The 65,069-nt window shown below is 36.9% G+C and overlaps 5 protein-coding genes and 3 long non-coding RNA genes across 12 annotated transcripts; 2 read left to right on the top strand and 6 right to left on the bottom strand.

The window, feature by feature from the left end:
- Positions 1-3,659: 3,659 nt before the first annotated feature.
- LOC112194899 (vesicle-associated protein 2-2) lies at positions 3,660-9,472 on the bottom strand. The gene is made up of 9 exons (XM_024335150.2): positions 9,232-9,472; positions 8,119-8,225; positions 7,554-7,624; positions 7,372-7,453; positions 6,837-6,952; positions 6,589-6,771; positions 5,970-6,395; positions 4,983-5,060; positions 3,660-4,231 (listed from the first exon to the last, which is right to left on the bottom strand). Exons 2-9 carry the CDS (start codon positions 8,165-8,167, stop codon positions 4,094-4,096), a joined length of 1,143 nt encoding a protein of 380 aa, XP_024190918.1. The 5' UTR covers positions 8,168-8,225; positions 9,232-9,472; the 3' UTR covers positions 3,660-4,093.
- Positions 9,473-13,224: 3,752 nt separating this feature from the next.
- LOC121052113 lies at positions 13,225-14,355 on the top strand. Of its 2 annotated transcripts, XR_005808022.1 has the most exons (4): positions 13,225-13,461; positions 13,538-13,712; positions 13,819-14,080; positions 14,312-14,355. It is a non-coding gene; the product is annotated as an uncharacterized LOC121052113 (long non-coding RNA). The 2 variants fall into 2 exon arrangements; XR_005808021.1 differs by lacking the exon at positions 14,312-14,355 and having other exon boundaries at positions 13,819-14,201.
- A 213-nt stretch (positions 14,356-14,568) lies between these two features.
- On the bottom strand, positions 14,569-22,037 carry LOC112191573. The gene is made up of 12 exons (XM_024330934.2): positions 21,916-22,037; positions 21,757-21,829; positions 21,567-21,670; positions 21,425-21,454; positions 21,165-21,283; positions 20,922-21,071; positions 20,756-20,816; positions 20,524-20,619; positions 15,664-15,856; positions 15,493-15,582; positions 15,341-15,402; positions 14,569-15,152 (listed from the first exon to the last, which is right to left on the bottom strand). The coding sequence occupies exons 1-12, from the start codon at positions 21,916-21,918 to the stop codon at positions 15,042-15,044; spliced, it is 1,092 nt and encodes a 363-aa protein (XP_024186702.1). The 5' UTR covers positions 21,919-22,037; the 3' UTR covers positions 14,569-15,041.
- A 5,372-nt stretch (positions 22,038-27,409) lies between these two features.
- Positions 27,410-28,415, bottom strand: LOC112191679. Its single transcript, XM_024331069.2, has 2 exons — positions 28,262-28,415; positions 27,410-28,029 (listed from the first exon to the last, which is right to left on the bottom strand). Exons 1-2 carry the CDS (start codon positions 28,374-28,376, stop codon positions 27,578-27,580), a joined length of 567 nt encoding a protein of 188 aa, XP_024186837.1. The 5' UTR covers positions 28,377-28,415; the 3' UTR covers positions 27,410-27,577.
- A 4,653-nt stretch (positions 28,416-33,068) lies between these two features.
- Positions 33,069-35,044, bottom strand: LOC121052361. Its single transcript, XM_040517183.1, has 2 exons — positions 34,712-35,044; positions 33,069-34,040 (listed from the first exon to the last, which is right to left on the bottom strand). The coding sequence occupies exons 1-2, from the start codon at positions 34,824-34,826 to the stop codon at positions 33,601-33,603; spliced, it is 555 nt and encodes a 184-aa protein (XP_040373117.1). The 5' UTR covers positions 34,827-35,044; the 3' UTR covers positions 33,069-33,600.
- An 8,443-nt stretch (positions 35,045-43,487) lies between these two features.
- Positions 43,488-49,291, bottom strand: LOC112193179 (vesicle-associated protein 2-2). 4 transcript variants are annotated; one of them, XM_040517182.1, is made up of 8 exons: positions 49,046-49,290; positions 47,932-48,038; positions 47,367-47,437; positions 47,185-47,266; positions 46,647-46,762; positions 46,399-46,581; positions 45,787-46,212; positions 43,488-43,958 (listed from the first exon to the last, which is right to left on the bottom strand). In XM_040517182.1, exons 2-8 carry the CDS (start codon positions 47,978-47,980, stop codon positions 43,953-43,955), a joined length of 933 nt encoding a protein of 310 aa, XP_040373116.1. In that variant the 5' UTR covers positions 47,981-48,038; positions 49,046-49,290; the 3' UTR covers positions 43,488-43,952. The 4 variants fall into 4 exon arrangements, with proteins under 4 accessions (XP_040373116.1, XP_040373114.1, XP_040373115.1 ...); XM_040517180.1 differs by lacking the exon at positions 43,488-43,958 and adding an exon at positions 44,062-44,958 and having other exon boundaries at positions 49,046-49,291; XM_040517181.1 differs by lacking the exon at positions 43,488-43,958 and adding an exon at positions 44,997-45,250.
- A 3,439-nt stretch (positions 49,292-52,730) lies between these two features.
- On the top strand, positions 52,731-55,096 carry LOC121052345. Its single transcript, XR_005808766.1, has 3 exons — positions 52,731-53,190; positions 53,347-53,430; positions 54,465-55,096. It is a non-coding gene; the product is annotated as an uncharacterized LOC121052345 (long non-coding RNA).
- Positions 55,097-55,209: 113 nt separating this feature from the next.
- LOC121052346 lies at positions 55,210-56,585 on the bottom strand. The gene is made up of 2 exons (XR_005808767.1): positions 56,550-56,585; positions 55,210-55,691 (listed from the first exon to the last, which is right to left on the bottom strand). It is a non-coding gene; the product is annotated as an uncharacterized LOC121052346 (long non-coding RNA).
- Positions 56,586-65,069: the final 8,484 nt, after the last annotated feature.

The raw sequence follows: 65,069 nt of genomic DNA on the forward strand, positions 1-65,069 counted from the left end.
GCATGGATGCAAGGCGAGCGATGGTTTGTGGAGGACTAGTGGTGCGGCTTGTGTTGTCGGTGTCGCTATGGGTGGTGCGCATCTGGGTCTTCTTCCTATCGGTGATGGTGGCCGTGAGCATGGCTTTAATTCCTTTGGTTTAAGTGTTGGTTTGGATGTGGCATCTGGTGGTGATGACAGTGGCGATGTGGCTATTGATGATGGAGTCGGAGATGGCAGCATTGCTGGTGGAGATGGACGTGAAGGTGGTGGCTGGTGCGGTGGCAACGTCCTTGCCTCCCCTGCTCTACCCAAACTGTGGATGGACTGGGCCACTTGGGCCTTGAACTAGTGTGTGGGCTTTTTCCTTGGGCTCATTAGACTAGGGAGTTAGAATCCCTCTTTGTTATGGGGTAGAATGGAATGGGTCTTTATGACTCATAGTACTGTTTAAATTTTGTTTAGGTCGCAAAAACCAAAGCCTTAGTTGAATCATTTTATATCCGCTTCGAGACTTCTAGGTTTTTGTTAGAATGATGGTGCGTGGACTTCCTTAAAGGTGGGTGTACTCGGGATTTTAGGGATTTTATCTTTTAGAATAGGGTTCTTGAGGTTCTAAGAAATGATTCTTTTTGTCGACCCCATAAGGGTGTTTCATTTTTGTACAGCTTGCTGAATTTTAATGAAAGGGCTGACCTATTTCCATAAAAAAATGATCAATTTATCATCTACTATAAAACATCACAAGTAAATTTTTTTGTAATTGTCAATTTGTTTGGCGCCTCTAATGACAACTTAGAAGTTCTATCACTATTGAGAAACTACATACTGATGAAAACTCAAATAATCCAAAACCTATTTCTAAGCATCTATTTGAAGGGAACAATAATAAATCTTTATGGATTTCCAACAACCAACATAAGTATTCAATATAGTCATTTGCAAAATGTCAATATAATAATATATGTTAATCATATTAAATATATATTAGCCTTAATATAGTCAACTAATAGGATATTTCATTGTTTTTAAAATTAAAGATATTTTAGGCATTTTGAGTTGTGTATTTAGTAAAACATTAGAATGAGAAATGGAAAGTGAAGCTCGTGTGTGTCTTCAAAGACCTTGAAGCTCGTGTCTGGATGGAGCTGAAGTCAGGTCCTTCAAAATGGAAAGTGATTGTTGGAACTTCTTTAAGCGCACTGATCCTGCTTGGACACTTGCTCCAAGTCATAGCAGAGGTGAAAGCTAGACTTGCTAAGCGTTAAATGGGCCCAAGAATCGAAATAGGAGATGATTGCGTCTTGAAGAGTTTAGTAGGCTTCTAGTACAGATAAGTTGTATTGACTCCCATAATCAATCACCACTCTTTTATGTCAATTGAACCAGAATACCTTCGGGTTAACGGGGAGAGTTAAACCTTTCACGCTTATGCCTATCATGTTCAGGTAGTATTAATAGGCATCGAGATTACCCAATATAGGTGTTGACCTAATCCCGAGACCTTTAAGCTCTGCCTCATCTCCGAAGACAAGAAAACCCTAATCTCTTGAATGAACAGGAAGACGATATGCAAACTGAGTTTTCATTTCGGTGACGGATGAGAGATGGTGGGCTAGGCTAGAGGGGTGATCCCTGCCTAGCCCTAGTATGTCAGACATCTCATTGGGGTGTTTAGGCTAGCCCTTGAAATCGATCATACGGTTATAAAAACCTTGGCCAAATGCCAGCTGGGTGTCATCCAAAAATAGGGGGTCGTAGCCAAACTCGCCATTTGTCATCCAGATTACCTAATACGTGTGTTGTCTCAACCTTGGGACTCTTAAGCTCGCGATGACTAATAACATTAAAATAAGAGAATTTTAGGTAATGTTGCTGGAGACACTCTTAGGTTGCGTAATATAGTCTTAAATATCTTCGTTATAAATTTGTTTAACAATTACTAAGAGCTTGATGGTAATATATAGTCTTACTTAAGAATCTTCACTATAAATTTGTTTAACAAAAACCTTGAAGATTTCATATTATATAGTCTTATTTAAATATTAATTGTTAATTGTTAAAGTATTCATGATCGTGATTTACTATTATGAAATGTTTATGTTGGACAGCTTCGGTTTGTCAATTGATTTAATCTAGTTTGGTATTTTCACGATCATCAATTTCTAAAAATTTGCACAAATATCTACTAATAAAAACATAAAAACCGAACGGTCGAGATGCTGGTATGTGATTGAAAAGTAGTTTTCATGAGTGATTCCTTAAAATGGCCGAAGAAAAGAATCTCCTACTAGAATGGCCATTTCCAACTAGTTTTATTTATTAATGTTTTAGAATGTGTTAAAGGTTTGGATGTCAAATTCTAAAGAAATATAGCTTTAGGATGACACCAATGTCTAAGATGATGTCAAGTAACATTGAGCATCAATATATCAAGTACATCGAAATTTTTTTGCTCTTTTCTATCATGTTGTTCAAATTACAAGACTTGAAGCCATTACCAATCGACTTGAAATGCCGCAAAAGCAAGCATTTTAGCACAATATTCTTATCATCAAGCTCATGTGAGATCTTCTCTTGGTTGGAAATGCTTACTTAAAGTACTTGTGATTTTACCAAATTTCACTTGTCTCTCCAGTTGAGTACTTGAATCGATGATCATGGATAAGAGTGGACGTTTTGAAACCGAAAACCGATCTATCACACCGAACAGAACCGAACTGATAAAAATTAACTGACACCGAATTGAACTAATGCTTGCGATGCGAGTTTTTATTAGTGTTTATAATAAACTGATAAAAACTTAACCGAACTCATACATTTATATTTGTATTATATGAGGTTAATTCCTATAAAAAATTACTCTCTGTTGTAACCTCTCAAGCACTAAATTATTATTACTCTAACTATACCTTATATGTGTTTAATTACCTATTCACCCCTAATCATGACATATAGGATCAACTATGTTTTCTTTAGTGTCTGAACAGTTCAGTACGTCCATGAACAGTTTCTCTGGAGTAGCTAAATAAGGCTTCGTCGATCTTATTACTAAAGAGTCAAGTTGAACGACTATAACAGTATAACTTGACCTGATTTTAGGGGTGATCCTTTTTTTGGCTATACATGGATTTTCACAAATGTTTCTGAGACTAATTATTGTGCATGTTTCCTCACATGTAGTCATAGGCGACTTATCCTTAATTGGGCATAAACTATAACTCATTTCTTTCATAAACAAATTGCTGGTAACAAATGTGGTTGTTTCCGCAGCATAATCTAAACTCTATTCTTTCAGCATTCGCCAAGAGTTGTGAGCATAGCACAGTTGCTCTGATCTTTTGCCAAGTACGAGTTGCATCAATTGGTAAGAGAAGGTATGATTGTGCGGCAAGATTAGTAAGAGGGTTAACATGCATCTTCTTCCATGTTCGTGTTGCATGAACCAAACCGAAAAATGACCAATAACAGAGACGGAAGTAGATTTAACGTTACAAATTCCATCTGCTAATCAAGACAAACAGCCATCGCAAATAAAATTGGGAGGTGATATTCACACTCCTTTTTGTGTGTTGTAATTTAAACACAAATGGGAGCGTGAGTATTAATTTTGAGTACAGAGGGGTGTGCGAATATCACCTCCCTTAATATTTGGACCCAAAAAAGGCAAAAACCACAAATTCAAAATACTAGCATCTTTAGAACGTCACGTCCTTGTAATTGAGAATCAAACCTTTCAAATTAGTCAGCATACAAAGGAAACAAGTATATATGTGTGTAGTCATCACTCCAGACCCAAAACATGTCTGCATACTAATCATTGTAAAACTACCAGATCCATCCTTCTTAACTCTCGTCCTCTTTTGCTCCAACCAACATCACAATAGCATGTATGCAACATCAAGATATTGGTTCATCAGCTCACCACCCGGATCTCATCAACAAATGACAATCCCGGAACAAGAAATGTAGTCCACAAAAGATGGCTTCTAAGTTCTTACCTTTCAGCCTATGCACTTATCTGTGAGTATATTGTCTAGACTCTAGACTGTCCCTCTATACCTTGTCTATACACTTATAAGAGGAAGAGGTTTTCATACCTATTTATCCAACTTCAGAGGGATGATACTACCTTCATGCACAAACTTTTAACAGCTATAGCTGTCACAAGGAGAACACTAAAAAGTGCCACCGTGCAACCAAATAGGAGAGAGAACTCGACTCGTTGCACACCACCTTTACTCAAATGCCCCTGCAATAAAGTACAGACCAATGTCATTTATTCTTGCTTAATCAGGTTGTGTGCTGTGTGCATGTGAGATATAGAAAATGTGTCGCTATGGTGAGAAATCATAAACAAAGAGTAGACCAATCCAATTAAATGCCTCTTAAAGTAGCATATCTTAATATAAATGCAATGCGGGGTTCCAAAATATTTTTAAAGGCACATTTTGGAGATTTTGTTTTCTGGAAAAAGCAAGCCCTATGTTAAAGATGAAAGATTTGCAAGTTTCTGAAAAACTGTTACTCACCTACTTTTAACTTGTAAGCATATCAGAGAGTAGGCTCATTCTGACCACAAATTCAGTGAACATATTAAGGACTTCACACATGACATAACTTTTTAGTTATTATGACTGCTGCCTATCATCTTCCACTTTCGTAAGTATAGCTTACAAGTTAGGAAAGCCTCGTGATGCAACTGAGAGAACCCATGGCCATTCTCAAATTACCCCAAGTATATTTACCATGTATGTTTCATTAAAAAAAATAAAACAGAAAACTGAAAAAGACCACACTTAAGAAAACACAGTAACAATGTAGAATGAAAATTGAAAGTCAATTTAACACGCTTCTCAGATCCATAAGACACTGGATTCTCCAAGCCTTGGACAATCAATGACCGGAACAAACACAATATACAGAATTTTGCAGAAACTCATCAATGGACAAACCATAGAGTTAAAAAAAAAAAAAAAAAAGTATTGGGTTTGAGAAATTACTAATTGCTTCTGCAAATCTTTTATCTCTTCGATGCTTGAACTCCTCTCCTCTGTTAGCTTTGAGATAGTAACTTCAGCCTGAAAAGAATTTAAAAAATTGAGAAAAAGAGGAACTTGGTTAATATTATATTTTGAAAAATAATCATGTTATATTTTGTAACATGTTAATATTATATTTTGGTTCAGTGAACCAAAGTTTTACTCTTTCTTTGTCCAATAAATAACTCAGAACTAAGTTACCGTCTCTTAATAATGAGGCAATTCATTCTTCAAACAGAAAGTAATTTGACGCAGCCACTTAGACCAGGAATATATCTAATATGTTAACTCTTGACTTTGATCAAAGTTACAGACATGAACAGACTAACTTGTGTCCAAGAAGACATTACGATGCAGCAAGTTTCCCCACGAATCATTTAAATCTGCCTAGTGTTTTACCCTCCCCCCTCTCCTACAGAAATATAAGTATACAACACCATGAATGTGACAGAACTTGTGAAACACTACATAGAATTTCAAAAGTCCTTGAATTAATAACGTTCTATTTCTTTTTCTTGAAAAAAGAAAAGAAAGAAGGAAGATAGTTTATCAAACAACTATTAACTGGTTTTCAAACACTGCATGAAGATAGGAGAACTACTATCTCATAACATCCAAGCATCCAAGATGAAAAGAGAATATGTCCCCTATTCTACCAAACAATTGAACCATCTTTACTTTCGCTGCTCTAAATGATTAAATGGGGGATCAAATAACTCAATCTCAATTGCCCAATCTAAAACCAAGCAGTACGATCACCTACTAGCAAGAGGTCTTGCACACAATCAATGCAAGAGGCACCATAGAAGGACAAAGTAGAGGTGTATCAAAAAAAAAAAAAAAAACAGATAGTCAAACTCCTCATATTATGCAGAGAAATACTGCTAGAGTTGGTTTGTACACGCAATTGAAAATTTGGAAAAAAAAAATATTCAGAAAAGAATAAACCTGGCTCAGCTTTAGTTCAAGTTCAAGTAGCTTTGATTTCATCTCCTCAATATCTTTAACTAACTTCAAATTTTCCACAACCTGTGCTTTATCAGCCTCCTGCTCTTTTGCTAGTTTCAAAAGCAAATCCCCTGATGGTTTCAACTCCATATCTTTTGCTGGTTCCAATTCCACCACATCAACTGGTTCTAACACCACATCTCTGGCTGGTTCCATGTCCGTAGCATATGTTGGCCTTGACTCCACATCATTTATTGCTTTTACCTCCTCATATTTTGGTAATTTCAATTCCACAGCCTTTGCTGGTTTCAACTCCTCTTCCCTTCTTAGTTTCAATTCCACATGCTTGGCTGGTTTCACCTCAGTATCCTTTGATGGCTTTGACTCCTCACTATTGACAACTCTGAACTTCACATCCTTTGTAACCTGGTACATATTACCAAAACGATTCCACAAAACCAGTTAGAATACTTTGTGATGGACTTGATCAAACAACAGATATCAGAAGACAGTCACTGTAAGGCTGAGTGATGATACTAAATTTAGAAAGTGGGAGCAGGGGAGAGGAGGGAGGAGAGAGGGAGAGAATCCAACATTTTCAAATAAGGGTTTCTCTAACCATTTTGTGTTGAGGGAGGGTTTCTACTCCACCAAATACTTGATCATTTAGTATTGAAGCTTCATTGCCCTGCCCTTGCTTCAAGTCTACCTTGATTGGTGACAGTATTGGCGAATCAGGTGGGCTCATAAGGATTACCCTTAGCTTTTTCTCTTCAACGTGTTTGCCCTCATCTTTAGCAAACTGTGAAAATAAACAATGAGAAACCTATACAGAATCTCAAGCTACCAAAAACTACCAGGACTTACCATGCTAGCTGTAATATCTGCGTCAGTTGTCCCAGAAGAAACAATTGTGCTTTGGATTAAGAACTTATCTCTGCAATCCATGTCAGGCAGAGCTGTCTTTTGAGCTTGCATTGTAACTACATTCACAAAGGAGGTCAAATGGTTATAACAAAAGCACCTATAGGAGAAAACGATCAGAAAGTACAATGCAGAGAACAACTCTAAACTCATTGCATTGTGAGCCCAGGGAATGCCAAAATCTTGATCTTTCTAAAGCAGATAAAAATTTTCAATGAAAAAACTGGAATAGAATAAGGTCCCAACATCTTCTGTTCAATCCACCCACAGGATAGAAACATCAAACATGTAGAAATAATGTCAAACTGCAAGACCTATATGGCATCCAATGATTTATTAAGTCAATTTTTTCTTCTTCTTTTAAGATTGGAGCATACGAGTCCAACCTCATGCTCCTGTAACTACTAATAAGCAATGTTTACATGCAGATTCAAACATTATCTCAGAGCGTACTCAGTGAGGTGAATGAAAGTTATACCTGAAAATTCACAAGCTGATTTTGGCAAGATAACACCTACATTTGGTCGCACACAGTATTTCTTGGGGGATGTAGTTTTAACCTGCAAATTCAATCTTTAACTTGTAATTTTGTGTAGCATTCCTTCTTATGTAATGAACTTCACTTCAAAAACTTGGAAACAAACAAAATGCAATACAAACCTTAAAAGCAACATGGTGGTCGGACATGTTGGTAAGTCGAATTGAGCATGAGCTTTGCTTCTTCAACTCAACTACGAAAACAATTACACAGTCAGTTTACAAGTCACAAAGAATAGTTACTGTGTAACATAACGTTGAGTTCAATAATTTTAACCCCTATTTCCTCTCAACTATTATCTTCCACCAGCTAAACGAAAGCAACACTAAAAAGGGAACATGACCTTTAAATCTAACTACGGAAGTGTAAAACTTCCCACTTGCTGAATAACAAGAACATGCATTAATATGTTAAATATTGGCAGTTTCAAAATCAATGCTGCATTTCATGCAATAAGCCTAGAGCAATGTACCAAAAAATAGAAGGAAAACATAATAGGTAAAATCATGTCTATTAATAAGTGAAAATCCTCTAATCCACACAGCATGTCTTGGTTCCAACTATGTGGGTCAAGCACATGAATGAAGCAAGAATCAAACACCATAACATTTAAATACGAAAAATGATCAGGATACTAAATCATAAAGAAAACAATTAGTATGGACCATCCTCTAATCATGAGCTTACCTATGAACTTCAATTCTTTGGGATGAATCTCCACGATTGAATTCATCATTATCAAACCTTCACAATGATCCAAACGCTACACTCTGATATCCAAATATCCTTTTTCACTGCACAGCAAGCAAACAGATTAACAACAGCAACAAAAAAATCCTTCATATAATATATATACAAGCCATTGATCTCTGCTGACCCACCCTTAAAGCCTTAGAAAATCAAAATTTAAATATGATTGAAATTATTGAACTCTTGGGACCCGGTAGCATAGGAGCTAAAGAAAAATAAGGGAAAAAGAAAACCAAAAGTTGCAAAAAGAAGTTTCATGCACTAGATCCCAAAACCATAGCAATAGAATCCTACTAAAGTTGTGTCGGCTACTGAGAAATCAAAATCAAAATCAAAAGCACTGGTTCATATAGCTTCAACTCGTTTTGACTCGGACGTCAAAAGGAGTCGGTTCGACGTCATTTCAATTCCGGTCCGGTCCCGGCGATCAAATCACAGAGCAAGTAAAATCGAAAACGAGCAACTGAGGTAAACGACGCCGTTGGAATCAGACGGAGCTTCAACTCGTTTCAACTCGGACATCAAAACGAGTCAGCTCACCGTCGTTTCAATTCCGGTCCAGTCCCGGCGATCAAATCACAGAGCAAGTAAAACAAAAACGAGCAACAACTGAGCTAACGACGCCGTTTCCAATACTCCATTCTGATCGACGACGGAGATTGTCCACGACGTCGTTCGAATCAGACGGAGCTTCAACTCTGAAGTCAACACAAGTCAGCTCAACGCCGTTTCAATTCCGGTCCAATACCGGCGATCAAAGCACAGAGCAAGTAAAAACGAAGACAAGCAGTTCAGGCAACGACGCCGTTCTGATCGGGAACGGAGATTGGACACGACGCCGTTCAAATCAGACGGAGCTTCAACTCAACGAGTCAGCTCAACGTCGTTTCAGTTCCGGTCCAATACCGGCGATCAAAGCACAGAGCAAGTAAAAACGAAACCGAGAAGTTCAGGCAACGACGCCGTTTCCAATACTCCGTTTTGATCGGCGCCGGAGATTGGAGACGGCGTGGTTCCGATCATAATGAAAATTGAGAAAATGAAAGTTACCTGGAGAATCTGAGAGGATTTGAGACGCGGTGGAAATGCTTGAGAAGCTTTGAAGGAATCGAAGAATTTCAAAGCCCTAGATTCTAGAGAGAGAGAGAGAGAGAAAGGAGAGGGTGGGATTTGGTGGACTGAAAACACTGCGTTGGTTGTACCGGACTCCACTTAAAAGAGTTGAGTCCTCTTTCGCTCTCAACTGTTTCCGGGTTTTACTTACTCCAGTCTTCACGCAATACGACCCCCGTCTCTCTGATCTTGTAATTTATTTTTATAGAATTCTTCTCGGGTCAACCGGGTCGGCCCGGTGAGTCTTCGGTTAGATATAGGTCCGGCCGTCCAATTCTATAAGAGAAAGTTCACCCGGTGACCAGGTCACCCACTATTCACTATTTTTTAGTGTTAATTTCGTGTCTTGGATCACAAGTACAGTGTATTTCGTGCCCTGAATCACCCTATACAGTGTTCTGGGTCACCATGGTAACCTGCGGGTCACGAAATACACTGTGTACAGTATTCTGGGTCACCATGGTGACCTGCACAGTGTATTTCGTGTCCTGTGTCACGGGCACAGTGTATTTCTTGACCCAGAGAATGAAAATATACACTAAAAAGTAGTGAATAATTGGTGACCCGGTGACCAAACGAGTGAACTTGCTCTAAAGTCATGTTTTGATTTTTGATTTGGCAAAAGAAAAGTAATTTAATTAGTGAATTACACGTACGTGTAACCCTCAAAGGTACTTTATTTATCTTTTTTATTCTTTCTTTTTCCTTAGATAAGGTGAGAAAGTATGATATAGTTGAAGGTGAGTATGTATGATATAGTTGAAGAGTGGAATGTATAGCTAGCAGCAAGTGATCGAGAGCTTTGACGGTTATGCTTTGATTGATTTGATTGGCCTTTTGGACACCGAAAATATTGACATTTTATCTTTCCTTACTTTTCTCTTCTTTTCTTCATTCTTTTTCGTTCCTTTGAAGCTATACTTGATGGCATCTAAAGTTGCTTTCGTTGATTACGCGGGAGATTTACACATAGCATTAGTAAACCGGTGCAATGGGGTTTTGGCTGGGACCAATTAATCTCAAAGATAACATCCATCTTAATTACTACATTTTGATTGCCAAAGTAATGTTGCGTGTTTTGAAGAGATCCACATTTGATGACACGATGAGTTAATTGCTAGATATCTCTCTAACTCCCCTTTTTGTTTAACTCCTATTATGAGTGTTGTTTTGCTTTTGAAGTTTTACTTTGGTTATATTCGAGATTATATCTCACCTCCGTTAACTTTTCTTAGTGGACTTGAATGGCAACTGCACCTATTCGTTTGATTCCTCTCAACGTCAACTTCTCCATTTTCATAAAATAAAAATAAATAAAAATTCTCCTCCATGATATTTTTGCCTGTTGTATAATGGGGGACCAGCTTTTAGTTGGGGCAAAATTTTGAAAACTATCTCAGGGCGTTATACAAATATTACAAAAAACGAGTTCTTCGTAAAGTTCTTACTTATGGAATCTCAACGTATGCATGTCACTGGAGGTGCACAACTTTCAGATTAGTGTTATATTAGTATCATGTAGGTTGGCTCATCATCATGTATAACCTATCATAATCAAGGGACTTAGGTATGAAGAGTTGACAAATCTAGGTAATTGGTTTTAGATTGGTGTTTTTTTATTTTTTTATTTGAGTTTCTTCCAATCGATTACAACCTCCTAGGTTTGGTTTAATTGGTAATTTTTTTCATGTCTTCAGATATTGTAATCGATTTCCCAGGTCCGAGACTTTGTGCAGCTGTAAGTTTTTGTTGTGCTTTTTTTTTGGTATCTGTGTAGTTAACAATCTGGTTCGACAGAACCACAGGTCTCATAATTTTTTCCCCCACTTCTATTAGTTCATCATGTTAATGCTTGCTCACTCTATTGCAACATGAAGTGGATTTAAGTGGGTTCGACCATTTAGATCCGGTTACTTTGGTTCCTCCATTAAGCTTCAGCCCAGTTATACAAGCACGAGTTATATATAACAGCTGTCTATGTAATATCACTGAGCTTAGGTTGCTTCACATGCTTACTTTTAGCTTAAGGAAACTAAAGCTTTCATAATTTTCATCAAGCATATTGGATTTTGCTTCAATTAATTGTGTTGATCATGAACTGATCGAGTGATCGGCTTTCATAATTTTCATCAAGCATATTGGATTTTGCTTCAATTAATTGTGTTGTTCATGAACTGATCGAGTGATCGGCAGCTTTCGAACAGTGAAGCTCATCCAGGGTATCATGATGAAGTGAACATCAAGTTTTTGGGGACTACATTTGGGAAGCCCTATACTTTACAGACCAATGTTTACATCAGAGGAAGTGAAGATGGAAAAATTATTATTGTAAGAGCAGCATATTAGCATGGACTTAATTCAGGGTATTCAAGAAGTTTTGCTCTCAGAGGCCTTCTCGGGATTAGTTTCTTCTTTGCACTTTTTTGAAAAACCAGAAGAGCAACTGAAGCTGTCTGCAACTGGTAAATTGAAATTATAATCAAGGATATATCACGTGCTGGAATTCTTTTTCCTCCAATTCACAAATATATGCTTCAAGAGCACAAGGCCTGTTGGTGGATATTTTGCTGATTCAGTCACTGATCTTAGAGAATTGAAGGCCTTTGCTCGCATCTTAATTTGGTGGCTATAGAGTTGACAGACTAGACAGAATACAATGAAAATATGCAGCATTTGATGGGACTTCCCATTATTCATATCAGTAAGAAGCAATCCTACAAATAATTCTGCAGATGACAAATATATATAGAACGACTATTATGATATAATTTGAATATTACAGAATTCATGAAGAGGATTACTCTTTGTGCAAGTAACTTTTAGCAAATCAGAAAAATGAGATACACAGTAAGAGAATATACAAATCATGTGCAGAAATATCAAAAGTGTGTTCTCAGGATCATATTAAAACAGATCATTATCAATCCTAATTTGAGCATAGTAGGCTTTGATACCAATTGTAAGATGCAATTTATTTCTGAACATTTAAATACTTGATCATATATAGCAACTCTGATATTTAAAGCAGCAAGAACATTTGAAAAACTGTTCATGCAACTTCTGCAGATATAACTAATAATGATTTATGATCAATTATGAATTTGCAAGTATATAGATTTACATATACAATATAATTAACATGGCTATGTCAAATTTAGAATTGATATTCAAAGTAACTTAAACATGAAAACAGAACTTCATATAGCACAATAATGACAAAGTTTGCATATTCAATTTCTGGAGAAATTGTTCTATAGGATCAAAATGTATTCTGAATTCATTAATATAAACAGATTCACATAAGTAAGATAATAACTATGTCAAATACAAGATTGTTATTAATCAGTAACATGAATCATAAACAAGAAACATAATCTGCAGCAAAGCAGGAATTTAAAGTTAAAACAGAATCTAAAAGAACATGTAATACTAACACGATGATGATGGACTAGTGATTGTGTCCATTGCTCTTCTCCAAGATCCACCCTTTAGTCTCAGTTTTGTGATGGGACAAAAGAATATGAGTTATGGTGTTCTTGCAGGGATCAATGTAGGCTGTATAATCCTCTTATATAGACAAGGCAAATGAGGCAGTTCCTTCCATCAAGGAACTGTCATGTAACTGCCATATTTTGTCTGATTAGATTAATCCAAATAACCATACAATTTGAATTTCAAATTCAAACAGACCATTATCACCAAACCAATTTTCGATTACAGGCTTTATGTGTTTATATGTGTCACTATTTGAACTCAAAGCATCTCATATATATCAGCTTAAGTAATAATGCTGATATCTAGTTCTAATGAGTTTTACAAGGACGTCCATGCCGAAGAAAATAGTGTGTTGAACTACTGCTATGATTGTAATCATGTGGGGCCACTTGTCTGAGATGTGCCATGAGAACTAACTATAATTAATTTGGATGTAAACTTTGATCCTCCAGAGTCATGGTGAGATGATACCTTTCAGGCAATTCATTTATCAGAACATACTGCATTTCCAACTAAATCCATGATCATCTCTAGCTTTCTTCAATTTCAGATCTGCAATTAGTTTGTGTTTTTCTTGTTTGTCTTGAATGCAGATGAACAGTCCTCAAGCCCTTTGCAGTTTCATGGCTTGAAGGAATGAATTTACTTAAGTGGCAAACAATTATACCATTGGTATCCTCAAAGAACTGTTATTATTTTAGCTACTCTTGATTTGATGGATGCTACAACTTTGTGTTATTTGTTGCAGGTTTTATTCGGAATCTTATTGATAGGAAGCAACTAATTGATGCTGTTAGATGCATTTTGCAAGTTAATCGACAAGATCCCTAGCCTACAATTTTAAAAAGATAATGTGCATGCATGATGCAAGAAACTGCCAGGGAAAATTGCAGGAAAAAGTTATATTATCATTTGGTGAAACGGTACAAGCTCTTCCTTGGACACTTTTCATAACTGCTTCTTGAATGGATAAATTTAGGACCATCCTCAATGTGTATATACATTATTAACGCCTACTTTTGCTTACAGGAGAAGGTCGTAGACAGCTCTCGTCTCCAGGAGTCCAGGGTTGATCAACAAGATCAGAAGAAAAGGAAGCGACCAAGAATCACCACTTCTGCCCCCATCATTCATCCACAACAACAGCATGAACAAAGTAATAACCAGACAGCTGTATCCACTGCTATACACCATACATTGCCGAATTCCACTTCCAATTTATCTGGAGTCAAGCGAACTGTGTGAAACTTTTAAACCATCTGGTGGTTTTTGGTACTCAGCTGTTGCTTAGGTAGTATTCTTATGCCCCTGAATCGTTGGCCTTATTGGGTGTTCACTATTAAAAAAGGGTGGTTTGGAAATTGAGTACATGATTTATTAGTTATTTTCAATTCATCTTTTATGTCGGCTATTTAAATATGAGTACTTGACAAATCTTATTTATATGGAATTGAATAAAGAGAGCTGTTTTAGTTGTGATTCTTAGATCTGTTAGTTGATGGTGTGTTGCTTAACTTTGCAGGAATATGGCCATAGGGTAGGATAGCAACTCATGCAAATTTCAGCGAATTTGTCCTCACTGCTGGGTTGGAGTACTTAATTTCGTTGAAGGAAGACTATGAGAGATTTAGTTTTTAACATGTTTGCCCATACTCAACTACCAATATAATCATTAATTGCTCTGACAATCTTGAACACCAAAGTAAACAAAAATCCTGATAAATATTGCAACTCACTTTTGCATAAATTTTAAATGAGAAATAATAGAAGTCAACAATATTGCTAAAAAGGAAGCTAGGAACATTTCATTCTCATAGAACAAGCAAATCATGAAAAAAAATTGTTATGATTCATCATTCCTGGCTAGGATTCTGGACAAAGTTGGAATGCACAGAATCAAGAAAACGTAATGGTTTAATCTGGATCTTGTACACACATCATTGTTGCCTTTGATTTCTGGAATCAGTCACTTTGAGAAGCTTTTAGGAGCAGTAAAACACAGTCAAATCATAAAATCTCTCAGTTTATTAAACCCATAGATAAGCTACCCCTATCAAAACAGATCAATTTCTGGCTTGATGCATTACTTTCCCTCAGATTGGTGAACATAGAACTGCGATAACTCCCAATAAAACTACGTTTTTTGTCACTGTATTGAACCTTGCCTCCAATTTCTTCAAAGCCTCCTTGTTTTTACGGTTTTCTTTTGGTATGCTCCTTTCCCCAGCTAGTCTTTCACTCTCATATCATCTTCAAGATGCATCACTTCTGAACCTTTTGTGACTTTTCCCCTTTTTGCCTCCATCCTTTTCAAAAAAGTTGGGATCAACAATAACATTTGTGACACGAATAGTCGGACGCACCTAAAAAAAATAAAAAATGAAGTTAGAGCCACATAAAAATATAACCAAATGTGCCAAATCAGTCTTGCATGAAAACACATACACACAGAACAATAGTCTTCCAGACATTTTGTTTCCATATTATTACAAGAGAAAGCTTTATTTGATCAGATAGCAACAAGTTAACTGCAAAAAAAGAAAATACGTACAAGGATCCGACATTGCAGTTTTTGCCTCTTTGTATCCCAAATGCTGAGACAGCTGTCATCTCCTAAAAAAGATTCATCGGTTAAAATTTAGATATATGATGCATGTAGTAGGGAAAGTAGTTTGAAATCGAAAAGTAGAAACATGTACTGACCACAAGACGCAATCACAGGAAGCTCGTGGTGCTTAGCCAAGGATTTTATAGAAAGTGTGTCTATTCCCCGAAAGCAACCCAAAACTCTCCCTAACAGGAAACAGAGGATTAACACAAATAAGAAAGAAATAAACATACAGTCCACAAATTAACACAACTTGCTTGTTGTACCTGTGCGTGTATCCAAAGAAACAAGATTACCACAATCATTGCCTGCATAAACTGTATAGCCATCTTCACCTTCTGCAATAGCTTGTATTGCAGTGTCACGGTTAGGTAGCCTTTTTATACAGCTGCTTTCTATGTCATATATCTTGCACGGACTTAACTCATCAACCTTCTTGCGAGCATCGTAGATATGAACCTATGTTGGAAAAAAGTGTCAACAATTAATTGCCAACTTTGATGGATCTGGATCAATTGGTTCTTGTGTTTAGATGTTTTGTCTTGATTTCAAGCCATCCGGATTTAACATCCCCTCTTAACTAAAATAATAAACAAGAACACTAGCTATAATTTGTCATCAATCTCTATAATTTCAAAAGATTGACCTATGCAAAAGTAAATGGATCGTAACCCAAGCCAATCCACAAAGGAAATAAGATGAGCAACCACTGCTCAATGACCACAATTATACAGTGGGTAATAAACAAGATAATAACTAGACTTCACATGAACTAAATAAGAGAGCCAGAGTAAAAATACACAAGGTCTAATAAGTTTTGATTGTTATACTGAATTTGGTAAGTACAGTGCCTAGATGATACAATACATCCACAAAGCTATAACATCATAACTTCTAAGAAGTAAATAGCAGATATACCATGCCATTAAAGAGTTCTACATAACCAGTTAATCAGAGGAACCATACCAGTGAAATAAATCAGTTTCTTTTATGAGGTAAACAAAACTAAAATCGACTGGCAGGAATTAAGAATCAAAGGTTCAAAGGTTCAAGACCATTGTAAGGTCAATTGGAATCAATATAGTCAATAACTACTTTGAAGCAAATATTTATAGTTTCTGACCAAGCAAGATGCATGAGAACTTCAATCTCACTAAAGCAGTAAATGTATTTATCAACACATTCCAGAAAATTCCTTCCTCTCCACAGGTAAGCCACAGGTAATCTAATTCCTGCTCTGATACGGGGTTGAATAACTATTGTATTTAAAATGCCAAAATAACAAGGGAAATTATGGGTTATTAGAAGTCAATATCTGTAGTATTTGTGATCAAAACACAATAGTACACCCTATCATACTGATATGCTGATCATCACACATTAATCCTCAACTCCAAGACCAGTACATTTCAACAAGAAGAAGACCAAATACTAAGTTTCTTATCCGGCCATTTACTAAATGAATGATGGTAAATTTAAAGCGGCAACTACAAAATCTGCCTTGTGTTAATGAGATTCAAAGGAAAATAATATTGTTGTCAAGCCAAAATAGGAGACAATGTTATCATTCTTGCTGTATGGTTAGTTATATTTCTATGGCCAACAAATTCCAGAGAGAAATCTTACCATTTGGTACAGAAACATTTGGATGAGAATCATATTATAATGAAACTAACAATCTCTAGCGAAAAATCTAAAATGATATATGAGCACTACCTATTCTCTAGCTTATTAGAGCAATAACCAGGACTTGCTGCGTACTCCTACTCTAGAGTGGTTCACACCACGAATGTTCTCAAATAAAAGAGCTTACACCTTACAAGTCCATCCCTCTAAATACACAACAAGAACTGAGATTGGAGACAAAAGAAGACAAACAATTAAAACAATATTAGAAACAACAAGAAAACTTGCTCAATTGAGTTGGTGGTCATGGAAATGTTTACCCTAACATAATTTACATCCATATTCACATGGTATTGGATTAAAAGAAACAAAACGTGGTGTCTAGGTAAGAGTAACAGTGCAACGCAGAGTGATATGGAACAATAAGCATTGGTGAAAGGTTATCTAGTTATGGTAAATTTCAAATTAGCTCTCTCACAATCTTAACCTCATTTTCTGGACGTCCTCTTCCCCCGTGCAGATGCACATAAGTAGTGATATTGTAAAAGAATCGGGACCAATTTTCAGAATCATACTCAACCACTTTTTTTTACTGGTCATATCTAACAATGATATCCATATTCACATGGTATTGGATTAAAAGAAACAAAACGTGGTGTCTAGGTAAGAGTAACAGTGCAACGCAGAGTGATATGGAACAATAAGCATTGGTGAAAGGTTATCTAGTTATGGTAAATTTCAAATTAGCTCTCTCACAATCTTAACCTCATTTTCTGGACGTCCTCTTCCCCCGTGCAGATGCACATAAGTAGTGATATTGTAAAAGAATCGGGACCAATTTTCAGAATCATACTCAACCACTTTTTTTTACTGGTCATATCTAACAATGATATCCATTTTTTATGGTAACCAAAAGTCATCTACTACTATGCAAAGTAGACAGCTCAATAATCTTAGAGAATATGTACCCGTATGTTTCTCACGTTACTTGGTATTGCACTATCATCTCATGAAAGGTCTAAACCATCACCTTAAAACCGAGGTATTTATGTGCTACTTGAAAACATGATACAAATAGTACTATCACATTCATTACAGATAGCATCATCAAAGAAAAATACTAAGCAACATGTCATAATAATTACACAAATTCTGAATACACGCTAGCCTCCTTGTTCTATTGTGTATCCTTCTTATGACACTATAGTCTAATATGAATATCCAACTCTCTTCACAAATACACAGCTCAGAAATAGTGGCAGGAAGCAAGATAGTTCTTGTCAAACTAAATACCATTACTAAAACTTCTAACGAAGTTTCAAAATTTGAGAAGCAACAGGAGAACTCTAGAAATTCGGATTGCTCCAGGAAACAAAAGAATTTCACATCATATATTCTTAGGAGTTTCCTAAAATGTTGATGCCACATAAGGCTACGAAGTAGTGGTCCCTAGGTGAGACCTATCTGTTCTTTTGAAGAGATGGTAGCTTCACCAACTGGTAAAGGTTGGTTCTGAAAGAAAGCGAGAAACTTGACTTTGAGAAAGAAGGGGGCGCGCTAGCTTACATAAAGGGCTTTTTCAGGAATCTATTCTAAATATACAAAGAAAGTTCATGCGACTTCCAAGGTGAGATAAATAGAAAAATGATATTGGAGTCATGGACCAGCCAAAGTAAAATTCAACCATTATCCCCTCCCAACAATTAAGAAGCACTCAAATTGATTCACCAAAACAATCACCATCCTTTTCTTTGCATTTGCCATTTCAGATATGAAAATGATATAACACCATGCTTCTAAAAACAAACACAGAATACACCTCTAGAGCTTGGACTCTCACTTTATCAGTGTTAAAAATCCACAACATTAGTTGAAAACCATAGAAATCCAACTCTTAATCCTAATAGAGAAGAGGGGCCTGGGCCATCTTATCTGCTATCAAATAATCAATAAACCCATAATTTTCTTCTAAATGAAAAATTCAAAACAAAATTTGCATTTTCTTTTGCTGTATTGACCGGACACTATCAAAAATTCCTGCATATAAACAGACATCATGAGCTCAGAAGCAGATTTTGCCTCTCCATATTACCCTTCCGCTAAATTCCACTGGTACCATATAGGAGAAGAGTGTTGTTGCTTCCTGTTTTGACCATAATATGCAGAGTTTTATGCTTCACTCTGCCGTTACACAATTACACAGAGGAATGCATATTTCATTTCCCCCCAATATTTAGTAGCACATAAATTTCTGCAATTGTTGACAGAAAACAGAATATTGATGCATATTTTTATGCAGAATAACTATACAAATTCAAAGAGTTTCATATTTTGGTCCATCTAAAGATAAAGAGTACAATTGACTATCATTGTCAAGGTTCCAAATATAAAAAGTATAACAAGCAACTGACTAATAGGCTGACAGATTATTAAAAGGCTCTGGCTAATTGACTCAAAGTTTAACACACCTTAGCTTTTTGTTACAGGACAATTCACATAAACGGTGAAATGGCTACAGTGACAAAAAGAGATTTCCATAGGTAAGTCGCACAATCTTCCTCATAAAGTCATCAACTATCAATAATATCTACAAGACCAGCTATAAAATCTTATGGTAACACCCTATAGGGGGTGGAGTAACGAATTGAATCCAAGGCAAGGATTGAGTGGGAGATAGGACACAACTTGTTACCACGCCACTAATAGTTGAACCGAGTTACCAATATTGGTAAGAACTTTATGTTCATATTCTCCTAGACTGGAAAGGTTTTCAAGAGCCAATCAAAGACATAAATGCAATGCATAAAATGTCAAAGAAAAAACAAAGCCCAGTGGAGGGAGAACAAAATGCACAGAAATAAGGAACTATGAAACTTACAGCTCAGAAATTACAAGCAACTGCAAAATTTGAAATGTATCATAGATGTCACTTGACAAACTCTATCAACATAACACAAGCTGATACAGTAACACATAAGGTCATCCCTGGTTCATAATTCATACCAAACCATTTAACTTCATCCTACTCAAGAATTTTTTTTTCCTTTTGGACCCCTTCTCAATTATATCTGATTTCTCAATTTACACTAAATATAATGATCACAGATAATCTAAAAAGACAAACAGTAAAACAATGCTACTCTTGGTCTAGTCTTGCATAGATTCAGTGTTATTCTTCACAAGCTGAACACCCCCATAACACTTCCACTACCAGTCAACAACTACCACACACTTAGCCCTCAACCCCTGCTACACACTATATTAAACACGGAGAAAAATCAAGCTAATTTTACTGTCAAGTTAAAGCCATTATAAACTAATCCAAATCAAATAACCATGCTCATCAGTAAAAATGAGCTCCAATTACTAGTAGGATAAACTCAAGAGAGCAAACTCAAAATCATTAATATCGAATTTTAAATACCAGGTATCACACTTTCTAAGCGGATTCGATTATCTATCCGACTAGGAAAAAAAAAACAATGGTCAGCAATTATTACCTGATTGTTGTTGGTGCCCACCACAAATGTATGAGGATTATCTCTTGTGAGAAAGGTGGCAGATGTCCACCAAAGTTTTCCATTCTGAATTGGATGCTGCTCATGGTAAAAAAAAATCATTAAAACAAATGTAGGTTACTGTTTGGAAAAGAGAATATGTATTAGATATGTATAAACATTTATTTCATGTCTGTGTATGTAAGATGTAATGGGGATAAACATAAATGCTTACCTCTTTTGTTGGCCAAGACTTGACATTATATTCAAGATCCCATATATTCATTTCATTCTTCCTGAGTTAGAAGATAATAAATTCATCACTTTGGAAACCAATAAGCTGACAACATTAATTGTCTAATGCAGATGAAATAGAGTAAGGTATTCAACAAGAGACTTACCCTCCGAACAGACAAACACGTTCACTCCCGTCAACCTTGCAACACAAGATATTCTCTCTCACTTTCCATTGTAGCAAAGTCCTAGAAGAGTTGTCCACTTCAAAAGATATTATCCTTGCATTTCCTTGAACTGTACAACTAAGCAATGACCTAATAGTAGACAGTAAATGAAAATACATTAGCAACTGTATACATTAGCAACTTTATACAAAAGAAACCATGCAAGAAACAAAAGCATATTACCCAAATGATCCTGGCTGCTGCTTTGTAAATAGATGCAGCCCCACAAAAGGATCACTCTCATTAGTGAGAGGAGGGATGGTTGGACCGATCTCCCCACTGAGACGATCACGAACCTCAACCTGTAAAACAAGCAAGTAAATGACACAAACGAACACCAAAAAGTCACTAGCTAGAGGTAGAAATTACCAAGAACCTTAAATTGTTTACAATAAAGAAAGAAACTAGTAAGTCCTGAAAATCAGTTGGAAAAATGTACTCACCGTGCCATTTCTTCTACCCACAGCTAGTGACTGCAACATTTCAAAGAAAAACAGAGAAACAATGAGTATTAATGCATACAAATCCATTGCTTGAAACCATTCTAATTAAAGGGAGAGACACACACAAACAACACAGACATACCCGGTCATTCAGAGAGGCGGCAACCACACCTAGGCTTCGGGAATCCGATTTGTCCCAAGTCTGAACCACGTGCTCTTCGAAGGCTCCACCAGAATGCTCCAAAACTAGTACCACAGAAACAGATCGATCCTCAGATTTAATAATAGCTGATGACATTTAAGAAATGCATGATCTGGGGACCTGTCTATACCTTGTATGACGCCGTTCGCATCAAATGCCAACACTCGCCATGGATAGCGGGCTCTACTCATCTCCAAATCCGCCTGTTAGGAAATTAAGGATCAGAAAACACAGACACACAACACGTACATCGATTTCTAAGAAAGAAACAAACACGAAATGCACTTACCATGTTCGTCTCGGCCGCGGCGGTTCTCCTCGTTGTTTCAGTGCGTGTGTTTCGGTAGTGTGTGCGCGTGAGATTTGGGTTTTTTTAATAACGACAAGTAATGGGCAACGGAAAATAGAAACTGCTCGATCTGGGTCCTACTTGATTTGGGCTGCTGACCATCACTTGTTATTAACTTGGTCACTTTTACTCGCATGTTCCACTGAAAAGAGACGTGTATTTGGTTTTTTTTTTTTTTTGGTCAAGTGACGTGTATTTGTTTCAACACACATGACTAAAAGTGAAAATGTTCACCTGGTCAGTTGCTAACCAAAAAATAATGCTCAACTACCATTGGATGTAAATCCAAGGGCAGAGAGAATTATTATTAAGTTGTGGTGTTTTATTTTCCACCCTTGGATGTAAATCTAAGGGTTGTTGAGCATAAATTATTTGATCAGCAACTGACCAAGTGAACACCACCCTGACTAAAAGTTATCTTCCTTTTTTTTTCTTCTTTTCATGTTAGAATACTACAAATGAGCTTAATAAAGAACACAATAATACTTATAAAATTACTTTCCAATACTTAATAACACCGAAATGATAGATACATGCATCATAGATGAAAGGGAAATAGAACAAGTAAACATGCCCGGCCAGTTGACAACAGAGGTTACTCGATCAGCAAAGTTGGGACCCTTGAGGCCATGCCAGCTCCCCTCTTTTAAATACTCACTATTTAAGTGCCCTCATTCCCCATCAGGGGATATTTTCAAATGGGGGATTCACTATTTATTTTTCTATTTTCTATCTTTCAGTTTTTTTTCCTTTCCTTTTTTGACAAAAAAATAATTTTTTATTCTTTTTATTTTCATCATTGTTTTGGTCGATTGAGTATTTCAAATACTTGAGACAGTCTTTAAAAAAGAAATTGTTGGTTTAGTCACGAGGAAGCAATACTTGAATTGTCTTTTCACAATTATACGATAATCCAACAGTCGAATCCTCACAGATCGCCCTTAAGATCCTCCTCTCAAAATTATACGAAGATCCAACGGTTGGAGCGTCCTAGATCGCCTTTAGAATCATCCTCACAAAATTATATGATGATCTAACGGTCGGATCCTCACGGATCGCCTTTTGAATCATCTTTTCACAATTATACAATGATCCAACAGTGGATCCTCACAGATCGCCTATTGAATAGTCTTTTCACAATTATACAATGATCCAACAGTCAGATCCTCACGGATCGCCTATTGAATAGTCCTTTCACAATTATATGATGATCCAACTGTCAGACCCTCACGGATCGCCCTTAAGATCATCCACTCAAAATTATATGAAGATCCAACGGTCGGATCCTCATGGATCGCCTTTTGAATAATTTTTTCACAATTATATAATGATCCAACGGTTAGATCCTCACGGATCGCCGTTAAGATCATCCTCTCAAAATTATACGAAGTTTTAACGGTCAGATCTCCACGGATCGCCTTTTGAATCATCTTTTCACAATTATACGATGATCCAACGGTCAGATCCTCATTCGAGACCACACAAAGTCATCGGAACACTTCTACGATCAATATATCAAATGTACAAGTCGATCGGACAGCTTGATCCTCACATATCAAAACCCATTTACGCCAATATATCGAAACTACATTTCGTAACAATTGAGACTTTATTAAATTTGTTAATACCAAAAATCTCGGTCATTACATTTTGGGTCTCAGAGTTTTGGCTGCACAACACCTCCAGTCATGGCAGCTCGTCTCTTTGAAGACTTGAAGGTGTGTTCTGGGTGGGAAAGAGAAACCATGCCCCTGCCCCCGCCCCCGCTTGAGAAATGCGGGGAAAACCCGTCAGTACGTACCCCGCCCCTGCCCCCGTTTGCCCATTCCTAGGTGGAACTGGATTTGGGTATTTGGGTGTGGTTTACAATTTTATATGGGTATTTGGGTACCCACGGGTAATACCCATACCCAACCCATTTTTATACGGGTTTTTTGTAATTACCCATACCCATACCCGTTAACAGATACCCAAAAGGAAAAATTACCCGCGGGTACTCGTACCCCGTGGGTTTTAATGCTATCCATGACTGTAACTCTGTAAGCATTGGGTGAGACTAAGTTTTCTACATAGCGGACACAACCAGGATAATAATTTATAATTCATCATCAGTTGCAAAATACCTTACTGAATTTTTGTTTGGATTGTAGGAAGTTAGTTTCCCACGTTCATTCAATAAAACCACATTTTCCACAAACCATGTCATTGGTTTTAACCTGATAATAAAAAATATACCGCTGTGACCACATACCCAATTTTAGCCTAAAAATTGCCCACTTACTCCACCAAAGAATTTTTAATCCCATTTACCCAATGACAATTTTACCATCGTTTTAATTAATAAACTCTCCTAATATATTCTCTCTGAGACTCCTCTCAGACGCTCCCTCTCCCTCTCTTTCTCTCTCCCTCTCCGGCACGGCGTCATATTTCCAGAAGCAGCGGCAAATGGAGGACCGATCGATAATCTCCGGTGCATCCACCAGTAACTGCTCACCCTGCGGAAGCCTATACACAGACATGACTACGCTGACAGCGTTCCGTCGAACGAACGAGCGGCGGTGCTCCAGATTCGCCAGAATCGACTGAATCAACGGCTCGACGATCTCGGCCTTGTTCAATCGGCAGAGGAATCGGAGCGTGACGCCGCGGATGTACTCGTTAGGGCTCTGGAGATTGTTGCGGAGGTTCTGGCAGTTGAGGATCACCTCCGGGAGAACTTTGCCTCGGGAATCTGTCTTGTTAATGATCTCGAGGTAGAGGAGGAGAAGCTTCTGGACGGTGTGGTCCTCGAAGGGGAGGACGTAGCAGATAATTATGATGAAGAGCTGGGGAATTGTGTCGCCGTTGAGTAAGATCATGATTGCCTTCTTCATGGCTTCGATCTTGGCTTCGACGTCGTTTCCTTCGAGAGCCGGAGACTATCGATCGGTTCTTGTCCTAGATGGGTGGCCAGCCATGTCCTATGAGGAGCGCCATTTCGAGCCCAGCCATGTCCTTTTAATTTTGTGACGGATTGGATAGTGAAGAGAGAAAAGGAGCAGGAGGAGGAAGAAGAAGAAGGCATGGGGTGCATGACGTGGATAAGATGAAGGCGGTCCGGCCGGAATCGTGCAGGAATCGGGCTGAAGGAGCATGGGTGTCCACAAGGGAAGCATGGGTGGCCGGAGAAAAATATAGATGATTACTTGGGTATGAGTGTTTTAGATGATTACTGGGGTGTCACACCATCAAATACATAAAGTGGTATTGAGAAGTTGATGGTCTACTGGGGGCAGTAGACACATTATTGGCCCCCAGTAGACTTTGATATGAGGGACAGGGATCACTATAGTGTGGTGTTTTGATAAGTTACCTGTTGTTTTCTGTGTATTAAAGTCAAATTATCTGTGAATCCTACAAAATGGTGCATTTTTTGTGGTCTATTGGGGGCAGTAGAGACATTGAACTTTGTATTGGGGGGCAGTAGAGACATTGAACTTTGTATTGAGGGGCAATAATATGATTACTGGGGGGCAATAATATGATCAATTGTGACCTATAGTGTATTTATTTTGGTTTTGGGAGTTTATACAATTCACTGGACGGAAATAATATGAATTTGGGAGGCAATAATATGATTACTGGGGGGTAATAATATGGTTACTGGGTATTATTATGGGGCAATAAATTCAGAATCCGGTTAACAGTCCGGTGGCCGGATTCCAGATTCGGGTCGCCGGTCGCAGGATTCCGGTCACCGGTCTCCGGATTCCGATCACCGGTCGTCGGCAGCTGGTCACCGGAGCACAGCAAGGTAGAGGATGACTTCTCTCTCTAAGTGAGAAAGAAGGAGAGGGCAAAAAAGTCCCAAAAAAAAAATAAAAAAGAATTAATTGGGTAAAGGGGAAATAATCCCTTAAAGTGTTTTGGGTAAACGGGGTTAAAAAACAGTTGATGGAGCAAGTAGGCAATTTTTAGCCTAAAATCGGGTAAATGATCATTTTCCCTAAAAAATATACCGCCCAACATGCATGAGATTTTGACAGTTTTGGTCCAAGATTGTCACTCACTCCATATTTCTTCATCACCAAATTAACATAGCTTGAATCATTTGTCACTCGCAAGTAAGCACAAGCACCCTCTCGAAGCCCCGACTTCATCAAGTGTAGAAGAAGTCAACATCCTGTGGCAGTGGGCCAGTGGCACTTCCATCTATGTCGTCTCACCTATTATGTCAAAAGAAACAGTTACTGCATGCACTGAAGCTAGTTTTTGTAGCAATACATGATCTTCGAAAAGACGACTTCCAATGTAGAGCTCCACTCACAAAAGTACAAGCCATATCTATCAAGTACCAAGATTCCAAGAGCGGAGTTCTGAATCCTTGTCCAAGAATTCGTTCTCATTGTGTACATTATTGACTTATAACTAATTGAAGTCATCGCCATGATCAAACAAAGATTGTTGGACGACAAATGTTAGCACCTTTCAGTCATCACTATTAATTCAGTCATAATAACCAAATGCATACCTCCATTCTTGATCTGTTCCTGGCTTCCTGCTACATGGACTACTCCTATTTCAGAAGTACTCGGTAATATTTTCGAGTCTCTTGTACTTGGATATCATACAGCACTGAAATCTTCTTTCAGGCATCATCAAGCCATCGCAACTACGGTCTCTCCTATCCGGATATCGATTGAAGTTTCATCGGGCGCTATGGAATCATTAACTGAGTATAACATGCACTATGTCGTAAAGCAAGTCGTTAGGATTCAAAATTATTCTTTGGGTATTACTGGCAAATAGTGATAAAATGTCTTCTGACGAATTGATAATTACTTGAGATTATGGAGCACCATAACTTGCAACACAACCCTTAATTTCAACAAGGTATTTACAGGAAATTTGGCAAGTATTTCAATCATTACCTCGAGCCCAAGGTAAGGAACCATTGACGAACCTTGTATTGGCTTTTTCATAAGTACTTCTCTTCAAACAATCACACATGACAAACTTTACTGTACCTTTAGGTCATGTTATTAGAGATTGAGGTTCCGGTACATATTATAAACACAAATCCTATATAGCTAGGGCAAGGGTAGTACGTTCTAATTAACTGGCAAAACTGTTCCTATGCCCGCACTATAAGATGTACAACATACTTCAATTCGATCAAGTGCAAGCAATAGATAACTGGTAGATTGATTATTTGCTGAAATCTCTTTTGCAATTTTAATCCCTACCAAAGTGGATAAGTCAAAACTCCTCCGAACACTGGTGATCTATAGCAAACGCCCTTTGCTCATTATCCCAAATCCTAGGACCCCTCTGAAATCAAAATTGTAAGATCTACCTCTGAAATGAGCAAAACAATATATTAAGCTCAATCCATAATCTGAAGGCCTTAATTTCAAACACTGTTCCAGAGTTCCTGCACCACTTAGTCCAATAAGAAAGAATTTAAAAGTAACATCAACTTAATTATTCAATTTCAAGTCAAGCAATGGAGAGCTTCTAATTATAATGATAAAGTTAACAAGTTCCCCATTATGCACATGACATATAAAGACGGTTCATAAGACGACTTCGCACCAGCAGTCTTCTCGGTAAACAGGGCTCACAAAGACCGACAGCTCTCATCATTCTTTGGTCTCATACTCTCATATGAGCTGTTGTTGGTGCCTGCAGCGGAATTTGATTCTTTCTTTCTCTGTGTCTGAACAACTGATTTTGATTTTTTTTTATTGATCGGAACAGCAGGTGTTGGTTCTGGTTCTGGTCGATGCCGGTTTGGACAATTTCGACGCCAGTGGTCTCCTTCCTGACCACAAACACGACAATACATGAGAGCAGAACAACTAGAGAGTATCTTAGAGGCATTACCATGCGCATCCGCCCAGGTTCCCAAAGAAAGATAACCATGTCCTTTTGGTAAAGGAGGCCTGTCAGTTAAAGCTTCACCAGTTGCGCTACGTCCGCAGCCACGGCCACGGTGGCCGTTGTCAGGAGCATTTGGTACTTCTCCCTTCCACCTAATTCCATGTTTTTCCAACAACTTCTGCGATGATACTGACCATGAAACCAAAGGACAAGTAAGGAATATTTGATGAACGTAATAGCAGAAGGATTCCCAGAATTAGGATTCTGGAGGGTTCAAACTAATATACATAAACGGTACATATTCTGGAGGGCTCACACAACCTTCATGTAGAAAATAATCCCTAAAACAAAAAAGACAAAAAACAAAGCAAATTGCAGATTCTATTCCTCAGAAACCCTAGAACAAAGATCAGAAGCATACCATCATACTTGACAAAGCGACGTCCGTAGAGGAGGTGCTTGAGTTTAGTACGTAGCATTTTCAGCTGGGCCGGGTTCACATCGAGCTCGGATATTGGCATCAGATGGACTATCATCCTCACGGCCGGGGATGCGTAGAGAGAGCAGTGTGGGGATTTAGGGTTTGGCGTTGAGGAAGAGGATCAATTGACGGGGGATTATGTTTTTGTACAGTTCAAATCTATGTGACACGTGGCACAATTCTACTGGGTTCTATTCTGGGCCTCGAGGGATCAATGATTTTTGGGCCCAATCGCTCAGTTTTTTTTTTTTTTTGAGAAATCCAATCGCACAGTCTGAGAATTATTTTTCTACCTTCCTATTATGTTTTACTATCCTAGCAAGTTAAGTTTTAGGTTCCAGATTTTCTAGTATTATATTTTCCCGATCTTACAAGGCATAGTTTTATACTTTCCCGGTTTAATTTCCGAGTCCTATTAGATAAAGGAATATTGATCTCTATATATAGTGTCACTCTGTACTGTATCTTTTATTGAATTAGCTAGAGAAAAATTCACAGTAAAGATCCTACAGAAAAGTCTTCTCAGTATTTGGAACAAATGGCCAGAAGAAAAATAATGAAGTTGGTCAAGGGGACAACTCTTGCATTTGTATATGAAGGAGGCATCATGATGGGCACAGATTCGAGGACCACATCTTGCTATATACATAATGGCAATATAAAAGGAAATATAAGTAAGTTTGTTCTTGATCGATCCTTAATTTGTTTTTAGAGCACCAAACACCGTTAATTTTTATGCTTGAAATCTTATATTTTCTATTTTTATATTTTCAGTGACAGACAAGGAAGAAAAAATTAAGAAGCTATCTTCCCACATCAACTTATTTTGGACTATGATGGGGCATAAAGATGATTGGGAGAAAATGTACTGTTATGTGAGTCGGAATGTAAGAGCATCTATATCCCAACTTTGTAAGTTGATTTTCAATTTTGAATAATAAATAACCACTTGTTCTGCTTAACACAGTCACCTAGATCAATTGACGAAGCGGTAAAAATAATAAAAGAGTATTTACATCGTTACATTAAAAATCAGAACGCGGTGTTGGATGAATGCAAAAAGATTTACAACGAGGACCATACGTTTGGCACCATTATTGGTGGATACGACCCCGATAAGGTAATGAAACAATCACTTTATTTAAAGTTCTCGTTGGATTATTCACATGGGAAGTTCTACAGTTAATGTACCAATACACTAATTGGTTTGATTTAGAGGTAAACATACTATATACATTGTTAGACTAGTTTGAGATGACTACTTTATCTCTGTATCAAGCTAGTTTACCTCTTTCTTGAGTCGAACCTACTTTGCGAGTCAAACCTACTTTGCGTATCGTTATACTAATGTATCATAGACGAAACATTTTTAATTGTTTTAGTGCATTGTCTGCAGGGCTTTCAAGTTCGTAGTGTAACTCTTCTGGGCTATGATATTTTCGAAAGTGACCCTGATACAACAATTTTAACACTAGGGTCCGGTGAGGATGATGCGTACGAAATTTTGAACTCAGCAAAGTATGTGCTTCTTGATATTTCTTTTATTTATTTAAAATTGGTTCACTCCTACTAACTTGAGTCGTTTATTTCAGCACATATTATGGTGAACACATACGCATGACTAGAGAACGTGCATATTACTTGGCTTTACATGCCTTATTTTATGCAACTTTCTGGGATAAGTATTCTGGTGGAACTCTAAATGGTAATATACAACTTTTTCTGATATATTATATTTTGGACTTCTTTCATCAATATAATTTTTTTTATACTGATTTTTATCTTTTGTATTTCTATCTAGTGATACATGTGTCTAAAACCACGTCTTCTCTCGAGACCCACAATGCTCTGCAAGTCTACCCCAAATTTTATAACCTTATGCCTAGAGATGCAAGTGATGTTCATAGCAGAACATTTTTCGTGCTTTATCCTACGAATTCCTATTCCAAACTTGTGTGGGAAGGTGATGGTCTTGAAGACCTCATCCTCAGAGTCTGGTATGTACAAATTATCTCCACTTAAATTATGTTTGTGTGATATATGATCATATGAACTAATGAACTTCTTTTATTTTTAATTTTGAAAGGCCAAAGGGAGGTGTAGACTTACAGCAGCACCTAGAAGCAAGCCATTTTGTAGCAAAGAAGTACGATTTCTACTTTCACCGTTTCGTGTTCAAGCAAGTAAACAAGGCTATACAAGCATACAATACTATCACTACCATAGCTCCTCCCCTACGTCATAACGCTATAGAAGATTATTTCCAAGGCAATTTTAAACGTTCTGGCAGCCAAAAGAAGCCCGTTTATATTGGATGGAGCTCAGAAGACTTGTTGAAACGAATCTGTAACATGAAGGATGCTACTAATTCATGGTACTGCAAGTATTTGACCTTCTAAACTATTGCCAAGGTGTCCAAGTGATAGAGTGCATCTACGTCCGTTCACTTTAGTTGAGGATTTCGCAAACTCTTTATATTAATTATTATTTATCGGCTCAAAGTCCCTTTTATTTTTTATTTTCGACCTTCCTCTTGTTTTTATCAGATATAAGAGAAATCATTTTTTTTTTTTTGGTTTGGACTTGGGAGAAAGCATTTACTTCTTTCACGTACTTGAATTAGTCGCAGGCAATAGATATATATATATATATATATATATCCTGTTCAAAAGCGGACCATCCGCATTGCCTGAAGGCATTTCTCTGCTACGTAACATATAAATTGAAAAACTAATCATCCTAATAAAGACATGAAATAAAAACACATACTAATTGCCATAGATCCTATAGAAAAGTCTTCTCAGTATTTGGAACAAATTGCCATAAGAAGAACAATGAAGTTGGTCAAAAACTCAAGGGGACAACCAATCTTGCATTTGTATATGAAGGAGGCATCATGATGGGCACAGATTCGAGGACCACATCTTGCTATATATATATATATAATGGCAATATACGAGGAAATATATAGAGGGCTACAGGTACGTAACAAAATAATCATGTTAACATTCCAATACCCGTAACTAGGGCTAGGAAAAAGAGAACAGCAAACCAAAAGGAAATTAACGTAAGAAATTGACTTGCAGAATTCAAATAGGTTTGTTTTAGTAGTACTTAGTCAACCTAAATTCATATCCTGCAATTTGTAACACTCTTGGCAATGTTTACAATCCTTCCATAACTTGATTGTGGAGTCTTCACTATAAGTGGCAAGAAGATTCATGTGAGGATGATAAGCTCCAGGCCGATCGATCACTTCTTTCTGATGGACATTAATGTTCATGACATGCTCTAATCTCCCACATTGGTAACCCATTCCCCTTTCGGCGACGTACCAGCTGCCGAAAACTTAACTCCCCCACCTTCCGATTCAAACCTCTTCACGATCTATCCTTCAAGCGTCATGACATACGCTGACGACGTCCAGTTGCATATGACAGTCATTTTCGGAAAAAGTTGAACCGTGAACACAGAAGCTTCAACTCCGGCAGGTCTAAATGTCCTTACACTGGATCATGACATCCCAAACCTTAACCGTGCAATCACTAGACGCCGTGACCACACAAGCTCCGTCGCTTGTAAACATTCCGTCATCAACATAAGAGCCATGCCCTTGAAACACTTTTCAGGCCATGCACAATGGCGGTGCCATCGAACGACCTACTGAGTATCAGCTTGGTATTGAACAGGGCCGGTCCTGACATTTTAAAGGCCTGAGGCGAACATTCATACTATTTTTTTCCAATAATAAATGAATTCAAAAACACTAGTAGCAATGAAAAAAATGGAACTGAAACATCTATATTGTATTCTTAAATTAGAAAGGACATTGGTAGAAATGAAAAAAAAAAGTGTTTAATACCAAAAGAAACCAGAGAGAGAGAGAGAGAATAAAATGAAACTATTTTGTAGCAATGAGAAAAAAAAGATGCTTAATACAAAAGAAACCAGAAAAAGAAAAAGAATGAAAAAAAGAAGAAGAGAGAGAATATAAAATGTAACATTTTTGCCTCAAACCTAGGTGACTTAGAAAGCCACACTACACAGTTACCGCTGCTCTAGAGTGGCAGCTTGCTACTGTGATGGCAAATAATATATATAAATGCTCGCTGAACTACAAATATACAAAAAAAAAAAAAACTGTTGGAGGCCCGCCGGAGACCGGTGGTCTGAGGCGGCGGCCTCAGGCTGCAGCCCTCAGGGCCGGCTCTGGTATTGAAGGTCAAATGTGTTGATCGAGTTGCCCGGTGGTTGGGCCCCACAGCTCGATGAATCCGTCGGAGGCGCGGGAGATGAGAAATCGGCAGTCGGAGGAGTTCGGAGGAGATCGAACAGAGCACGTTCTGCGTGAGTGCATGTCTGCATGACGTCGTGAACTGTATTGTGTGCGAAAGACTGCTAGTTGGATACAACTCATACAAGTCATGTACTTCTTCCTTGTCCTGTTCCATAGGAGCTAATCTCTCCATACTTGATTGATCTCAAAGATCGCCACTACATCTCCACGAGCCCTGTTAATTTCTCTGTATATTGTTTTTTTTGCGCTCAAAATTTGCGTCTCTTGCACATAAAGTGTATGTTTAGATCCTATTTATAATTATGTATGTTACCACAACTAATCTAAGATAGAATAGAGATTGACAATATACGAAGCTCTCTCTCTTTTCTGGTTTTTTCATCATCTTCTTCAATCTTCCTTACAATTCTATCACATATCAAACTGTCTGAATGAACAGATTCCGTCGTAATGTTGGTCATGTAATCTGGTACCTTGTACACACATCATTGTTGCCTTTGATTTCTGGTATCAAAGTCACTTTGAGAAGCTTTTAGGAGCAGTACGTTCCAAAGACATAATAAAACACAGTCCAAGCATAAAATCACTCGGTTAAATCCATAGATTAGCTACCCTGTCAAAACAGAACAATTTATGGCTTGATGCATTACCCTCCCTCAGGCCAAGAGTCCCTTCACAGATTTTTCTAAAAATTTCACCACCATCTCATCGATGGCTTTGGAAATAATTTCCCCACCAAAAAAGACGACCTTTTCACAAAAACTTTCAACTGCATGCAAGTCAATCGGAGACCGCAATCCCATCATTATTTTAACTGTTGACGGACAAAATCCTTAAAAAATGAACAAAAAAACACGACAACACTTTCCTAGTTATAATGACAGTAAAGTAAACAAGTTTCCCACTATGCATATGACATTTAAAGACAGTTTAAAAGACTAATTGTTCTCTTCGCACCAGTAGTCTTCTCAGAAAACATGGCTCACAAAGACGGACAGTTCTCATCATTCTTTGGTCTCATATGAGCTGTTGTTGGTGCCAGCAGCGGATTTTGATTTTTCTTTCTCTGTGTCTGAACAACTGATTTTGATTCTTTTCTCTTGGTCTGAACAGCAGATGCTGGTTCTGGTTCTGGTCGATGCCAGTCTGGACAATTTCGTGTCCAGTGGTCTCCTTCTTTACAACAAAGACCACAATACATGAGAGCAGAACGGCTAGAAGGTATTTCAGAGACATTACCATGCTTATCCACCATGGTTCCCAAAGAAATATAACCATGGCCCTTTGGTAAAGGAGGACTGTCAGTTAAACCTTCACCAGTTGCGCTACGGCCGCAGCCACGGTGGCTGTTGTCAGGAGCATTCGGTGCTTCTCCTTTGCTCCTAATTAATCCATGTTTTGCCAACAACTTCCGTGATGATGCTGACAATAAAACCAAAAAAAATAAGTAAGGAATATTTGATGAGCGTAATAGAAGAATGATTCCCAGAATTAGGATTCCTGAATTAACCTCGTCACTAGGTTGCAATGATTATTTATTGATAGCTGCAATACGAACAGTAATATATAGCAACTTTTATTTTGTAGATTTCTCTTTAACAATCACCGGAGGGGAGAATCAACCGATTTCTTTTTCATCGTATTGTTTATTTCTTGTAAAAATTTCACAAAATCAAACTAACTACTAAATAAACCAGTAAAACAATGAAAAATTTCATGCTCACACAACCTTCATGTATAAAATAATTCCTCTACGAGTTTTGCTAGAATTAATTTTTTTTAAATTGTGTGTGTGTGTTTAACATCAAAGATATAGAAGCAAGCTTTGTTTTCAAGTTTGCGTTGACGACTCCACACATTGAATCTAACTACTCCGTGAGATGAGTTTCGTCGCTTATTACTATCGGTCAGGTTTTCCAAGGACAATTTGTAACCTAGGATTCCTACTCGACTTATCCCTAGGATTCCTTAGATTAGTAAATCAAAACCTAACTCAAGAGTCAAGCAAAAATTCAATCAAATACTGACAAAAAAAACAAAGCAAATTGCAGATTCTATTCCTCCAAACCCTAGAACAAAGATCAAAAGCATACATTCAAACTCGACATAGCGACCTTGCCGGATGAGGTGCTTGAGTTTAGTACGTAGAGTTTTCAGTTGGGCAGGGTTCAGGTCGAGATCGGATATTGGTTGCAGATAGACAATCATACTGGAGGCGTAGAGAGAGTTTGAAGATTTAGGATTCAGGGTTCAGAATTGGACAGTAGATAGGGTTTTAATTTATACACTCTAAATTAACGTTTACTGGGTCTCTGTTCTGGGCCTAGACCATCTAACTTTGGTGTAGTCGTCATCAATGATTCAATGGGCTCACTTTTGTTTTCGTTTTCTTCTGGGCCCCAATCGACAGTTTGAGAATTAATATTTAAAAGTGAGACATTAATTTTTTTTTTTACCTTCCTATTATGTTTTACCATCCTAACAAGTTAAAGTTTATGGTTTCAGATTTCCTGGTTTTAGATTTGCCTTATCTTACAAGGCATGTAGTTTTATACTTTCCTAGTTTAAGTGCCGAGTCCTATTAGAACAAGGGATATTGTTCTCTATAAATAATGGCCCTCTGGATCGTATCTTCTATTGAATTGGCTAGAGAAAAGTTCACAGTAAGATCCTGTAGTATTTGGAAGAAAAACAATGAAGTTGGTCAAGGGGACAGTCAATCTTGCATTTGTATATGAAGGAGGCATCATGATGGGCATAGATTCGAGGACCACATCTAGCCGTATGCATAATGGCAAAATACAAGGAAAACTATGTAAGTTTGTTCTTGATCGATCCTTTGTTTTTAGCTACCAAACACCATGAATGTTTACGCTTGAAATCTTATATTTTCAGTGACAGACGAGAAAGAAAAAATTAAGAGCCTGTCTTCCAGCATAAACTTATTTTGCACATGTATGGGGTTTAATAAAGATTGGGAGAAAATGTACCTTCACGTGCGTCGACATGTATGAGCACCTATATCTCAGCTTTGTAAGTCGATATTTAATTTTAAATCATAAACTGACCACTTGTTTTGCTTGATACAGTCACCTAGATCACTTGACGAAGCAGTAAAAATAACAAAAGAGTATTTACGTAAATTCATAAAATATAATAGCGGCCTGTTGGACGAATGCAAAAAGGAGTACAATGAGGATTATTCGTTTGGGACCATCATCGGTGGATACGACCCCGAGAAGGTAATGAAACAACCTAGTTTTGTCACTTAAAAGTTCTCATCAGATTATCTACACGGGAAGATCTACGGTTAATGTATCGATATATTAAGTAGACTAGTCTAGTTTGGTTTAGAGGTAGATAAACTCTATATATTGATAGACTAGTTTGGGATGACTACTCTACCTCTGTATCAAACCAGTTTACGTCTCTAACGAGCTAAGCTTACTTAGTGTATCGTTGTATTGATGAACCGTAGACGGAAAAAAAAAAAAAAAAAAAACAGAAAACAAACTTCCAATTTGTATTAATGTGTTGTATGCAGGGCTTTCAAGTTCATAGTGTTACTCTTGTGGGCTACAATATTATAGAAAGCGATCCTGGCGCAACAATGATAACACTAGGGTCCGGTGAGGATCATGCTTACCTTATTTTGCAGTCAGCAAAGTATGTGCTTCTTGATACTTTATTTTATTTTGTTTTATTTGATTTTACTTGATTTCACTCCCGCTAAATTGAGCCGTTATTTTAGCACAAATTATGGCGAACACATACGCATGACTAAGGAACGTGCATATAACTTGGCTTTGCATGCCTTATTTTATGCAACTTTCTGTGATAAGTACTGTGGTGGAAATCTAAATGGTAATACAATTTCTTGTGATATTATATATTTTAGACTTCTTTTGTATCAATATAATTTTTTTATTTTTTTATACTGATTTATATCTTTTGTATTTCCATCTAGTGATACATGTGTCTAAAACCACGTCTTATCTCGAGACCTACCATGCTTTGCAAGTCTACCCCAAATTTTATAACCTTATGCCTAGAGGAGCAGATGACGTTCATAGCAGAACATTTTTTGTGCTTTACCCTACGAATTCCTATTCCAAACTTGTGTGGGAAGGTGATGGTCTTGAAGACCTCATACTCAGAGTCTGGTATGTACAAATGATCTCCACTTAAAATATGTTGGTGTATACATCTACATTGTGTGTGTGTGATGAATGAACTAATGAACTTCTTTTATTTTTAATTTTGAAAGGCCGACGGGAGATATAGACTTACAGCAGCACCTAGAAGCAAGCCATTTTGTAGCAAAGAAGTACGATTTCTACTTTCACCGTTTCGTGTTCAACCAAGTAAACAAGGCTGTACAAGCATACAATACTATTACTACCGTAGCTCCTCCCCTACGTCATAACGCTATAGAAGATTATTTCCAAGGCAATTTTAAACGTTCTGGCAGCCCAGAGAAGCCTGTTTATATTGGATGGAGCTCAGAAGACTTGTTGAAACGAATCTGTAACATGAAGGATGCTACTAATTCATGGTACTGCAAGTATTTGACCTTCTAAACTATTACCAAGGTGTCCAAGTGATGGAGTGCATCTGCGTTCACTTTAGTTAGGAATTTCGCAAATTAGTTATAATATAATGTGTCCGCTGAAGGTCCTTTTGTTTTTTATTTTTGACTTCCTTTTGTTTTTTGGTTACAAGTTCATGACTTCCTTTTGTTTTTGTGGCAAGAGAAATCATTTTCTTCATTTTCTTTTGGTTTGGACTTGAGAGAAAGCGCGCATTATATTAAACATTCCTCCAGAATTGGCACAACATAGTGCAATATATAAGAAAGAATTTAAAAGCGACATCAACTTAATTCTACAATTTCAAGTCAAGCAACGGAGAGCTTATGAGAGTAAAGAACAAGTTCCCCATATATATATATATATGCACATTTAATGAGAGTTCAAAAGACTAATCGTTCTCTTCGAACCAGCAGTTTTCTCAGTAAATATGCCTCACAAAGACCGAAAGTTCTCATCATTCTTTGGTCTCTTATGTGCTGTTGTTGGTGCCAGCAGGGGATTTTGATTTTTTCTTTCCTTGTGTCTAAACAACTGATTTTGCATTGATTTTTTTGTTTTGTTTTTCTTGCTGATCTGAACAGCAGATTATGATTTTGCATGGTTCTTGTTCTGGGACTGATCGATGCGGGTTCGGACAATTTCTTGGCCAGTGGTCACCTTCCTTACCACAAAGACATGAGAGCAGAAAGTATTACAAAGGAATTTTCATGATCCGCATCCTCCGAAGTTTCCAAAGATAACCATGTCCCTTCTGTAAAGAAGGCTTGTCAGTTTATTCAAAGAAAAAAAGAAGGCTCGTCAGTCAAACCTTCACCCATTGCGCCATGGCCACAGCCAAGGTACGTGACGGCAACGGCGGCTGTTGGCACGAGCATTTGGTGCTTCTCCCTTGCTCCTAATTCCATGTTTTTCCCACAACGACCGTGATGTTACCGATAAAACAAAAAAAAATCAGTACGGAAGTCATAGAAAAAGGACTTGGTAATATTTTGGAGTCTTTTGTACTTGGATTCCATAGCAACATCTTACCCCTGAGATCTTCTTTTAGGCATCATCAAGCCATCATACGGTCTCTCCTATCCGGATATGGATTGAAGTTTCATTGAGCACCATGGAATCATTAACTGAGTAAAAGTCAAAGTTTTGATAGATGTTTGTCACAGCTTTTGTACTAGCAGAGTTAGTTTAAATAGACTAAGCGCATGATTGTATTAGAGATAACAGAGAGAAATATCACTATATCAGTAGCTTTTCTTTGTTTTCTGTTTCTTCTTCTTCATCTTCTACATTTCATCACCATCATCAAAATCCAACAATTTAGAGATTGTCGCACCATGTTTCCCTGCGAGAAGAAGGACGTACGTCCATGCCGAAAAAAATAATGTGTTGAATTATAATTAATTTGGATGTAAACTTTGAGCCTCCGGAGTCAGGGTGAGATGATACGTTTCAGGCGATTCATTTATTAGAACACACTACGTTTCCAACTAAATTCATGATTTTCTTCAATTAAAAATCTGCAATTAGTTTGTGTTTTGTTTGTCTTGAATGCAGATGAACAATCCTCAAGCCCTTTGCAGTTTCATAGCTTGAAGGAATGAGTTTAATTAACTAAGTGGCAAAAAAATATACCATCCGCATCCTCAAAGAACTATTATTATTATTTTTGAGAGGCCAAATGTAAGATTTTAATTCTTTTATGAGATTTAGCAGAGTCGAAACCTGGAAATAGTGGTTGTCAACTTACTATAGAGTGAACTTCTTGTTTGCTTAGCTATTTTAAAATTTAATTAAAAGTCACATTCTCATATTATATTACATATTTTCTGTCGCCATAATATGACATACTTTTCAATAAGATATGTAATTAGAGAGGTTCCGGACTTCCCGTATATTACAAACGCATAGACGCGGGACCTTCTCCTCTAGCGCAGCAGACACACTTCAAAGTACTCAGTTTCCCTATTCTGATATCAGTTACCTACTAATTTTCTTGGGTACCTTGATGTATGGCATACCCTTATTTTTTTTTACTTTTAGTAAATTAATATAGTGGAAACCTATTGAATTGGTCAATAGGTTACCCAATTAAATATCGACATGTGTCATTTTTAAAAATAAAATTTACCATATTAACAACACACTCTTTCTTGATATGTAACATTGTTAAAAATCATGTAACAAGTATTGTCAAAATAATAAATTACACATAGTTGAACTACAATTATGACTTATGACAACAGTTGTTGTGGTTCCTGTAATTGAGTGGTCAAAGATGTAAATATCATATTTGGACAACTTTTATCAAATTTAGAACCTTGATTATCAAGTGGAGAAGCCCCTTACAATACTGAGTTGTTACATATCTTTTGGTCTAATTTTAATTTTACCATGTTCACAACACAAATGTCGTCGGAATTGTAAAATGGTTGGTATGGTATATAGTTTTTGAAATAATTACTACAATCAGAACAAAAGTTACCGCTTTTACACCAATAGTTGCCAGTTATGGTAAAATAGGTAGTCATTGAGTAATTATTCCATTAATGATAAAAATATAACGATTTACCCCTTTGACAACAAATTTGTTGTTGCACTTGTTAAATTGTCCATAAATTAGTACATTAGTTTAGGTTGAGTAATTACTATAAATAGGACAAAAGTTACATCTTTTACATCAATTGTTGTGATTGTGGTAAAATGTGTAGCCATTGTAGTAATCATTTCATTAATGATAAAAACATAAAGATTTACCACTCTGACAACAAATTGGTTGTCATACTTGTTAAATTGTCCATAAATTAGTACATTAGTTTAGGTGGAGTAATTACTATAATTAGAACAAAACTTTTCATTTTTTTGTTAATTGTTGGAATTTGTGGTAAATTACGTCGATTAAGAGTAATTACTAATTCCACGATGGACATTACACAATATATTACTTTCATTATGCAAGGGAGAACTTTATTACACAAATGAGGACGGGTAAAGATATGGACATTAACATTTCTCATACATGTTCTATTTTATATAATATTTACCACTCTGAGGACTCATGTAACCACTTTGAGGACACATGTGGTAATTAGAAAGAAAAAAAAAATTCTCATTAAAGTAAATAAGGTCTTCGTTAGAGTAAAGTATTATGTTCTCATTTGAGTAATTAAGTCCTAAAAGTGGTAATTGTAATAGGTTCTCATTAGAGTAAAGTAGATTCTCATTTGAGTAAATAAGTCCTAAAGTAGGTTCTCATTTGACTACATTTAAAACAAATATTATTTATTTTTACACTAATTGTTGTGGTTGTCATAAAATGCATGTAAAAAGAATTATATTTGGTTAACGAAACTACTAATGATATAATTAATTGGTAATAAAGACTACTTAACTAATACTAATTTTGCAAACTTAGGTTAGAAGGTTTTGTTTTTAATAAGGAAAAAACATAATTTTCAATTGTGTAATTGTCCATTAATAACAAGCATTAATCAAACATTAATTCACTAATAATAAAATTAATTAGTAATATAGACTATTTAACTAATAGTAATTCGGTGAACTTAGGATAGAAGGTTCTTTTATTTTTTTTTGAAAAAAGAAAAATCATTATTGTGAATTGTCAATTGATAATTAAATATTAATTGGCTTTATTGTTTTCAATTCAATTAGTAGTTTGTGTTAACATATTTGCTTATTGGAAATGAGTAGCATAATTAGAAAGGCTAAGGGCTAAACAGGTTACCAATTTGTTAAATATTTTGAACCATTGGATATATTACTAATCCAATGATCCAAAATATTTAACAAAATGAGGGTATGGCAAACACCAAGGTACCCAAGAATTCTCCCTAATTTGACTAGCTTTTATTCTGAACCAACAATGCTATACACTTTCATTCCTTTGATTTCACTTTCATTTCTTTCTTTCATATCTTATATTAGACTTTGCGTTTTAAATCGATCATTTTCGGAAGCTTATCATCTTTTCGATCCTTAGATAGATCTCATGTATCATTTTTCTCCTTACTGCTGATTCTTCAATATATATATGGGGTGTAAAAAAGTACTGGGAATCGCACATAGTCGATATCTAACAGAAGTGAAACACATTCTAGAATTATTATGAAAAAGTGGTACCTGTTCCTGCAATATTATACACTATACATGTATTTCTTCATATGTACACCAAGAAGTGAAGGGTGCACTGATATAATATTTGTAGCTTTGGACATAGATGAATAAGAGCGAAAATAGCTACCTTACCAAAACAGAGAGATCCATCTTGATACTGTATTGGTTATTAGAAAAAACTGTAGGCTTTTTTGAGTAGAGGTGGACAAAGGATTAGAGGGTTTTTGAATGAGTATTGACCTATTCTACAAAGCTAAAATCTACTATTAATTAACTTTTCGAATGTAAATTAAGCTGCTAGCTAGACATTTTGGTACGTCCTTCAAACTCTCATTGTAATACAAGTTACGTTGTAAATCATGCTGTGTTGATGCGTTTTATACCTTTAAAGCTAGCTTTCTTATAACCACCTACAACAGAAGAAAGACTGCCATCACTTAAAGGAAAAGGAGAAACTAAGAGAAGATCAATAATAGGCCAGGGGTTCAACTTGTCGTAATGTTGTATGGCCAGAAATGGCATATAGTTATCAGACTTTCCTTTATAACCAAACCCATTTCACTAAAAATAGAGATACCAGTTCAACCATGCATGAGTTTTGAATATGAATGAATTAACATCTCACATTAGGTTATACATTGTGTTACTACAATCCTACCAGATGTTATTGTGACTGTTTCATGATTCTAGATTGGGGAATAGACAAAAAAAAAAAAAAAAAACTTTAAATTTGCGGCTTATTTAGTATAGCTGATTCATCACCTTGATTAGGGATTACTGTGATCCAACCTCCGGTAAGAAAGTGATTCCAATGTTGCCAATTGTTGATTGGAAGAAACTGATTCCAATGTTGCCAATTATTTTGTTCCTCAAAGGCTGATAGTTGTTTTTTGTCTGAATGAACAGATTCAGCGACAGAGGATCATATTGTTAAGGGTAAAAATGGAAATTTACTCATATTAAGAAAATGTAGAAGTAGAAAAACAAGTCTGATGTATTGTGTGCAAGTTGTATTCCCTCTGCATCAATATACGAAGCTCTCTCTCTCTTTTCTGGTTTTTTCATCATCTTCTTCAATCTTCCTTACAATTCTATCATGGTATCAGGAGCTCAGGTCGATCGGTGACCTAGCTAGTTCTCTCAAGGATTGAAGAGTTTTCTAGCTTAGTTCTTCAGCATTCTTCTTCGTCAATTTGCAGTGTTCAAGCCAATTAGGTTCAGATAAGTGAAATCTTCATCAAGTTGATTCAGGTTCAGATTGTTGAAATTCAAGGTTGTTTTCCTTCATCGAAGCTTTGGATTTATATGAATTGTGTTCGTCATCAATTTTTGAAGCTCAAAGTATTTGCATCAGTGACAAGTTGAATTCTTGATCTGTTTACAAACCCTAGAAATTTGGGGACTTTAGTGCAGAGCTTCTTTCTGTCATGATTTTGGGTTTCTCGAATTGTTTGTTGATCTAAGTATGATGTCTATGCTTGATTGATTGTTGACAAAGAAATTTGAAAGAAGTAAATTGGTTAAGTACTGTAGTCAAGAAAATTGATGAAATGGTGGCCTGGATTTGCTGGTAAAGCATATGTTCTGCTAAAGTTTTGTGAATCTTGTTCTCTGAATAGTGACTTCTTGGACAAATAATTGTAGCATAGTTGAAATTTTGACTACATTTGAACAGAAGCATATGTTCTATTTGAAATGGTTATTGTCCAAAATTGAAAGTTGGTAAAGAATTAGTTGTTGTTGTTGTTGCTGGGAGAAGCTAGACTATATATGCAGAATTAGTATTTGGGTGATTTCTGCAATTGTATTGGATAAGCAAGAGTCTCTGCTACAGTTGGGTGAAGAAAATTTGGGTGAGTTTGCATTTGGTTTCTTGTGAAGAAGAATTTGGTACTACAAGGATCATGAATAGCAATCAGTTGGACAGCTATCTCCTTTCCAACTTCTCGAATATTATCACTTTTCAGCTAGATGACACTAATTACGTAACTTGGCGATTTATGCTCGAGTCAATGTTGGTAGGGTGTGATCTAATGGGATATATTGATGGGTCTATCCCTTGTCCTTCACAAGAGGCTGGAATTACCCATGAGCTTACACAAGAGTATAAGGACTGGAGGAAGCATGACTCTGCCGTAATGGCTCTACTAGCTGGTACTTTGTCATCTTCAGCTCTTTCATTCATTGTTGGGAGTAAAACCTCAAAAGAAGTTTGGTATTCCCTTGAAGATAGATATGCTAAACTTTCAAAGTTTAAAGACCTCCATGCAGAAAATCCGGAAAGGTAATGATAGTATTGACAAGTATATGGAACGCTTTAAAACTATTCGGGACAAACTCTTTGTAGCTGGAATTCTTATTCACGATGATGAAATAGTGAGTTTGATCTTGAATGGGCTCCCTGCTGAATATGCAACTACCAGATTGATCATTCGTACTAAGGAATCATCTACATCTTTACCAGAACTTCGTACACTACTCTTAGATGTTGAAGCTGATCTTGATCGAGAACAGAAGATTATTGCCTCTGCTCCAATTACTTCAACAGCTACAAGAAACCAAGACTCTCTTGATCAAGAACAAAATATCATTGCCTCTGCTCCAATGACTCCTACAGCTACAAGAAACCAAGGTTGTCAGCTTTCTAAATCCCATCATGTCAGTGCACATACTCAAGGATTGTACAACATGGTTCTCACAAGATATTTTCATCCAAGGAATCAAGGTAAAGGTGGTGGCAGGTACTATCATAACTTTCCTCATGGACCATATCGAAATTATAATTGCTATGCATATAGGAAGTTAGATGTCGGTTCTGTGCAATCTAGAGGATTTAGTAATCGTTGTGGAAACTCAAATTGCTACAACACTGGTGGTATTTTCAACAATCTCAATTGGCTCTGTGAAGTCCAAAGACTTGAGGAATTCAAATGGTTGTCATGTCTATGATTTTTCTGGTGGAGTTCGTCATCAGAGTGTTACTTTCCCTGGTGATAATTGTCAAATATGCTCACAATTTGGTCATATTGCTAAAAGTTGCCCCCAAAGATTTGCTCCTAGGCAAGCTGTTGCTATTGGTTCTTCTTTACAATGTCAGATTTGCTTCAAGAGGGGCCACAGTGCTGCATAATGTTTTCATAGGCATCACTATGATTTTCAATTACCATCTTCTTCAGAACTTCAAGCTAAGGAAAGCCTCTCAACCAAGTATATGTCTACGTTGGCCACATGACAATCCTTCTCAGTTACTACCACTCATTCCTCCTGGCTGAAGCAAGAATCTTCACTTCTATTATAATCACAACATTTTATTATTGTTGCAATCTGATGTTAGTTTCCTACCATCAGCTTGAGGGGGGATGCTAAGGGTAAAAATGGAAAGTTACTCATATTAAGAATATGTACAAGTAGAAAAACAAGTCTGATGTATTGTGTGCAAGTTGTATTCTCTCTGCATCAATATACGAAGCTCTCTCTCTTTTCTGGTTTTTTCATCATCTTCTTCAATCTTCCTTACAATTCTATCACATATCAAACTGTCTGAATGAACAGATTCTGTCGTAATGTTGGTCATGTAATCTGGTACCTTGTACACACATCATTGTTGCCTTTGATTTCTGGTATCAAAGTCACTTTGAGAAGCTTTTAGGAGCAGTACGTTCCAAAGACATAATAAAACACAGTCCAAGCATAAAATCACTCGGTTAAATCCATAGATTAGCTACCCTGTCAAAACAGAACAATTTATGGCTTGATGCATTACCCTCCCTCAGGCCAAGAGTCCCTTCACAGATTTTTCTAAAAATTTCACCACCATCTCATCGTATTGTGTCCAAGAAGACAATACGATGCAGCAAGTTTCCCCACGAATCATTTAAATCTGCCTAGTGTTTTACCCTCCCCCCTCTCCTACAGAAATATAAGTATACAACACCATGAATGTGACAGAACTTGTGAAACACTACATAGAATTTCAAAAGTCCTTGAATTAATAACGTTCTATTTCTTTTTCTTGAAAAAAGAAAAGAAAGAAGGAAGATAGTTTATCAAACAACTATTAACTGGTTTTCAAACACTGCATGAAGATAGGAGAACTACTATCTCATAACATCCAAGCATCCAAGATGAAAAGAGAATATGTCCCCTATTCTACCAAACACAATTGAACCATCTTTACTTTCGCTGCTCTAAATGATTAAATGGGGGATCAAATAACTCAATCTCAATTGCCCAATCTAAAACCAAGCAGTACGATCACCTACTAGCAAGAGGTCTTGCACACAATCAATGCAAGAGGAACCATAGAAGGACAAAGTAGAAGTGTATCAAAAAAAAAAAAAAACAGATAGTCAAACTCCTCATATTATGCAGAGAAATACTGCTAGAGTCGGTTTGTACACGCAATTGAAAATTTGGAAAAAAAAAAAATTCAGAAAAGACCAAACCTGGCTCAGCTTTAGTTCAAGTTCAAGTAGCTTTGATTTCATCTCCTCAATATCTTTAACTAACTTCAAATTTTCCACAACCTGTGCTTTATCAGCCTCCTGCTCTTTTGCTAGTTTCAAAAGCAAATCCTCTGATGGTTTCAACTCCATATCTTTTGCTGGTTCCAATTCCACCACATCAACTGGTTCTAACTCCACATCTCTGGCTGGTTCCATGTCCGTAGCATATGTTGGCCTTGACTCCACATCATTTATTGCTTTTACCTCCTCATATTTTGGTAATTTCAATTCCACAGCCTTTGCTGGTTTCAACTCCTCTTCTTTTCTTAGTTTCAATTCCACATGCTTGGCTGGTTTCACCTCAGTAACCTTTGATGGCTTTGACTCCTCACTATTGACAACTCTGAACTTCACATCCTTTGTAACCTGGTACATATTACCAAAACGATTCCACAAAACCAGTTAGAATACTTTGTGATGGACTTGATCAAACAACAGATATCAGAAGACAGTCACTATAAGGCTGAGTGATGATACTAAATTTAGAAAGTGGGAGCAGGGGAGAGGAGGGAGGAGAGAATCCAACATTTTCAAATAAGGGTTTGTTCTAACCATTTTGTGTTGAGGGAGGGTTTCTACTCCACCAAATACTTGATCATTTAGTATTGAAGCTTCATTGCCCTGCCCTTGCTTCAAGTCTACCTTGATTGGTGACAGTATTGGCGAATCAGGTGGGCTCATAAGGATTACCCTTAGCTTTTTCTCTTCAACGTGTTTGCCCTCATCTTTAGCAAACTGTGAAAATAAACAATGAGAAACCTATACAGAATCTCAAGCTACCAAAAACTACCAAGACTTACCATGCTAGCTGCAATATCTGCGTCAGTTGTCCCAGAAGAAACAATTGTGCTTTGGATTAAGAACTTATCTCTGCAATCCATGTCAGGCAGAGCTGTCTTTTGAGCTTGCATTGTAACTACATTCACAAAGGAGGTCAAATGGTTATAACAAAAGCACCTATAGGAGAAAACGATCAGAAAGTATAATGCAGAGAACAACTCTAAACTCATTGCATTGTGAGCCCAGGGAATGCCAAAATCTTGATCTTTTTCTAAAGCAGATAAAAATTTTCAATGAAAAAACTGGAATAGTATAAGGTCCCAACATCTTCTGTCCAATCCACCCACAGGATAGAAACATCAAACATGTAGAAATAATGTCAAACTGCAAGACCTATATGGCATCCAATGATTTATTAAGTCAATTTTTTCTTCTTCTTTTAAGATTGGGGCATACGAGTCCAACCTCATGCTCCTGTAACTACTAATAAGCAATGTTTACATGCAGATTCAAACATTATCTCAGAGTGTACTCAGTGAGGTGAATGAACAGTTATACCTGAAAATTCACAAGCTGATTTTGGCAAGATAACACCTACATTTGGTCGCACACAGTATTTCTTCGGGGATGTAGTTTTAACCTGCAAATTCAATCTTTAACTTGTAATTTTGTGTAGCATTCCTTCTTATGTAATGAACTTCACTTCAAAAACTTGGAAACAAACAAAATGCAATACAAACCTTAAAAGCAACATGGTGGTCGGACATGTTGGTAAGTCGAATTGAGCATGAGCTTTGCTTCTTCAACTCAACTACGAAAACAATTACACAGTCAGTTTACAAGTCACAAAGAATAGTTACTGTGTAACATAACGTTGAGTTCAATAACTTTAACCCTTATTTCCTCTCAACTATTATCTTCCACCAGCTAAACGAAAACAACACTAAAAAGGGAACATGACCTTTAAATCTAACTACGGAAGTGTAAAACTTCCCACTTGCTGAATAACAAGAACATGCATTAATATGTTAAATATTGGCAGTTTCAAAATCAATGCTGCATTTCATGCAATAAGCCTAGAGCAATGTACCAAAAAATAGAAGGAAAACATAATAGGTAAAATCACGTCTATTAATAAGTGAAAATCCTCTAATCCACACAGCATGTCTTGGTTCCAACTATGTGGGTCAAGCACATGAATGAAGCAAGAATCAAACGCCATAACATTTAAATACGAAAAATGATCAGGATACTAAATCATAAAGAAAACAATTAGTATGGACCATCCTCTAATCATGAGCTTACCTATGAACTTCAATTCTTTGGGATGAATCTCCACGATTGAATTCATCATTATAAAACCTTCACAATGATCCAAACGCTACACTCTGATATCCAAATATCCTTTTTCACTGCACAGCAAGCAAACAGATTAACAACAGCAACAAAAAAATCCTTCATATAATATATATACAAGCCATTGATGTCTGCTGACCCACCCTTAAAGCCTTAGAAAATCAAAATTTAAATATGATTGAAATTATTAAACTCTTGGGACCCCCGTAGCATAGGAGCTAAAGAAAAATAAGGGAAAAAGAAAACCAAAAGTTGCAAAAAGAAGTTTCATGCACTAGATCCCAAAACCATAGCAATAGAATCCTACTAAAGTTGTGTCGGCTACTGAGAAATCAAAATCAAAATCAAAAGCACTGGTTCAAATAGCTTCAACTCGTTTTGACTCGGACGTCAAAAGGAGTCGGTTCGACGTCATTTCAATTCCGGTCCGGTCCCGGTGATCAAATCACAGAGCAAGTAAAAACGAAAACGAGCAACTGAGGTAAACGACGCCGTTGGAATCAGACGGAGCTTCAACTCGTTTCAACTCGGACATCAAAACGAGTCAGCTCACCGTCGTTTCAATTCCGGTCCAGTCCCGGCGATCAAATCACAGAGCAAGTAAAACAAAAACGAGCAACAACTGAGCTAACGACGCCGTTTCCAATATTCCATTCTGATCGACGACGGAGATTGTCCACGACGTCGTTCGAATCAGACGGAGCTTCAACTCTGAAGTCAACACAAGTCAGCTCAACGCCGTTTCAATTCCGGTCCAATACCGGCGATCAAAGCACAGAGCAAGTAAAAACGAAGACAAGCAGTTCAGGCAACGACGCCGTTCTGATCGGGAACGGAGATTGGACATGACGCCGTTCAAATCAGACGGAGCTTCAACTCAACGAGTCAGCTCAACGTCGTTTCAGTTCCGGTCCAATACCGGCGATCAAAGCACAGAGCAAGTAAAAACGAAACCGAGAAGTTCAGGCAACGACGCCGTTTCCAATACTCCGTTTTGATCGGCGCCGGAGATTGGAGACGGCGTGGTTCCGATCATAATGAAAATTGAGAAAATGAAAGTTACCTGGAGAATCTGAGAGGATTTGAGACGCGGTGGAAATGCTTGAGAAGCTTTGAAGGAATCGAAGAATTTCAAAGCCCTAGATTCTAGAGAGAGAGAGAGAGAGAGAGAGAGAGGAGAGGGTGGGATTTGGTGGACTGAAAACACTGCGTTGGTTGTACCGGACTCCACTTAAAAGAGTTGAGTCCTCTTTCGCTCTCAACTGTTTCCGGGTTTTACTTACTCCAGTCTTCACGCAATACGACCCCCGTCTCTCTGATCTTGTATTTTATTTTTATAGAATTCTTCTCGGGTCAACCGGGTCGGCCCGGTGAGTCTTCGGTTAGGTATAGGTCCGGCCGTCCAATTCTATAAGAGCAAGTTCACCCGGTGACCAGGTCACCCACTATTCACTACTTTTTAGTGTTAATTTCGTGTCTTGGGTCACAAGTACAGTGTATTTCGTGCCCTGAATCACCATGTACAGTGTTCTGGGTCACCATGGTAACCTGCACAGTGTATTTCGTGTCCTGGGTCACGAAATACACTGTGTACAGTGTTCTGGGTCACCATGGTGACTTGCACAGTGTATTTCGTGTCCTGTGTCACGGGCACAGTGTATTTCGTGATCCAGAGAATGAAAATATACACTAAAAAGTAGTGAATAATTAGTGACCCGGTGACCAAACGAGTGAACTTGCTCTAAAGTCATGTTTTGATTTTTGATTTGGCAAAAGAAAAGTAATTTAATTAGTGAATTACACGTACGTGTAACCCTCAAAGGTACTTTATTTATCTTTTTTATTCTTTCTTTTTCCTTAGATAAGGTGAGAAAGTATGATATAGTTGAAGGTGAGTATGTATGATATAGTTGAAGAGTGGAATGTATAGCTAGCAGCAAGTGATCGAGAGCTTTGACGGTTATGCTTTGATTGATTTGATTGGCCTTTTGGACACCGAAAATATTGACATTTTATCTTTCCTTACTTTTCTCTTCTTTTCTTCATTCTTTTTCGTTCCTTTGAAGCTATACTTGATGGCATCTAAAGTTGCTTTCGTTGATTACGCGGGAGATTTACACATAGCATTAGTAAATCGGTGCAATGGGGTTTTGGCTGGGAGCCTGGGACCAATTAATCTCAAAGATAACATCCATCTTAATTACTACATTTTGATTGCCAAAGTAATGTTGCGTGTTTTGAAGAGATCCACATTTGATGACACGATGAGTTAATTGCTAGATATCTCTCTAACTCCCCTTTTTGTTTAACTCCTATTATGAGTGTTGTTTTGCTTTTGAAGTTTTACTTTGGTTATATTCGAGATTATATCTCACCTCCGTTAACTTTTCTTAGTGGACTTGAATGGCAACTGCACCTATTCGTTTGATTCCTCTCAACGTCAACTTCTCCATTTTCATAAAAAAAAATATAAAAAAAATTCTCCTCCATGATATTTTTGCCTGTTGTATAATGGGAGACCAGCTTTTAGTTGGGGCAAAATTTTGAAAACTATCTCAGGGCGTTATACAAATATAACAAAAAAACGAGTTCTTCGTAATGTTCTTACTCATGGAATCTCAAGGTATGCATGTCACTGGAGGTGCACAACTTTCAGATTAGTGTTATATTAGTATCATGTAGGTTGGCTCATCATCATGTATAACCTATCATAATCAAGGGACTTTAGGTATGAAGAGTTGACAAATCTAGGTAATTGGTTTTAGATTGGTGTTTTTTTATTTTTTTATTTGAGTTTCTTCCAATCGATTACAACCTCCTAGGTTTGGTTTAATTGGTAATTTTTTTCATGTCTTCAGATATTGTACGTAATCGATTTCCCAGGTCCGAGACTTTGTGCAGCTGTAAGTTTTTGTTGTGCTTTTTTTTGGTATCTGTGTAGTTAACAATCTGGTTCGACAGAACCACAGGTCTCATAATTTTTCCCCCACTTCTATTAGTTCATCATGTTAATGCTTGCTCACTCTATTGCAACATGAAGTGGATTTAAGTGGGTTCGACCATTTAGATCCGGTTACTTTGGTTCCTCCATTAAGCTTCAGCCCAGTTATACAAGCACGAGTTATAACAGCTGTCTATGTAATATCACTGAGCTTAGGTTGCTTCACATGCTTACTTTTAGCTTAAGGAAACTAAAGCTTTCATAATTTTCATCAAGCATATTGGATTTTGCTTCAATTAATTGTGTTGATCATGAACTGATCGAGTGATCGGCAGCTTTCGAACAGTGAAGCTCATCCAGGGTATCATGATGAAGTGAACATCAAGTTTTTGGGGACTACATTTGGGAAGCCCTATACTTTACAGACCAATGTTTACATCAGAGGAAGTGAAGATGGAAAAATTATTATTGTAAGAGCAGCATATTAGCATGGACTTAATTCAGGGTATTCAAGAAGTTTTGCTCTCAGAGGCCTTCTCGGGATTAGTTTCTTCTTTGCACTTTTTTGAAAAACCAGAAGAGCAACTGAAGCTGTCTGCAACTGGTAAATTGAAAATATAATCAAGGATATATCACGTGCTGGAATTCTTTTTCCTCCAATTCACAAATGCTTCAAGAGCACAAGGCCTGTTGGTGGTTATTTTGCTGATTCAGTCACTGATCTTAGAGAATTGAAGGCCTATGCTCGCATCTTAATTTGGTGGCTATAGAGTTGACAGACTAGACAGAATGCTGAAAGAACACACTGCTGCAATTATCACTGAGATCGAACCGTGATGTGCTAGAGGCAGTTGATGGTAGCCTGCATTCTGGAGACCGAATAGAAAGAGAGGCTTCAATAGAGCAGATAGTCGATATAGACACGGTGATTGGATTTTGTGTTCAAGCTGGCTTGGCCCTGGCTTTTATAGACTTCCGGCTGCAGCTACTGGCACTACAGTACTCTTTGAAGGTGCACCCTTGACATTTCCGATACTAAATAATTAGAAATCTATCTATAATTGTTGAAGCTTTTTTTTGGAGATCAAAGGCATACATCTCTCAGGCTTACATATGTTGAAGATTAGATTTGATATTGAGTTGAAAGATGTAATAAACTTTCCCATCACTTACGTTTTAGCATTTAATGGATTTGGGGGTTATACCGATCAGTCGGCATTCGTTTTTGTTCTTCGCAAATTTGTAGATTTGTACCAACAGAGCTCATAGTTGATTATTAGGTGGTTTTTCTTAACTGTGGTTCAGAGGCTTAGTAAAGTTTAGCACAAATGTACTGTTTTATGGTTTGATATCTGTTCGTTTGGAAAAATTGTCCTCTCCTAGGTAGAGAGTTTTATAAGTATTATTTTATTTTATAAGTATTTAATCTGGTATCTTGCACATATGTTCTGTGGTGTGCATTAAGTAATTGAGGTGGTGTATTTAAAATTTCTCTTTTTTTATTTTCTTTTGAAATGTCGTAGTTATTAGCTATGGCTAGAAGAAATGGCACAATGGTTATTTCTCCCTATAGGTTTAAGTGTACTTTCTTTTTATTACTTGCTTAAATTTTATAGAATTATACTATATACGAAAGGCCGGTTGGGTGGGCACTGTTACTACTGTTCATAATGTCTTGAAAAGTCGCTTTTGCCCTTCCTTTTAGATTCATACCCTTCCTTCTGTCAGTTTCCAAACCGTGTTTCCAGATTCTTTGAAAAATATCTGGTTTTTGTCTTCTTTATCAAGTTCTAGATTGATCTGAACTTTACCCCAATTTTCAGTTATGCGATTTGCCCTTTCTGGAAGCATCCTTCTACACCGACATCTCTACACCGACATCAACTCTTCCAGACTATAAATTGAAATCAACTCTTCTAGATCGATCTGAACTTTACCCCAATTTTCAGTTCTGCTTCTGCCCTTTCTATTCGGTTTACTTACGGTTTTGTGGTTGGAGTCCTGACCTTGATATATCACCTCCACTTGATTTCTTCTTTCTTCTACAGTCCTGTAAACCATCTTTATCAATTATCAAGAACGATCGAGGAGAGAGAGAGAGAGAGAGAGAGAGAGAGAGAGAGAGAGAGAGAGAAATCGGTTGTGTTTCTTTGCTTTGCACGAGGAGATAGAGAGATAGAGAAACGGTGTGTTTCTTTGGTTTGCACGAAGAGAGAGAGAGAGAGATCGGAGGCAAATTCTCACGTCATCATCATCTGATATCGGAGGTTAGTTTCTCTTCTTGAAGTTTCAACCTTTATTGCTTTGGATCGTTCGTCATATCGTCATTTAATTTCACCATATAATGAACAAATATGTTGGTGAAACTTTTTCTGATGATCGATGTGATATTTGAGACTTACTGACCAATTCGTATAATCCAGGCTGAATGTTGGAGATGGCAAACAAATCTTGAGCTATGCTTGAGGACAGTTCTACAGAGCCAATGCATCAAGTACCTTGGACCGGTTAGTTCCAAACCTTCTCCTAACTCCATTTACCTTCATCATATTCGCTGCATAATCAAATTTATACATATATCTGATTGTGTTATCTTTGTGTTTGAATGTTTCAGAAAGAAAGAAAAGCCTATGAGGTAGTAGTCAAAGATGGCAACTTAAGCTCATACTAATTGATTTCTGAAATTCTGCAATCTATAAAAAAAAAAAAAAAAAACTCTTTTCTTTCTTCCTTTTGTTAATTAAACATCATAAGAGTAAAATTCTGGATATTACTCTGGGCTCAGTTTCTCCAGAGTTTGGCAATTAGCACAACTTTTTTGTTTTCTGGAATAGAGGCTGTATCAGTTTTACCTACATTGTTTGTTTTCTTTGTTTTGTGTGTTTTACTGGTTGTTTGTTAAAAAGTTGTTGGGCTACTGTCATGTATGCTAGGGACACTTAACCACAGCTTTGTACTGTTACAAGTTCCTTAATTAACCGAATCAAATGAGAGACAGATGGTGGGGCACTTTAAAGCACCAAAAAAATTGATCCGATTAAGGACAGCCTCTATAAGATCTTAAGGCACAGCCTCTATAAAATGAGAGGCAGATTGTAAGGCTGCTATAAGTTCCTTAATTGAATCAATTTTTAAAGTACAAAAACACTCATTCCATGGTTGTGGTTTTTGTTTAGAAGTCATTGACTGGAAAATTCAAAGGACAAGTCATTTCTATGGAGAGCTCTAAGAGGAGTTTCCACAGTAATATACCCAAATGTATGCAATATCTACACCTGGAACTTACTGACTTAATTTTTGTCTTCCTATATTATCAAGTAAAACATGCTCCATACATTATACATAGATCCCAATTCACCAACTTTATATTGCTCTTACTTTTGATATTCTTATATTATAATTTTGCTGTGAGCATGATATTGTAATCTATATCTACTGTTGCAAAGCCATTTAGTTTCTTAGTTGTCGCACTTTTCTTGACATCATACTTATTTTGAAACTGAAACTTAAAAATGTTTTTGAATGTTATTTCTTTTGTCAGGATGGTTTCTCATCTAATGTTGGGACCTTGAAATGGGTAAACCATGTCATTCTCTTATCTCAGGTGCCTCTCTCTCTTCCTCTCAGTGTTAGAAACATCACCACTGTAAGAAAGGAATCGTTTTTTTTTTTTTACTGTGATTAATAAGACTAGCAGTTAAATGTTTACATAGGTGCTGGTGGCATCCAAGCTCTCATGAAAAGCAATGAAAAAAAATTAGCCTAAGAAGATGGGTCAATACATCAGGCCTCTGAAATCCCTTACACCATCAGGGCTGGTTTGTTACAAAACTCTCCACGTCAAATTCAAGGCTTTTAACTTTAAAAAGATTAGTTGATACCAAAGTTTTCTCCTTTTTTTTTTTTCTTTCCCTTGCAGCCATTAGAGAACTAACCGAATATATGTGGATCAAGTATGCATAGTTTCTTCATGTCCTTTGTGAAATTCAAATCAGTTTGCTCTCTTTACATTGCTGTAATCTAATATACATGGGGAAAAAATATGTACTGTTCACATTTTGTAAAGGAGGCCTGAATTTTTTAGCAATTGTAAGCAATCCTAGACGATGTCTGAATAGATCATTATGTAAAGTTCACTCATATGATACAAAAGTGCATTGGTCGTAGGAGATTCTAGGTCTGTCGCAATGGCTCTTTTTATAAATGAAAGAGAAACAGTCCACAAACAAGTAGCTGCTGAAACATCCCATGCTATGGGATCATTGGTTTCTTATGAATTACTACAGTTTTTTTTTTTTTTTTTCTATTGGTTTAGGTTGATCTTTATTTCAGCAAGAGTTTATATGTAACTAAGTGAATCACTCTCTTCAGATGCTAGGCATGAATTTCAAATATTTAAATCATGGTGGTTTTGTGGCAGGTTGAAACTGAATTTGAACAACAATGGGAGATGGTAAGGCGGAAGAATGGAAAAATGTGATTCACAATGGTGAACATGTTTGGGGTTAGCAGACTGTTGTTCATGTTCACTATTTTAGCACAGTAGAAGATAAAAAGCTAAAAGAGGTAATGGTGATATTGGAAACTTAAAGTAAGTTAATAACTACTTTTAAAAGCTTAAAATCAGTAACAGGTCTGAAGGTGATGAGATAATTGATTCCCTTGAACCAGAGATAGCTCATTCTTCACCAATATGTTGGTCCAAATTTGCTTATGGGATTCAAAAGTCTACAGTTTGTTACCAAATGTTTTAATTTTTACAGCTTACCTAAGAAGCACGGAAACGGGTACGAGTTTCCGGATACGATACGATCGGAAACGTGGAAACGGCAAATCTTAAATGTAATAGGAAACGGAAACGTGTAGGAAACGGCAATTAAATATATATATATATATATATATAATTAGGAAAAAAAAAATGAAACATAAACAAAGTGATAGTTTATGACAATCAAACATTATCAATCCAAAGGTTCAAATAAAAGGTTAACACAACTAATAACAAGTCAACAACCATCAACTTCATTCAACTTGGACAACATCCTCAAGGTCTTCATCTTCAAACAAAACCCCCTCTAACCTCAACTTTTATTTAGTTGCTCCTCCTTTTCTTAGCTCCCTCATTGGCTGAGCTCCAAGCCCTCTGAGCTATCTCTTTGTCTTTGTTTAAAGAGAGGAGAAACAAACAAACAAACAAACCACTCCCCTATAGCCAAAGGCTCAAGCTTTTGCAAAATAAATAGAGAAAACAAATAAAATAAAATAAAATGGAGGAAGAAAAAGAAATGGTAATAACAAAGAGAGAAGAAAGTAGCAGGGTCCTATAGGAGGGAGTAGTAGTAGTAGTACTACTTGCCAGAAAAAATAATAAGAGTTGGTAAAGAAAAGTCAGTTTTATTTTATTTTATTTTATTTTTTTAATTTTTCCAAGTAAAAAGTCAGTTTTACCCCCACGTTTCCTATTTATTTACATTCTGGCGTTTCCACATTGGATACAGACGTTTCCAAACCGTTTCCAAATTCGGATACGCGTTTCCGGGCGTTTCCAACCCGTTTCCGACCCGTTTCCGCTTCCGAAACGGGAAACGCGAGCATTTTCGCGTTTCCGTGCATCATAGCAGCTTACTCTTTTTGATGCAAATGTTCCAAACTGATAGCATCCCGCTTATCACAACCTAAAAACTTGCAGCAGTTTTCTTTTCTATTTGATCTTCAGCTTAGAAAAAAATTTGTTTACAGGGAACTGCAATCAATAAACTTCTAGCAGAAAATGCAACTTCAGAATTCTACAGAGGGATGCTTTTATTCATTCTAAACTCCTTATCTGATGTTTATACTTCTTTACTGCTTTAAACTCACAACAGCATTGTTTTTTCTTTCATGTTCACTTTAAAAAAAAAAAAATTGTTGACAGTTCAAAATTTCTTCCATGTGCTAACTTTCAATAATTTGATGTGCATTTATGCTTTCTATTTTGTATTTTGTGAATGAGTTAATAGCAATAACATGTTGTAATTGAAATCATGCTCTGTTTTAACGTGATATGTCATCATGCGTGCTCAAGCTGTTCTAACCATAATGACCTTAAGAGATTGATTGTAGTATCTTGATACCAGGGTTGAGTGAGAAATTGCTTTTAGATAAAGAGAACAGAAGCCAATGCGACAGGAATAACTGGGGGAACCCATTCAAAGTAAGCTTTGTGGTTCGAGTTTTGGTTGCTCTGTATTTTCTTGCTTCTTATATTAAGCTAGCGTTTAATTTGAGTACATGTAGGAAAATCTTTGAATTCTATTGTGATTCATATACCAACCGAGAGCTCAACTTCTATCTTAGCAGTTTTTCTAACCACTTCTTGATGTGCATTGTTATATCAGGCATCTGCAGCATGGATAGAGTGCTGATGCGCTCAAAGCAAGCGCATAATTTAACCCTGAAAATATCGTTAGTAGTATAAGCAAATAGGGATCGTTCTATCCGGGGATTGAGGGTACATTTGCAATTGTGAAACAAATAAAGAAAAGTATTATTTACAAAAATAAAATAAAGAATATAAATATATACAATTGTATAAACAAATAAAGAATTAAAATAATAAAGTATTATTTACAAAAATAAAATAAAGAATATAAATATATACAAGTAACAAAATAAAAAGGGAGGGGGGTTTAAGAATTATAGAATTGAAAATTAAGATAAATAAAATAAAGAAAATGTAAATACATATATACAAGGGTGGAACGCAAGGAACAAAGATCAAAATCAATTCCATGTAATCAAATTCGATTCAAACCCTATAATTGTTCTTCCAAGTCATGAGAGAGGAGTTGATCATGTGAAACATTCGAAAGCAAATGATTTCCCATATTTTACTTTTCAATGCTAATTAACCTAAGCGAAAGCACCTAGATTAATCCTATCAAACATGCAATCAAGCCCTAGAAAGCTAGTCAATCATGACATGTTCAACGCATTAGACATAGAGAAAGGCTATCAACTCAAGTGTACAACTTAGTTATGGAAAAGTCCACCTAATTGCAATCCTCTTCAATTAAATTCGATTCTTGTCCAGAACCTTTACTACTTTTGATTCAAGTTACACAAAACGAAAAGTCGATTTCATGTTCTTAAACCTAGCACCAATTACATGCAAATCCTATAAGTGTCGACCCAAATAAGATAAACATATAAAAGTTTTCTGTAAAGCAAATTTAATCGAACAAACTCACATAAGCAACTTAGAATCACAATTATAGAATTCGAAAACTTTATTTAAACATAGAAATTGGGCTTAAACTTTGCCCTAAACATTATTGTTAACTAGAAACAAGTTCATATGAATTCAAACAAGGAAAACAAAAGATCATTACAAGGAAAAAGAATGAATTACACCGTGAGGGGAGATGGAGATGGAGAGCTAGATGGTTGGATCTTGAATCTTGGAAGCAAGCCTTCAAGGTGGATGATGGAGGATATGATCTTCACAGCTCCTTCTTCTTCTTCCTCTCCTTGCTTGAAAACGCAGAACTTTGCAACTAGAGAATGGAGAAGGAAAATGGAAAGGAAATGGAGAGACAAAGAAGATGAAATGGATGAAGGAATGTGTGACTAAGGAAAATGGAGAGGAAATGGTGAGACAAGAAGATGAAATGGATGAAGGAATGTGTTTTAGAATGAGAGGAGAAGGTGTTTATATAGGGAAGAAAAGAAGAGTGAAATGATGAGTGGAAGAAAATAATGAAAGTGGAGTATGAAAGTGATTTGTAAAATATGGAAAAGAAAGAGAAATGATGAAATGAAAGCAAAGCATGAAGGTGCAGCAACATGGAAGTGATGATGATCTATTAAAGAGATTGTAGAAAAAATATATCCAAGGAAAAAGAGAAAAGCATCTAGCTTTCTTCATGTGGGTGGGAAACATGAATATGTGGTGTTGAGCTGTTTTCAGGTCAGTTTCTTCCCCTTTATTCCTTCAATTATTTCTCCAACAAGACTTAATTATATTCCTTCGACTTCTTCATATGAAATGTTCCACTATGAGTGTAGATCATCCTGACAAATTTTCAGAGCTTCAATCCATGTGGTTGGGCCGGAAATGCTGCTGGACCTCTTACAGGTCCAGTTTTCCGGTTTTGCTTCTGTAGAAAATTGGGCTGATTGTTTGAAGGCCTTCCAGTCATATTTTTCTCTGGCACTCTTCATAAGAAATGATCCTTTGGGTGTCTAGAATGGATCTGGAAGGTTTCAGCTCATTTGAAGTTCATTTGGTCAGGCGGCCGCTCCTTCTTCTTTGCTTGGCTTGGTTTCTCCTAGCCGGAGTAGGAATATGTGTAAAATTGATCTTTTAGTACATTTCCATTTTTCTCCATCATTTCCAGGTAATTATGGACCTAACGCTCATTTCACCTTCATCTACTCCAATGTACCTAAAAGTAGAAATTGAATTAAAAATCGATTCAGTTAAGGAATTAACTAAGCAAAATGTGAGGAATTAACTATTAAAATATCACATTAAAATGCTCCTATCAAATTCCCCCACACTTAGCTTTTGCTAGTCCCTTAGCAAAACAAAACAAAAAAAATCCAAAACAGAACAAAGACTTGACAAAAAGCAAGAAAATGACTCTATTGCTCCTAATTGTTGTCTCAGAGACTCCAAACTCATGGCTTTCACGTTAAACACTTAATCAAAATCACAAAGATAATTCCATGGTTAATAAATGTGTGACATTCATATGACTAAGCAAGATATGGAGAACTTAAGTTATACAGTGAATGATAGCATGTTTCGAACAAGTCCAATCCAAACTCACAGGGCATACTCTCGATTTTTCTCTCAGAAATGGCTCTGCTTAAAAGCTTCACACTCAAGTATATGCAAGAGAACAAATTGTAAGGCAACAAACAGCTTGCATATTTCATCAATAAACACATTTTGTGAAGAATTTTTAAAGACCTCATGAAATGACTAAGTGCACAAATGGACCTAAACCATAAGCTCGACTGCGTAACTGACTCCACTAACCAAAGACTGCCCATCTCAAGGATCAAGTCAGCACTTAAAACAGGTTGTAATGGGGCTAAGCTAGGGTTTTCGAAATGAAGATTAAGGATACAAAAAATCCTAAGGACCTAGCAGAGCATATAAGGACCACTTTATGTCATCATTTTTGTAGACCAAATATCATTGTTTTGGGCCAAACCTTCACTCTAACCAACATGGGAATGGACAAAGGCATAATTTTCAACTTTGAGCCTTCTACAAATTTGCAAGTCCAAAACCACACTTCAACATTTTCCCAAGAGTTTTCTTTTTAATTTTTCTTCTCTTTTGCCGCTTTTCTTTCTTTCTTTCTTTTTTTTTTTTTTTCAAGGCAAAATTTTTTCTTCTTTTCTTTTTTTTTTTTTCCTTGGATTTTCCCCACCCCACACTTGTCTTTCATTGTCACCCCTACATACTATGTCATGCTCTACTAAGTCCCTAAGACAAGGGTAGAGATATCCTGTACTAAGCTCATGGTAGGGTAGTGAGGGTGATGAAACAAAGGTTTTCAACGTAGGCTCAAAGGGGTTCATTCTAAAGAGTCCCACGACGGGCACAATTGGGGACACATGCTTGTTTGGCTTTGGTGGTTACCCTAATGCCTTCTATCCTATCCAGGATCAGTGCATATTATGGCATACAAGTTTTGACAGTCACAACAGTCGAGTTCTAGTATTCTCTAGTCCATTAAAATCTATGGCACATGATCATTGGATTTTCAAAGAATGATGAGGTTTTGCAAATACAGCCACGAAATTCTGGAATTATCAATTAAGCACTCGAAAAGAAAGTATTTTAGCTCAATAGCTCACTTCGGGTCAAATGAATTAGACTTAATCCTAGCATGCTTAATGAACCAAGTTACAATCCTATCTCAAATTTTCATACAAGTATCACAATGTCGATTAACCACAGAATTTAATTAAGTCCTATTTTGATTGTGAAAACCTTCAGCCATGAATTCGGAGACATGTTCATCCTAGACGTTAGGAGCATCCTAAGACTCACACACACAAAAACACTCTAAAACCAACTTCTTTTTGTTTTTTTTTTTGTTTTTTTTTTTTTTACAATTTAATTAATTTCAACACTTAGGTACGGGAACAGGGAGTCTCGATGTGCAATGGGACTGAAACAGCTACCCTTTTTCAAGACTATGTTTAATCCAATATACCTTAGTGTATCACAACATCAACTAAAAACACAAAAAACACAATCCAACATCAACTATTTTTCATTTTTTTTTTTATATACTAACTACTAAAAACACAATAAAGCAATAACCCTTCCCCCATACTTAATTCATGCATTGTCCTCAATGTATAAACAAATATAAATCATGCAAAGCATAAATCAAGCATAGAAGAGAAAATGAACACAACGAAACCTAAAACAACTTAAAATTTAAGAAAATAAAATAGAAGGAAGAGTTCAAGAAAGAAAATCTGCGTTTGATGGCTCCTCCACAGCTACAGTTGAAATGGGTTGCCTCCCATGCAGCGCTTAATGTTTAAAGTCTTTCAGCCTAGACTTGTACCTCCATTTACTCCTTTGGAGGAGCTGTGTGCGGGCGAGTGGCAGCCCTTTTGCTGGTTTCAGCCTCCGGAGGAGAGTTCTCATGGTGTGAAGCAGTAGTGTCCTTGCGAGGAAACCCAGGAGGATAACTCTGCAAGTTATTGACTTCCTGAGCAAGCTTGTTTATTGCAGTGTGACAGCGGATCAAAGAGCAGTTCATCTCAGAGATGTAATCAATCATGCAATTGACTCTCCAATCTGTCACCATAATACCATCGCGGAGAGAGGAGCGCAAATCATCAATCGAATCCGACAAGCTTTCCAGGGTGACCACAGGCCGAGGAGCACGAGCAGCTGGTGAGGAAGAAGACTCTCCGGGATGCAGTCTGGGAGAGCGACGAGGCAGAGGAGGGGGACTGCGGGTACGCTCACGGATAGGACGATGGTCCCATGGACGAGTAAGCCCAGCTCTAGTGGCCGCTTGACCACCTTCTTCTTCCAAAGAGAGAACACGGCGTTGATTGACGCCCCTGCGAGGGGTAACCTTGGTTCGAGCCATGAGGAAGTAGAAGGAATTTGAAACTGCACGCTTAGACAAACCTTAGTAAAATCTGGAGGAGACAAAAAAGGATGTATATGTAAAGCACAAAATAGGGTAGAAATCTCAACAAGCACAGGGTTTTAACAAAGCTTCTCCGGGAAGGAGAAGAGTTATGACAGTTCACGGCCCAAGAAACTCCCCCACGTGTAAATATTCCTTTCTTTTCCTGGATTTATGGCATGCTTTCGGCTATAGCTTGTCTGTCACGGATCCTCGAGATTCGTTTGATTCCCCCACTCGTCCTTTCTTTTCCTTGATTCACGGCAATTAAACCTGCTTTCGGCTGTAGCTTATCTGTCACAGCTCCTCGAGATCAGTTTGGTTCCCCCACGTGTCCTTCACGAGCCAACAGCTTTTCCGTGTTTTCGGGTGACTTTAATCCAACGCGTAGATTTAATCTCAGAGATCGTCGATCCAACGGTGGAGATCTGCTCACTCGTTCTATAAATAGGTGCATTCTGAGCGACTGTTCACTCCAAAAGAAAATTCTTCCGAGTTCCAGCCTTTCTCTCTCAACCCTTCAGCCTTTCTTTCGAAACTCAAATCTTTTCTTCATCAACATGGAACCACGAACTCTGCAACTAATGGAGTTACAAACCCAGCAACAAATGGAATTACAAGCCCAGCAACCAACCGAGGAGGGAGGAAGCATCCAAGCAGCCGGGAGTAGTAACCGGTGGGCTCCCACACCGCCTCAACTAAGAATCCTCAAGGGCCTTTACTATGATAAGGGTTTTAAGTACCCAACTCCAGAGCAGATTCAAGAGATCTGCCTTCATCTGAAACAGTATGGGCAGATCGAGGACAAGAACGTCTTCTTTTGGTTCCAGAACCTCAAGGCTCGTGAGAGGCAGAAGTTGAAGGAATTTCGGAACGTTCCGGTTGGTGGATCTCTCAATCTCAATTTTGGATCCACTAGTTCTACTGATGATGGTAGATCCATTGATCTAAACTTTGGCTCACGTGTCGGCTATGGTGTTGATGGATCGATCATGGAACAACGAGGAGAATATCACCAGGAGATTGAAACCCTTCCACTGTTCCCCATGCATGGTGAGGACATCTTTGGCAACATGAAGACTACTTCCGAGGGAGGTAGCGGCTATGGCGGTGACTCTCGCATTTCCCTTGAGCTCAGCCTCAACTCCTACGGAGATGCAGACATGGCTTAGTATAGTGTATGAATTTTTTTTTTTTTTATATATAAAGGACTCAAAAATAAAAGACAAATATAAATATATATTGGACTCAAAATGAAAGACAAAAATATAAATCCCTTCCCCCACACTTAAATATTGCATTATCTTCAATGTAATCAATTAAAAGCATGCAATGAAATAAGTAAGCATAGATAGAAGACATTTACGAAAACAAATCCTAAAATAAAAACAATAGAGAAAAATTGAAAAATAAAAAGAAATAGGGAAAGAGAAAGCAAATCTGATTATATTTTGAATTGGGTTGCCTCCCAAGTAGCGCTTGTATTTTACGTCTTGCAGCCAGACGGTACCTACGTTAAATAAAGTTAGTAACTATAATTAACAAAGAAATACAAAATAAAAACAAGTATAACTATTAATTACAAACTACAAGTATAATTAACAAGTATATTGTACAAAAGACACAAGTTAAGTACTCAAGTGAGTATAAAACGTGAAAAGTATTTTTACAAGTTTAAAGTGTGAAACAACAAAATAATTTACACGTATAAAGTATTCACAAGTATTTCTTTTGTTATAAACATTATTGATATCAAATCAAATTCCAAGCGGTAAATCAAGTGAACGTGCGGCCCAAGTATAGTCGCCTAGACACAAACTCCCTTTCAAATCGTTTGGGCAACCTTACTGAAATGGCCAGGTGGGGGAGGACGAACACTAGAGGAAAAATCCATTTTGGCATGAGCTACTCCCACATTGTGGTTTAGGCCCATTTGCAAGCACTTCTGGATTCAAAAACCCGTCATGAATGTTGTCCCCTTCCTAGACACCATTCCACATAGGCTATACTTACTAAGATGAAAAAGTTCATAAGTGTGAAGACAGTTCAACAAGTGTTAATAAAGGCCGCCCTCAACCTTAAGGGACCTGAGCTAGGTACCAATAAGGGGTTTAGGCCAATATTAACAAAAGAGACTTCACCTATTCCTCTCAATTTACAACCTACAATTAAAATTCGTGTTCAATAATATAAATAATTCCTAGTTAATTTAAACTAAGTTTCAAACAATTTTTAAACAACAAATATATACAATAAATGACACAATTTAGCAAGTGATTTTTCAATCCCCGGCAACGGCGCCAAAAATTGATGTCGCTAAAAGCAAGCGCATAATTTAACCCTGAAAATATCGTTAGTAGTATAAGCAAATAGGGATCGTTCTATCCGGGGATTGAGGGTACATTTGCAATTGTGAAACAAATAAAGAAAAGTATTATTTACAAAAATAAAATAAAGAATATAAATATATACAATTGTATAAACAAATAAAGAATTAAAATAATAAAGTATTATTTACAAAAATAAAATAAAGAATATAAATATATACAAGTAACAAAATAAAAAGGGAGGGGGGTTTAAGAATTATAGAATTGAAAATTAAGATAAATAAAATAAAGAAAATGTAAATACATATATACAAGGGTGGAACGCAAGGAACAAAGATCAAAATCAATTCCATGTAATCAAATTCGATTCAAACCCTATAATTGTTCTTCCAAGTCATGAGAGAGGAGTTGATCATGTGAAACATTCGAAAGCAAATGATTTCCCATATTTTACTTTTCAATGCTAATTAACCTAAGCGAAAGCACCTAGATTAATCCTATCAAACATGCAATCAAGCCCTAGAAAGCTAGTCAATCATGACATGTTCAACGCATTAGACATAGAGAAAGGCTATCAACTCAAGTGTACAACTTAGTTATGGAAAAGTCCACCTAATTGCAATCCTCTTCAATTAAATTCGATTCTTGTCCAGAACCTTT

Source organism: Rosa chinensis, chromosome 3 (genome assembly GCF_002994745.2).
Source record: "Rosa chinensis cultivar Old Blush chromosome 3, RchiOBHm-V2, whole genome shotgun sequence".
Lineage (NCBI taxonomy): Eukaryota > Viridiplantae > Streptophyta > Magnoliopsida > Rosales > Rosaceae > Rosa > Rosa chinensis.

Coding starts and splice junctions, on each gene's coding strand:
- LOC112194899 (XM_024335150.2), bottom strand. CDS start 8,167: ATGATGAATTCAATCGTGGAGATTCATCCCAAAGAATTGAAGTTCATA. Junction 6,953..7,371: donor ATCAGCTTGTGAATTTTCAG/GTATAACTTTCA, acceptor TTGTGAATGTAG/TTACAATGCAAGCTCAAAAG. Junction 6,396..6,588: donor CCCTCCCTCAACACAAAATG/GTTAGAGAAACC, acceptor AATATGTACCAG/GTTACAAAGGATGTGAAGTT.
- LOC112191573 (XM_024330934.2), bottom strand. Junction 21,671..21,756: donor TGCGAACGGCGTCATACAAG/GTATAGACAGGT, acceptor CTGTGGTACTAG/TTTTGGAGCATTCTGGTGGA. Junction 15,153..15,340: donor AACTGCAATGTCGGATCCTT/GTACGTATTTTC, acceptor TATTTTTTTTAG/GTGCGTCCGACTATTCGTGT.
- LOC112191679 (XM_024331069.2), bottom strand. CDS start 28,376: ATGATAGTCCATCTGATGCCAATATCCGAGCTCGATGTGAACCCGGCC. Junction 28,030..28,261: donor TCGCTTTGTCAAGTATGATG/GTATGCTTCTGA, acceptor TTTCATGGTCAG/TATCATCGCAGAAGTTGTTG.
- LOC121052361 (XM_040517183.1), bottom strand. CDS start 34,826: ATGATTGTCTATCTGCAACCAATATCCGATCTCGACCTGAACCCTGCC. Junction 34,041..34,711: donor TCGCTATGTCGAGTTTGAAT/GTATGCTTTTGA, acceptor TTTTATTGTCAG/CATCATCACGGAAGTTGTTG.
- LOC112193179 (XM_040517180.1), bottom strand. CDS start 47,980: ATGATGAATTCAATCGTGGAGATTCATCCCAAAGAATTGAAGTTCATA. Junction 47,267..47,366: donor ACCACCATGTTGCTTTTAAG/GTTTGTATTGCA, acceptor TTGAATTTGCAG/GTTAAAACTACATCCCCGAA. Junction 46,213..46,398: donor CCCTCCCTCAACACAAAATG/GTTAGAACAAAC, acceptor AATATGTACCAG/GTTACAAAGGATGTGAAGTT.